We start from the raw sequence: 66204 nt of genomic DNA on the forward strand, positions 1-66204 counted from the left end.
ATTACGTAGAGTCTGTACTGTTTGTGTTCTCCAAACCCTTGTAGTTTAATTTATGTGACAAAAGTTGGTTAGAGTACAGATATTATATAACTATACAGTGGAGAGTTCAGCTACCCATTTATTCATGATTCCCTCGCTGGCGATCTTCACCTCCATGCGGTCACTGAAAATCTCTTTCTTCATCCTGGACACACAAGAAAAGGAAACACAGGAAAGGTTAAAGTTCAGTTCAGTTCAGTTCTAAATCAATATTTGTCAAAGTGACTAAAACATCAGTGAGGACAATGTGTTAATTTCCTACCTGTTGAGTTCCATGTTATGGATCAGTCGATCTCTGTGGATGTCAGCTATCTCCTGTTTCGTCTGCTGGCAGAACCTACAGGGATGGATAGGGAGTAGAGGAGAGCTGTCAGACATGTTATACTGTAATGGTCATGTAATATTATTGGGGAAGCTATCTATGTCTTGCTTATGTTGTATTTCTGCGCCCGTGTGTGTGCGTGTGCGTGTGTGTGTGTGCGTGTGTGTGTGTATTTTACGTGTTGTATTCCTGTTGCCTTCTGTGGCTCCTCTCCTCCACATCAGTCAGCACCTCTTGGTAGGTGGGTTTGGAAGGAGTTACACCACAGACAGTCAAGGAATACAACTACTGTCACCTTCTTATGACAAACTACACTACATGACCAAAAGTATGTGGACACCTGCTCGTCAAACATCTCATTCCAAAATCATGAGCATTAATATCGAGCTGGTCCCCTCTTTGCTGCTATAACAGCCGCCGCTCTTCTGGGGAGGCTTTCCACTAGATGTTGGAACATTGCTGCGGGGACTTGCTTCCATTCAGCCACAAGAGCATTAGTGAAGTCGGGCACTGTTGGGCGATTAGGCCTGGCTCGCAGTCGGCGTTCCAATTCATCCCAAAGGTGTTCAATGGGGTTGAGGTCAGGGCTCTGTGCAGGCCAGTCAAGTTCTTCCGGAACCAATCTCGACAAACCATTTCTGTATGTACCTTTCTGTACGGTGCCACGTTGAAGGCCACTGAGCTCTTCAGTAAGGCCTTTCTACTGCCAATGTTTGTCTATGGAGATTGCATGTCTGTGTGCTCAATTTTATATACCTGTCAGCAACGGGTGTGGCTGAAATAGCTAAATGAACTAATTTGAAGGGGTGTCCACATAATTTTGTATATATAGTGTATCTCTATCTAACTTCTGTTATGTTACATTTCATTAAAACCTATCAGGTCCTACACATTCCCAAACTATGATTATCTCAGAGTTTTACAGTTTTACAGTCAGAATATTAGATTAGTTAACTTTGAACTCTGTACCCCCTGTACTCAGCCCTCCCCTCTTCTCCTGTGCCAGGTTCATTAAGTGGTTCATTAACTCCAGTAAAGTACAGTCCCACATAATCCATGCATGTTTTATTAGCATGTTTAAGAGTATGTTTTACATGTTGTTCTCAGCATAAATACAGTGTGCCAGCTGTGTGCAAAACAACATGTGTGTGTGTCTGTGCATGTGTGTGTGCCTGTGTGTATGTGTGTGTGTGTTTGTGTCTGTGCTGTGTGTGTGTGTGTGTGTCTGTGCGTGCAGGGGCGCCGCCAGGGATTTTGGGCCCCATGAAAATATATCACATTGGGCCCCACCACCACAGGCCACACCAACCCTGCACATTTGCTGTAACCACACACCTCCAGAACCCAATCGACCCATTCAAAGCCTTAAATAACTCTACCTTTGCAACTCTCTTGTGGTCCAATATTTACTGTACGATATTTACTGACAATGAGCTGTGAAAATATAACACTGTGCAGACATGCAACATTCTGCATACAGTGGAATTCACTATTTGATGCAAGACTGATACCCTCTATAAGAAATGTGCTAAAGGTTGTCTTTAATGGTCAAATTCTTGAATGGAAAATGCTCTTAACATGAATGACTTAAAATAAACTTAAAATAAATATAACTTCAATATACATGAACCTCTTCAATTAAAATAAATTAACTTTATCATCTATAGAATGATATAACAAACAAAATAATCAAATCAGCAGCAGATTTGTGAACTAAGTATACATACCAACTAGAAAATAAGCTGCTGGAGAAGTGGAACTGGAAAATGGAAAACAAAATGAAAATGAAAAGGCCTGATGTTGGTGCTACAGGAAAGGTCAAGGGGTCACCAAATCAATAGGTTTCTTCCACTTGGGGTCTTGATTGTGCACAACAACGTTTATGGTAATCCAGCCATTACGTGTAGACACATCTGGTTCTCAGCCTGTGGGCATCATGTGTGTAGTGATCCAATAGCCATCGTCATGCCAATTAACAGTTATCACTGGCCCTTGCTCAGCCTTACTCACCAAGAGCCCAGCGCCGAGCCTTCTTGCGAGCAAAGTCACTGATCAAGTCTAGCTAACTGACTTTCAATGGACAGCATGGCAAGACTGCAAAGCCTGTCCTGGGACATAGTGGACCTCAAATAGTTTTATATCAGTTTTAGCTTACTGAAAGCTCTCTCGTCACCAGCAACAGTCACAGGCAGTGTGCAAAATATACGTAAAGCAATGCACACTTATCCAAAAATGCTTTTTCAGCTGCATTTTACAAATTGCATTCAGGAGACAAAGAGGGGACAAGTTAGGGGGGAAGGTGGCAGCATATACAGTGTTCAGGTGTCTTACTTCATTTTGAAACTCAGGTGTAAGATCTCTGGAATACTTCATGATCAGTGGTTGGAACACAGAAGGGACTTTATCCTCACTAATCTTCCCAACTTTCAGAACATTAGAAAATGATTCTACAATTTTTGCAGTGGTGTGGAACCTAGTGTCCAAGTCACTTATGATGTTGTCTATAGCAGTAAAAAACACTGTTCCGAAACACCTTTTCTGCACTGTCCTGAGCTGTCTCCTCTTGAGAGGTCTCATCATGGAATCTCTTCCATTTCCTCTGGCGGCTGTGTTCCTTGCTAAATTGAGGTGCAACATCCATTTGGGGAGAAATCAGTGTTGCCTCAGACAGGAGAGACTCCCATCCATCTCTAAGAGCCTCTTCCTTTAAGGCTCTGATATTGGCTGCCTCTGTGTCAAGGGAGATTTTTCCTGACTGGAGAATCACATTCCTGTCCTCAATGTATTGCAGTACCTGCAATTATGCCAACTGACATGTCATTCAACACAATGCCGCTCACCTCCTTCTTCAGTTGGGAGTAGGGCTGGTTCAGGGTTATGGGGATGGGGAGACAGGGCTGGTTCAGGGGTATGGGGATGGGGAGACAGGGCTGGTTCAGGGGTATGGGGATGGGGAGACAGGGCTGGTTCAGGGGTATGGGGATGGGGAGACAGGGCTGCTTCAGGGGTATGGGGATGGGGAGACAGGGCTGGTTCAGGGGTATGGGGATGGGGAGACAGGGCTGGTTCAGGGGTATGGGGATGTGGAGACAGGGCTGGTTCAGGGGTATGGGGATGGGGAGACAGGGCTGGTTCAGGGGTATGGGGATGGGGAGACAGGGCTGGTTCAGGGGTATGGGGATGGGGAGACAGGGCTGGTTCAGGGGGATGGGGATGTGGAGACAGGGCTGGTTCAGGGGTATGGGGATGGGGAGACAGGGCTGGTTCAGGGGTATGGGGATGGGGAGACAGGGCTGGTTCAGGGGTATGGGGATGGGGAGACAGGGCTGGTTCAGGGGTATGGGGATGTGGAGACAGGGCTGGTTCAGGGGTATGGGGATGGGGAGACAGGGCTGGTTCAGGGGGATGGGGAGACAGGGCTGGTTCAGGGGTATGGGGATGGGGAGACAGGGCTGGTTCAGGGGGATGGGGAGACAGGGCTGGTTCAGGGGTATGGGGATGGGGAGACAGGGCTGGTTCAGGGGTATGGGGATGTGGAGACAGGGCTGGTTCAGGGGTATGGGGATGGGGAGACAGGGCTGGTTCAGGGGGATGGGGAGACAGGGCTGGTTCAGGGGTATGGGGATGGGGAGACAGGGCTGGTTCAGGGGTATGGGGATGAGGAGACAGGGCTGGTTCAGGGGTATGGGGATGAGGAGACAGGGCTGGTTCAGGGGTATGGGGATGAGGAGACAGGGCTGGTTCAGGGGTATGGGGATGAGGAGACAGGGCTGGTTCAGGGGGATGGGGAGACAGGGCTGGTTCAGGGGTATGGGGATGGGGAGACAGGGCTGGTTCAGGGGGATGGGGAGACAGGGCTGGTTCAGGGGTATGGGGATGGGGAGACAGGGCTGGTTCAGGGGTATGGGGATGTGGAGACAGGGCTGGTTCAGGGGTATGGGGATGGGGAGACAGGGCTGGTTCAGGGGTATGGGGATGGGGAGACAGGGCTGGTTCAGGGGTATGGGGATGGGGAGACAGGGCTGGTTCAGGGGTATGGGGATGGGGAGACAGGGCTGGTTCAGGGGTATGGGGATGGGGAGACAGGGCTGGTTCAGGGGTATGGGGATGGGGAGACAGGGCTGGTTCAGGGGTATGGGGATGGGGAGACAGGGCTGGTTCAGGGGTATGGGGATGGGGAGACAGGGCTGGTTCAGGGGTATGGGGATGGGGAGACAGGGCTGGTTCAGGGGTATGGGGATGGGGAGACAGGGCTGAGCCTGAAGCGGCATCTGTTGGGCCTGGCACCAGGCAGTGGCAGGGACAACTGATTTAGTACGAATAGCTGGCTAAAGGTTTGCTGCATTGATTAAATGAAGGGCTAAAAGAGTGAAATGTAAACACTCAGAATTTTCTGTGAAGATATTAAGTAACTAATGTTAGGGGAGCAAAAGTAGCCGATTTCACTATGGACTAAGCTAACAGGTTAATTTCTAACACTCACGGACTACACCCACCTTCCTTTGTGAAAAATTGGGTGACATATCGTCGCCCTTTCTTTTCTCTCTTCTGTCTTTCTTTTAGTTTTTGTAAGCCAGATTTTTCTTTAGGAAGCTGAGACATGATGCTCCACCGGCACTCCTCACTCGCAATTCACTGCTAGCAAGTACCGTTTGCCCCTGGTTTGGGGGCAGGACCGAACCATTTCATGTAAATAGAGGGGGGTTAGGCAATACAGAGGCTCTGTAAATAAAATATTATATTAAGGATGATAGGTTAATAATTTTATATATATATTTTTTTACCTAATGTTCTAATAATTTTTTATATAATTTTTTTTTAACCTAATGTTCTAATAATTTTTTAGGGCCCCTGTCAGTCACAGGCCCTTAGAATCGTCCTAATTTTCCCGGCGCCCCTGTGTGTTTGTGTGTGTTTGTGTGTGTTTGTGCTGTTTGTGCTGTTTGTGTGTGTGTGTGTGTGTGTGTGTGTGTGTGTGTGTGTGTGTGTGTGTGTGTGTGTGTGTGTGTGTGTGTGTGTGTGTGTGTGTGTGCAAGGATATGTCAGGTTGGTGATCTCAGTGCGTCTGATCCTGCGTGTGTCAGATCCAGCGGGTGTAGGGATGTCATGGAGGTGCAGGTAACGAGACACCAGAGGACTCTGACCACAAGGCTTGAAACGGACATGCTGGAACTCTGGACCTGCTCCGATGTAGTGGGACTGGAACACACAACACATTACAACTAATACTAAACACACAACACATTACAACTAATACTAAACACACAACACATTACAACTAATACTAAACACACAACACATTACAACTAATACTAAACACACAACACATTACAACTAATACTAAACACACAACACATTACAACTAATACTAAACACACAACACATTACAAGTACACATGATAACTACACACACACTTTGACACCTTTACCATTTTTACACTATGGTGCCGACCCAAACAGTACTGTTCTGGCTCAGATATTTTCTTTCCAGCGTTCCAGCAGGGTTCTGTCAACTACAGTGGATGCATAACCAGGCCAGCCTGGTGCAGATTAGCTTGACTTGGCTCGACCCAGCTCAGTAGAAATGGGTAATTGTGTTACTTCTCTCTGAATCAACGTAGTGTACCATATTGCTGTTTTACCTCTCTCTTGCGGTCCATCCTAGAGTCAGCATTGGCAATGCTTCCTCTCTTCTGCTTTTCTGTGCTGCTGAGACTTAGTCTCCTGGCGCTGGACACCAGCTCTTCAAACTCCATCTGCAGGTCTGACTTACACACACACACACACACACACACACACACACACACACACACACACACACACACACACACACACACACACACACACACACACACACACACACACACACACACACACACACACACACACACACACACTGAGTGATTATTGCATAGTGTGGGTATGGTTAACACCAGAGTCATGATCAGGCTATAGGTGCAAAAGCACTGAGCACTGCAAAGTGGAAAACTTACCTCATTATCATGGGAATTGAATGAAACTTTTCTTCAACAATGTGCGTTTTGAAGAGGAAACTATTTATATATTGCTCCGTTTTTTCAATTAGACCATGGCATTGTTAAATATTTGTTTCTGATTAGATTGAAGGGCATTCTAGAGCGTGCATTATTTCCCTATAACGCACGGAATATCAGCACGGTAGAATTCAATGGCTATAGTTCATTCTTATGTTCCATGCTGCTTTTGGCAGCAAAAGTCGAATTGAAAACATTATCGGCATTGTTGAATTAGATTTTCATAATAGCAAGCTAGGACTGATGGTTTGGTTAGCTAAACTAGCAAGTCTGTTTGGTTACCAAGGCAACTACTGTAGCTATCTAGTAAACTTGCTTCCTACTTCAGTGGATATTGAAAACATTTCTACTGACAAATGAAAACATTTTGAGCGGCAAATGTGTTAAATTATAGCCATGGTACAGTATATAAGAGATAATCAACTCAGGGCTCTATGCGTTCGTGGAACACACCTTCCAAGTCATTTATTATTTTCCATAGAACACACAGCCTCTCATTGATTATCCCTTACATAATCCGCTCCTTATAACGGACATCGTTGAAGAACATTTTCAGATTAAATCACACTTCAAGATTATAATGAGGTTTATGGTATTTTCTGCACTTCGCACCAAAATGTTGCCCTAAATCTATGGATCAGGTTGGCACTGGACTAACCTCACCTGCAGGCTATTGTGCACAGCACATATAAACCTGGGATATCAACCACTCAAAATTGGCCTTAGTGGGAGTGACCTACTGAGTAAAGTATTTGTCATATTTTAATTTAAGCGAATCACACGACTGCGAAGAGTAGCTCTGTGCTTGTGGTGTACAGGATAGGGTTAGGGGGAAGGCATCGTAGAAGATGATTGGTTGGTAGATTATGCCGATTAAGCCAATGTCTATGCGGCGGGAGTTTCTCCCGGCTTTCTGTATTGGCTAACGAAGGCCGAGTTTGATGCGTTGGTCCACCAGACTTTGGGTGAAAGTGTCTGGGAACGAGATTAGTACTGGACACATGATGTATGGCTGCACAGTGTGACAGGCCCTGTTCAAATCCCCATGTCGCCACTTCTAACCCCAACACTCACTACACTAGGGTCAAACAAACAAACACGGTGTCCTGTATAGAGGAAACTTTATACCATACACACACACATGGACGCAAGCACATACCCCCCCACAGACACTCACACACACACACACACATACCCACACACACACCCACCCACACACACCTACTCTAACAGGTGGGCAGGCAGGAACTCAGATGTTAGCGTTTCCAGAGCTTGTTCAGTTCAATTGTGATCAGAGCCACAGATGAAGGAGAGATTTGTACCCCTAAACCCTTAAAAACACTGCCTGCCTGCCAGCTCTCTCTCTCCCTCTCATCCTCTGTCTCTCTTTCTGCCCGTCTCTCTCTTTCTGTTTGATCCCTCGATGTCTCTCTCCCTCTATAGTGTGTTTGTCAAAGCAAGGCAAGGCAGTGCTCTTCCATAGAGCAGACCTGATCCCCAGCAGCTGTTGCTGTATTAAGGTGGATCAGAGTTTTCCCCAGACACAGGCTGTGTCCTAAATACTATTCCACATGTGGTGCAATCCTTTTGACCAGAGCCTTATGGGCCCTGATCAAAAGTAGTGCACTATATAGGGAGTAGTGTTTAATTTGAGACATAACACCTGTTCACATTCTGCACCAGCCACTAACGAGACCCATTACAACACTACACAACTCCCTAACCATGACTTCACTCTAGGTTAGACCAGGCTATGTTACAACATGACTTCACTCCAGGTGAAGTAGCCTGGTAACATAGCCTGGTCTAACCTGGAGTGAAGTCATGGTGTAACATAGCCTGGTCTAACCTGGAGTGAAGTCATGGTGTAACATAGCCTGGTCTAACCTGGAGTGAAGTCATGGTGTAACATAGCCTGATCTAACCTGGGGTGAAGTCATGTTGTAACATAGCCTGGTCTAACCTGGGGTGAAGTCATGGTGTAACATAGCCTGGTCTAACCTGGAGTGAAGTCATGGTGTAACATAGCCTGGTCTAACCTGGAGTGAAGTCATGGTGTAACATAGCCTGGTCTAACCTGGGGTGAAGTAATGTTCTAACATAGCCTGGTCTAACCTGGGGTGAAGTCATATTCTAACATAGCCTGGTCTAACCTGGGGTGAAGTCATGGTGTAACAAAGCCTGGTCTAACCTGGGGTGAAGTCATGTTCTAACATAGCCTGGTCTAACCTGGAGTGAAGTCATGGTGTAACATAGCCTGGTCTAACATGGAGTGAAGTCATGGTGTAACATAGCCTGGTCTAACCTGGGGTGAAGTCATGGTGTAACATAGCCTGGTCTAACCTGGAGTGAAGTCATGGTGTAACATAGCCTGGTCTAACCTGGGGTGAAGTCATGGTGTAACATAGCCTGGTCTAACCTGGAGTGAAGTCATGGTGTAACATAGCCTGGTCTAACCTGGAGTGAAGTCATGGTGTAACATAGCCTGGTCTAACCTGGAGTGAAGTCATGGTGTAACATAGCCTGGTCTAACCTGGAGTGAAGTCATGGTGTAACATAGCCTGGTCTAACCTGGGGTGAAGTCATGGTGTAACATAGCCTGGTCTAACCTGGAGTGAAGTCATGGTGTAACATAGCCTGGTCTAACCTGTGGTGAAGTCATGGTGTAACATAGCCTGGTCTAACCTGTGGTGAAGTCATGGTGTAACATAGCCTGGTCTAACCTGTGGTGAAGTCATGGTGTAACATAGCCTGGTCTAACCTGGGGTGAAGTCATGGTGTAACATAGCCTGGTCTAACCTGTGGTGAAGTCATGGTGTAACATAGCCTGGTCTAACCTGTGGTGAAGTCATGGTGTAACATAGCCTGGTCTAACCTGTGGTGAAGTCATGGTGTAACATAGCCTGGTCTAACCTGGAGTGAAGTCATGGTGTAACATAGCCTGGTCTAACCTGGGGTGAAGTCATGGTGTAACATAGCCTGGTCTAACCTGGAGTGAAGTCATGGTGTAACATAGCCTGGTCTAACCTGTGGTGAAGTCATGGTGTAACATAGCCTGGTCTAACCTGGAGTGAAGTCATGGTGTAACATAGCCTGGTCTAACCTGGGGTGAAGTCATGGTGTAACATAGCCTGGTCTAACCTGGAGTGAAGTCATGGTGTAACATAGCCTGGTCTAACCTGTGGTGAAGTCATGGTGTAACATAGCCTGGTCTAACCTGGAGTGAAGTCATGGTGTAACATAGCCTGGTCTAACCTGTGGTGAAGTCATGGTGTAACATAGCCTGGTCTAACCTGGAGGGAAGTCATGGTGTAACATAGCCTGGTCTAACCTGTGGTGAAGTCATGGTGTAACATAGCCTGGTCTAACCTGTGGTGAAGTCATGGTGTAACATAGCCTGGTCTAACCTGGAGTGAAGTCATGGTGTAACATAGCCTGGTCTAACCTGTGGTGAAGTCATGGTGTAACATAGCCTGGTCTAACCTGGAGTGAAGTCATGGTGTAACATAGCCTGGTCTAACCTGTGGTGAAGTCATGGTGTAACATAGCTTGGTCTAACCTGGAGGGAAGTCATGGTGTAACATAGCCTGGTCTAACCTGGAGGGAAGTCATGGTGTAACATAGCCTGGTCTAACCTGGAGGGAAGTCATGGTGTAACATAGCCTGGTCTAACCTGTGGTGAAGTCATGGTGTAACATAGCCTGGTCTAACCTGTGGTGAAGTCATGGTGTAACATAGCCTGGTCTAACCTGGAGTGAAGTCATGGTGTAACATAGCCTGGTCTAACCTGTGGTGATATCCAGAGTGACTGTAAAGAGGGGGAGTGGACAGGTCTGAGAAGTGACCAATAGGAACTCCAGGCAGCGCTCTCTCTCTCTCTCTCTCTCTCTCTCTCTCTCTCTCTCTCTCTCTCTCTCTCTCTCTCTCTCTCTCTCTCTCTCTCTCTCTCTCTCTCTCCCCTTCTCACATACCCTTTTCTCATCTATCTGTATGATCTCTTTCACACCTCACTAAGCCTTACCCTGAGACTGTCTGAGCTGGAGCTATCTGAGACTATCTGTAGGGTTCCTCTGACCCCTCCACCCTGACCTGAGCTGACACCTCCACCCTGACCTGAGCTGACACCTCCACCCTGACCTGAGCTGACACCTCCACCCTGAACTGAGCTGACACCTCCACCCTGACCCCTCCACCCTGACCTGAGCTGACCCCTCCACCCTGAACTGAGCTGACACCTCCACCCTGACCTGAGCTGACACCTCCACCCTGACCTGAGCTGACACCTCCACCCTGACCTGAGCTGACACCTCCACCCTGACCTGAGCTGACCCCTCCACCCTGACCTGAGCTGACCCCTCCACCCTGACCTGAGCTGACCCCTCCACCCTGACCTGAGCTGACCCCTCCACCCTGACCTGAGCTGACCCCTCCACCCTGACCTGAGCTGTAAGTGACAACCTAGGCTGTGACTCTCTGTCACCTTTTACTGCTGCTGTGACAGTATGTGTTAGGACCCAGGAAGAGACGCTTTAAAGAGCTGGTTTACAGCGGGACAGTCTGAGTGTGTTTTCTGTGTCCTCTCCTTGACTGCTGTTCCAGATCAGACTGTTCTATTCCTCTTCACAGGATACTGTTGTTTCATGGTGAGTCATGTTACATCTTCAATCATCATCATCTTCCTTCAGTAACAGGATATGAGTAAAAGACATTTTGATTCTGCAACAACACATCTTCTTTGTATTCTTCACTGTAAGATGGTGTTTGATCTCTGATAGCTGATCCAGTGTTGTTGGAGACAGGTCTGCTTGTCTGGTAGTTACACATGCTGCGTGTGTGTGTGTTATTTATAGTGCAGGGCTAATGTTGTCGGCTCCATCCCTAGAGCTCCCCAATTACGGTGGAATTTAGAAAGCAAGAGCTAAACCCAAACAGTCTAAACCTGGGCTAAGAATAACTGACCTTAAATATCATCCATCCACACACAGAGTAAACCTGCTCATTTCACTACAAGACAGGACGAAGCAGGAACACACACACATACACACACACAGATACGCCTCCACCCAGGAATGCTTTTAAAGAGTGGTGCACTGGCAGTGTGTGTGTGTATGTGTGTGTGTGTGTGTGTGTGTGGAGGAAGATGTCAGCGTAGCCTAATAGTGGGAACTACTCTAACTAGTGGATGTAGCACTGTGTCAGCAGGAGAAGTGGTTCGCTGGAAACACCAATGGACAGAACCAACAGGAAAATCCTATTCTGATCCTGCCAATGAGGCATTCTGCACCCAGAACCCAATCTCACACAAGAGACTATAGAGGCATTACAACTAACCACTGGTGGCTGGCGGCACTTTAAATCGGAGGACGGGTTCATAGTGGTGGCTGGACCGGAACGAATGGAACGGTACCAAGCACATCAATATGTGGTTCCATATGTTTGCTGCCGCTCCATTCGTTCTATTACAGTGAATAGTAGGAGCCGCCCTCACCTGCCTCCACTGTAACTAACCTGCTGTTTAACCAACCTGTTGGTTGGACTGAGGTCCAGTCTGTGTTTGATGTGTATGGCTACGTCCCAAATAGCACCCTATTCTCTATAGTGCACTACTCTTCACCAGGGCCAATATAGGGCTCTGGTCAAAAGCAGTGCACTATATAGGGAATAGGGTGCCATTTGGAGCACAAGCTGCTGGACCTTGGGGTCTATGATTAGACAGTAACCAGTAAAAGTCAAGTGTTACCTGGAAGCTGTCACCAGTGATTTGTCCCCAAACCATAACTCTCCCCTGCAGACACCCCATCAGCCACAGTCCATAAACCCTGCTCCTACATTATAAGGAAAGATACAGCTAGAGAGACTGGACGCTCGTAACAACACTCACACTGATACTGCAGGTCTAGATAGTTTCACAAAGTACACAAAGTGTTCTATGCTTAGGAATCTGAGAATAAAATACATAACCTGTCCTGTAAATGTACCTTCATGTCTTCAGGAAATTGTGCTAAGGAAATACTTCTGGTCTAACTCACTATGGCTGTTTCTCCCAAATTGTACCCAATTCTCTATAAAGTGCACTACTTTTGACCAGAGCCCTATGGGGCCTATGAGCCCTGGTCAAAAGTAGTGAAATACATACAGAATAGGGTGCCATTTGGAACGTAAGTGCTCTTCTGAACCACGTACAGTAGTCTTCAGCTCTGAGTAAGAAGGCTATCCCTAACAACAGGCTGTATCTGGAGTTGACTTTAAGAGTGGAGGTTTGGCCCTCCAGAGCTCTGTTAGCGTGTTAGCTTGTTTCTGCAAACATGTCCCATCCCAAGCACCTCAGCCCTCTCAGGCTCTATTGGCCGTTGCAGATTTAACAATGAGCTGAATCAATTAGCAGGAAAAGTGAGGTTTTAAAGACTGACCTCTGGGTTGGACGCAGCACATACCTCTGGTAGTTACTATACTCTACTCAATAACCTATCTACTATAAAACTGAAAGAGAGAGAGAGAGAGACGGAGAGAGCGAGAGAGCGAGAGAGAGAGGAGGATAAGGAGGGTGGGAGAGAAAATAAGTAAGATAAAGAAAGAGAGAGAGGTAGAGAAGTTAAAGAGGTGTACTCACGCAGGTCTGTCGTGCCTGCGGCCAGTCTACTTCCTGTGCTGTTCTGCTGTAAAGGCCAGCTGAGCTGAACAGAGCAGAGGCTGAGCAGAGACTGAACAGAGACGAGCACAGCTGAACAGAGACGGAAAAGAGCTGAGCAAAGCAGAGACCAAACAGAGCTGAGCAAAGCAGAGACCAAACAGAGCTGAGCAAAGCAGAGACCGGACAGAGCTGAGCAGAGCAGAGACCAAACAGAGCAGAGACCAAACAGAGCTGAGCAAAGCAGAGACCAAACAGAGCTGAGCAAAGCAGAGACCAAACAGAGCTGAGAAAAGCAGAGACCAAACAGAGCTGAGCAAAGCAGAGACCAAACAGAGCTGAGCAAAGCAGAGACCAAACAGAGCTGAGAAAAGCAGAGACCAAACAGAGCTGAGAAAAGCAGAGACCAAACAGAGCTGAGCAAAGCAGAGACCAGAGCTGAGCAGAGCAGAGACCAAACAGAGCAGAGACCAAACAGAGCTGAGCAAAGCAGAGACCAAACAGAGCTGAGCAAAGCAGAGACCAAACAGAGCTGAGCAAAGCAGAGACCAAACAGAGCTGAGAAAAGCAGAGACCAAACAGAGCTGAGCAAAGCAGAGACCAAACAGAGCTGAGCAAAGCAGAGACCAAACAGAGCAGAGACCAAACAGAGCTGAGCAAAGCAGAGACCAAACAGAGCTGAGCAAAGCAGAGACCAAACAGAGCTGAGCAAAACAGAGACCAAACAGAGCAGAGACCAAACAGAGCTGAGCAAAGCAGACCAAACAGAGCTGAGCAAAGCAGAGACCAAACAGAGCTGAGCAAAGCAGAGACCAAACAGAGCTGAGCAGAGCAGAGACCAAACAGAGCTGAGCAGAGACGGAGCTGAGCAGAGCAGAGACCAAACAGAGCTGAGCAGAGCAGAGACCAAACAGAGCTGAGCAAAGCGGAGACCAAACAGAGCTGAGCAAAGACGGAGCTGAGCAGAGCAGAGACCAAACAGAACTGAGCTACCTGTACCCACACTACCTGTACCCACACTCACTGTACCCACACTACCTGTACCCACACTACCTGTACCCACACTACCTGTACCCACACTACCTGTACCCACACTACCTGTACCCACACTACCTGTACACACACTACCTGTACACACACTACCTGTACCCACACTCCCTGTACCCACACTACCTGTACCCACACTACCTGTACACACACTACCTGTACCCACACTACCTGTACCCACACTACCTGTACCCACACGTCCTTGTACCCACACGTCCTTGTACCCACACTACCTGTACCCACACTTCCTTGTACTCACACTACCTGTACCCACACTCCCTGTACCCACACTTCATTGTACCCACACTACCTGTACCCACACTACTGTACTCACACTACCTGTACCCACACTTCATTGTACCCACACTACCTGTACCCACACTTCCTTGTACTCACACTACCTGTACACACACTACCTGTACCCACACTACATTGTACACACACTACCTGTACACACACTACATGTACACACACTACATGTACACACTTAGACCACCTGCGGAGAAAATGGGCTATGTCATGACTGTGAGGGTAAAGACCCTGTCCTTAACCTCCAGAATGGTCTCTGGTTTAACCTCTAGGTAAAGACCCTGTCCTTAACCTCCAGTATGGTCTCTGGTATAACCTCTAGGTAAAGACCCTGTCCTTAACCTCCAGTATGGTCTCTGGTATAACCTCTGGGTAAAGACCCTGTCCTTAACCTCCAGTGTGGTCTCTGGTCTGGGTAAAAACATGACCTTAACCTGCGAACTGGGTCTCTAGTAAAACCACTGAAATAGTCTAATAGATGTACAGTGTGTTTTTCATCTATACACTGATTGACAATACATTTCACATGCTGTTGTGCAAATGGAATAGACAAAAGGTGGAAATTATAGGCAATTAGCAAGACACCCCCAATAAAGGAGTGGTTCTGCAGGTGGTGACCACAGACCACTTCTCAGTTCCTATGCTTCCTGGCTGATGTTTTGGTCACTTTTGAATGCTGGCGGTGCTTTCACTCTAGTGGTAGCATGAGACGGAGTCTACAACCCACACAAGTGACTCAGGTAGTGCAGCTCATCCAGGATGGCACATCAATGCGAGCTGTGGCAAGAAGGTTTGCTGTGTCTGTCAGCGTAGTGTCCAGAGCATGGAGGCGCTACCAGGAGACAGGCCAGTACATCAGGAGACGTGGAGGAGGCCGTAGGAGGGCAACAACCCAGCAGCAGGACCGCTACCTCCGCCTTTGTGCAAGGAGGAGCACTGCCAGAGCCCTGCAAAATGACCTCCAGCAGGCCACAAATGTGCATGTGTCAGCATATGGTCTCACAAGGGGTCTGAGGATCTCATCTCGGTACCTAATGGCAGTCAGGCTACCTCTGGCGAGCACATGGAGGGCTGTGCGGCCCCCCAAAGAAATGCCACCCCACACCATGACTGACCCACCGCCAAACCGGTCATGCTGGAGGATGTTGCAGGCAGCAGAACGTTCTCCACGGCGTCTCCAGACTCTGTCACGTCTGTCTCATGTGCTCAGTGTGAACCTGCTTTCATCTGTGAAGAGCACAGGGCGCCAGTGGCGTATTTGCCAATCTTGGTGTTATCTGGCAAATGCCAAACGTCCTGCACGGTGTTGGGCTGTAAGCACAACCCCCACCTGTGGACGTCGGGCCCTCATACCACCCTCATGGAGTCTGTTTCTGACCGTTTGAGCAGACACGTGCACATTTGTGGCCTGCTGGAGGTCATTTTGCAGGGCTCTGGCAGTGCTCCTCCTTGCACAAAGGCGGAGGTAGCGGTCCTGCTGCTGGGTTGTTGCCCTCCTACGGCCTCCTCCACGTCTCCTGATGTACTGGCCTGTCTCCTGGTAGCGCCTCCATGCTCTGGACACTACGCTGACAGACACAGCAAACCTTCTTGCCACAGCTCGCATTGATGTGCCATCCTGGATGAGCTGCACTACCTGAGCCACTTGTGTGGGTTGTAGACTCCGTCTCATGCTACCACTAGAGTGAAAGCACCGCCAGCATTCAAAAGTGACCAAAACATCAGCCAGAAGGCATAGGAACTGAGAAGTGGTCTGTGGTCACCACCTGCAGAACCACTCCTTTATTGGGGGTGTCTTGCTAATTGCCTATAATTTCCACCTTTTGTCTATTCCATTTGCACAACAGCATGTGAAATGTATTGTCAATCAGTGTTGCTTCCTAAGTGGACAGTTTGATTTCACAGAAGTGTGATTGACTTGGAGTTACATTGTGTTGTTTAAGTGTTCCCTTTATTTTTTTGAGCAGTGTATATATATATATATATACAGTGTGTTTTTCATCTATATATATATACAGTGTGCTTTTCATCTATATATACATACAGTGTGTTTTTCATCTATATATATATACAGTGTGTTTTTCATCTATATATATATACAGTGTGTTTTTCATCTATATATATATATACAGTGTGTTTTTCATCTATATATATATACAGTGTGTTTTTCATCTATATATACATACAGTGTGTTTTTCATCTATATACATATACAGTGTGTTTTTCATTTATATATATACAGTGTGTTTTTCATCTATATATATATATACAGTGCATTCAGAAAGTATTCAGATCTCTTCCCTTTTTCCACATTTAGTTACGTTACAGCCTTATTCTAAAGTGGATTAAATCATTGTTTTCCCTCATCAACCTACAAACAATATCCAATAATGACAAAGCGAAAAACAGGTTTTATAAATGTTTGCATATTTATAATAAAAAAAACTTGGAGTCCACCTGTGGTAAATTCAATTGATTGATTGGACATGATTTGGAAAGGGACACACCTGTCTGTCTATATAAGGTCCCACAGTTGACAATGCATGTCAGAGCAAAAACCAAGCCATGAGGTCGAAGGAATTTTCCGTAGAGCTCCGAGACAGAAATGTGTCGAGGTACAGATCCCAGAAGTTCCCCCCCAACAACACAGTGGCCTCCATCATTCTAAAATGGAAGAAGTTTGGAAACACCAAGACTCTTCCTACAGCTGGCCGCCTGGCCAAACTGATCAATCGGGGGAGAAGGGCCTCTGTCAGGGAGATAGTCACTCTGACAGAGCTCCAGACTTCCTCTGTGGAGATGGGAGAACCTTCCAGAATGACAACCATCTCTGCAGCACTCCACCAATCAGGCCTGTATGGTAGAGTGACCAGACAGAAGCCACTCCTCAGGCACATGACAGTCTGCTTGGAGTTTGCCAAAAGGCACCTAAAGGACTCAGACCATGAAAAACAAGATTCTCTGGTCTGATGAAACCAAGATTGAACTCTTTGGCCTGAATGCCAAGCGTCACGTCTGGCGGAATCCTGGCACCATCCCTACGGCGAAGCATGGTGGTGGCAGCATCATGCTGTGGGGATGTTTTTCAGCGGCAGGGACTGAGAGACTAGTCAGGATCGAGGGAAAGATGAACAGTGAAAAGTACAAAGAGATCCTTGATGAAAACCTGCTCTAGAGCGCTCAGGACCTCAGACTGGGGCAAAGGTTCACATACAACCCTAAGCACACAGCCAAGACAACGCAGGAGTAGCTTCGGGACAAGTCTCTGAATGTCCTTGAGTGGCCCAGCCAGAGCCCGGACTTGAACCCAATCAAACATCTCTGGAGAGACCTGAAAATAGCTGTGCAGCAACACTCCCCATCCAACCTGACAGAGCTTGAGAGTATCTGCAGAGAAGAATGGGAGAAACTCCCCAAATACAGGTGTGCCAAGCTTGTAGCGTCATACCCAAGAAGACTCGAAGCTGTAATCGCTGCCAAAGATGCTTCAACAAAGTATTGAGTAAAGGGTCTGAATACTTATGTAAATGTGATATATACATTTTCATTATGGGGTATTGTGTGTAGATTGATGAGGGATTTTATTTAGTCCATTTTATAATAAGGCTGTAACATAACAACATGTGGAAAAGTCAAGGGGTCAAAATAGTTTCTGAATGCACTGTAAGCCTAGTGGATTAACTCCACTGTACTGCTTAGACACCTGCTCCTTCCTCGGTGCTCGGAGCGTGCTGCTTAGACACCTGCTCCTTCCTTGGAGCTCGGAGCGTGCTGCTTAGACACCTGCTCCTTCCTTGGAGCTCGGAGCGTGCTGCTTAGACACCTGCTCCTTCCTTGGAGCTCGGAGCGTGCTGCTTAGACATCTGCTCCTTCCTTGGAGCTCGGAGCGTGCTGCTTAGACACCTGCTCCTTCCTTGGAGCTCGGAGCGTGCTGCTTAGACATCTGCTCCTTCCTTGGAGCTCGGAGCGTGCTGCTTAGACATCTGCTCCTTCCTTGGTGCTCGGAGCGTGCTGCTTAGACATCTGCTCCTTCCTTGGTGCTCGGAGCGTGCTGCTTAGACATCTGCTCCTTCCTTGGTGCTCGGAGCGTGCTGCTTAGACATCTGCTCCTTCCTTGGTGCTCGGAGCGTGCTGCTTAGACATCTGCTCCTTCCTTGGAGCTCGGAGCGTGCTGCTTAGACATCTACTCCTTCCTCTGCACTCACACTTTTTTTTTTTACTATTGCCAAGCACTGGGCTCAAACTCGTGATGCTCGGAGCTGGAGTGCGTTACTTAGACCACAACGCCACCACAGTTCACAATGCCCTAGCAAGCAGCGCGCACTGAGGAAGGAGCAGGTGTCTAAGCAGCGGGCTCTGAGCACCGAGGAAGGAGCAGGTGTCTAAGCAGCGCGCTCCGAGGAAGGAGCAGGTGTCTAAGCAGCGGGCACTGAGGAAGGAGCAGGTGTCTAAGCAGCGGGCTCTGAGCACTGAGGAAGGAGCAGGTGTCTAAGCAGCGGGCTCTGAGCACCGAGGAAGGAGCAGGTGTCTAAGCAGCGCGCACTGAGGAAGGAGCAGGTGTCTAAGCAGCGGGCTCTGAGCACCGAGGAAGGAGCAGGTGTCTAAGCAGTGGGCTCTAAGCACCGAGGAAGGAGCAGGTGTCTAAGCAGCGCGCACTGAGGAAGGAGCAGGTGTCTAAGCAGCGGGCACCGAGGAAGGAGCAGGTGTCTAAGCAGCGCGCACCGAGGAAGGAGCAGGTGTCTAAGCAGCGCGCACCGAGGAAGGAGCAGGTGTCTAAGCAGCGCGCACCGAGGAAGGAGCAGGTGTCTAAGCAGCACGCACTGAGGAAGGAGCAGGTGTCTAAGCAGCGCACTCCGAGGAAGGAGCAGGTGTCTAAGCAGCGAGCACCGAGGAAGGAGCAGGTGTCTAAGCAGCGCGCACCGAGGAAGGAGCAGGTGTCTAAGCAGCGCGCACCGAGGAAGGAGCAGGTGTCTAAGCAGCGCGCACCGAGGAAGGAGCAGGTGTCTAAGCAGCGCGCACCGAGGAAGGAGCAGGTGTCTAAGCAGCGCGCACCGAGGAAGGAGCAGGTGTCTAAGCAGCGCGCACCGAGGAAGGAGCAGGTGTCTAAGCAGCGCGCACCGAGGAAGGAGCAGGTGTCTAAGCAGCGCGCACCGAGGAAGGAGCAGGTGTCTAAGCAGCGAGCACCGAGGAAGGAGCAGGTGTCTAAGCAGCGAGCACCGAGGAAGGAGCAGGTGTCTAAGCAGCGCGCACCGAGGAAGGAGCAGGTGTCTAAGCAGCGCGCACCGAGGAAGGAGCAGGTGTCTAAGCAGCGCGCACCGAGGAAGGAGCAGGTGTCTAAGCAGCGCGCACCGAGGAAGGAGTAGATGTCCAAGCAGCGCGCTCCGAGGAAGGAGCAGGTGTCTGGTTGTATACACAATGGTGATATATGGTGCTGTGTGTTTACAGTAGCCTACATCATTATTGGCTTTAAAGCTGTCAAGGCATCTTGTGATGCGCTTTGTGAACATGTGGATCACTTTTTATTGCAAACAATAACAACATGGTTTCAATGCCACATAAATATTAAAAACCTTGGCCATAAAAGATTACTAGAGCAGAAAACATTGAAATATCACAACCACGCACGCACGCACGCACGCACGCACGCACGCACGCACGCACGCACGCACGCACGCACACACACACACCACAACCACTCGCTGGGTCCTGACTGACACCTAATCAATGAGATGTTTATGACCACCAGTTGAGTTCAGCAGATGAGAGGGAGGCATAAACTCCTCAGCATTCTCCCTCTCGCCACGAGAGCCCTCGTTATGAGGGACCATATAAATTCTCTGAAGTGTCCAGTCCTAGGAGAGGCCAGGTTTGTGAGGCGATAAATTCTGGGCTTTAATAACAAACATGGAAAGTGAAAGAGTGCTTTACCCCGGAGGGAGATGAGTACCTGAGAGAGGTAATGCCTTCTGGTTCTGTCTGCCCCAATAGAAGGCTGCCAGCGTGTGAATTTATCAAGGGCTTTGATCTTTAGGTCTGGCGGTGGATGAATCCCTTATTCTCTAACGATGGCTCAAAGCTACTAAAGACACCCAGTGAATGATTGCGACGTGTACAATAACAGGGGAAAGGTTGGTCTTTGGATGTTTATCATTTTGTGTAATAATCTCATCCCGCTCTTTAATTCAAGGTACGGTTTTCTAACTAACTTTAAAGTGACACAGGAGTTGATATTTGAAACCATGCTAAAGCGTTTAAGTGAGGGGGCATTTGGTGGGAAAGGAGGAGAGAGATGCTGCGCTGGTCGTTGAAAGAGCATGCTAATGTAAGAATGACTTTCCAGGAGCAGACCAGGAGAAAATCAGCTATTTCTTCATGTTTATAGCTCCCTCTCAGGATGACTGGCCGACTGACAGACAAAAACAGAGAGATACAGAGAGAGAGAGATACACACAGAGAGAGAGAGAGAGAGAGATACACACAGAGAGAGAGAGAGAGAGAGATACACACAGAGAGAGAGAGAGAGAGAGATACACACACAGAGAGAGAGAGATACACACACAGAGAGAGAGAGATACACACACACAGAGAGATACACACACACAGAGAGAGAGAGATACACACACACAGAGAGAGAGAGATACACACACAGAGAGAGAGAGATACACACACAGAGAGAGAGAGATACACACACACAGAGAGATACACACACACAGAGAGAGAGAGATACACACACACAGAGAGAGAGAGATACACACACACAGAGAGAGATACAGAGAGAGAGAGAGAGAGAGAGAGAGAGAGAGAGATACAGAGAGAGAGAGAGAGAGAGAGAGAGAGAGAGAGAGAGAGAGAGAGAGAGAGAGAGAGATACAGAGAGAGAGATACAGAGAGAGAGAGAGAGAGAGAGAGAGAGAGAGAGAGAGAGAGAGAGAGAGAGAGAGAGAGAGAGAGAGAGAGAGAGAGAGAGAGAGAGAGAGAGAGAGAGAGAGAGAGAGAGAGAGAGAGAAACAGAGAGAGAAACAGAGAGAGAAACAGAGAGAGAAACAGAGAGAGAAACAGAGAGAGAAACAGAAAGGGGGAGTTTTGGGGCGAGGGTTGGTGATGAACGGGGGTACTCTCGCTCTCTCCCTCTCTGTCTCCCTCTCTCTCCACCAGTGACAGCTGAGTGGCTGGGAGCTAATTGCTGTTGCGTGAGGTCAGAGAGACATTTATCTGACTGAGCTAGCCTTCCCTGCTAGCCCACAACAGACAGACAGACGGACAGGGAGGATGTTGCACAGCTCACACTACAGAGAGGAGAGCCTGGCTGCTAAAGCACTGACTAACTGAGAAGTCCCAGGGACATGCACACACATACATACACTCTTTCTCTCTCTCTCACACACACACACACCTACACACACACAGGTTATAAGTGATCAGGAGCAGTGGGATCACAGGAACTCTAAAGCTTCTAAGGAAGAGGAATACCACTAACTGTTTCATCTCTGAACGCTCCATACTAATGTAAGTTTTTATTCCAACTTTATTCAACTCTTCTCTATTCGTTCTCTTTATATTTATTTACATTTTATTGAACCAGTCAATTCAGTTAAGAACTGCTCTGCAGTAAGAAAACTTTTAGGAAATGTATTAGGAAATGAATTAAGAGTTGTTGGATTATTTGTGATTTAGTGAATTGATGAGTGAATGTGTGTATAGGAGCTCAGGGTTTGGTGAGGCTTCTGTTTATCTGTTGAGACTGACTGAAAGTCTATAGACGTGTTGCAGACAGATACAGATATTACAGATAGAGGTTTAGAGATATATATAGAAATATAGAGATAGCAGCTCTAGGATATTTCCATCTATCCACACACAGCTAAAGGAGACTTCATTTCACTTCCCTTTTTTGACTTTATTCAGGAACTTGAACTCACATCTTGAGCTGGCATCTTTTGAGAATCACATCTTGAGCATGCACAGCTTCCATTTCCATTTCCAGACAACTCTGTCTGAGACAAATGACAACAACAAGATCGCAGAGACCGATAGAGCCATTGACAACACAATCTATGAAATCGGACATATCACAATCAGTGTTGTTGCTAATTGAATAGGTTTTGAAAGCACAGATCAGTAAGGTACAGTACAGTAGGCAGAAGACTGGTCTGGGGACAGTTTGGTAAACCACTACACACTGGGATTAAGAGGGACCGGCTACTAGAGCAAGGTTACAAACCTAAAGCAGATGTCCAGTGTTACATTCAGCACTGCAGCTCAACTCCTCACTTTAACACTCAACACTGTCTGGGAATCAGACTATCCAAGTGGGAGTGAGTAGTAGTATACTGTAGATCCACATCCACTGGACTGCTGTCTAAATTACAGGCTGTAGAAATTGCAGACATCTAACACACACACAAACATCCTTCTCTTCCACAGCTCTGGCCTCCACAGAACCCCTGAAACATCCGGAAACATCCGGAAACAGACAAGACAATGTCTGCTGTTGGACGACGGTCTCCTCTGCCGGGATCACACAGCCGACACACACAGTGAGGATTACACTGAGACAGACTGACGGACATCAACATAAAGACTGGCCTCATTCATACAGAGAGACAGTGAGACTGACGGACATCAACCTACAGCCTTGTGTCCTTACAACAGAGAGACAGTGAGATAGACGGACATCAACATAAAGACTGGCCTCATTCATACAGAGAGACAGTGAGACAGACGGACATCAACATAAAGACTGGCCTCATTCATACAGAGAGACAGTGAGACTGACGGACATCAACATAAAGACTGGCCTCATTCATACAGAGAGACAGTGAGACAGACGGACATCAACATAAAGACTGGCCTCATTCATACAGAGAGACAGTGAGACAGACAGACGGACATCAACCTACAGCCTTGTGTCCTTACAACAGAGAGACAGACAACAACTCCAAACAGAGAGAGAGACATCACACTAGTGCCTGGTCACTCTGCAACCCTCCTACCCTCCACCCACTCCACCTCCCACCAGCTGGCCTCAGCGCCCCAGCCAGGGGTTACAGGTCACAGGTTAGGGGGACCAGCCCGTCCAGGCTCCTAGTGAACAGCGCTAGGAGGGCTCTGTCTGGCACTCTGTTCTGTTCCGTCTGCCGGAGCAGACAGCAGTATTTCAGCATGTTGTCCGTGGCTCCCCACAGCAGTGCATTATAATGCCCAGATGGATGCCACTGCCATGCAACCTGCCTAACTTGCTGTCGGGACTGTACCTTCACCTCATCTTCCTGCTGGGCAGCGTGTGTGTGGCCTGCAGCAACTGCACACCCGAGCAGCTGGCCGCCATCATGAACTGCTCCAAGCACGAGCACCACGCACGGAACTACGACTACATGGAAGGGGGAGATGTACGCATACGACAGCTGTTCAGCCGGACGCAGTGGTTCCTTACCGTCGACGACTACGGCAACATCAACGGGACACAAGACCCCACCAACTGTTACAGTAAGACCCGCTGCTGTTAAATCGTGGCCTTCGCTGTTAAATCGTGCCTGCCACTGCTAAATCGGGGCCACCACTGCTAAATCGGGGCCGGCATTGGTAAATCGTGGCCTCCGCTGCTAAATCGTGGCCTCCGCTGCTAAATCGTGCTGCTAAATCGTGGCCTCCGCTGCTAAATCGTGGCCTCCGCTGCTAAATCGTGCCCGCCGCTGCTAAATCGTGGCCTCCGCCACTAAATCGTGGCCTCCGCCACTAAATCGTGGCCTCCGCCACTGCTAAATCGGGGCCACCGCTGCTAAATCGGGGCCGGCATTGGTAAATCGTGGCCTCCGCTGCTAAATCGTGGCCTCCGCTGCTAAATCGCGCTGCTAAATCGTGGCCTCCGCTGCTAAATCGTGGCCTCCGCTGCTAAATCGTGGCCTCCGCTGCTAAATCGTGCCCGCCGCTGCTAAATCGTGGCCTCCGCTGCTAAATCGTGCCCGCCGCTGCTAAATCGGTGCCGGCGTTGGTAAATCGTTGCCGCCGCTGCTAAATCGTTGCCGCCGCTGCTAAATCGTTGCCGCCGCTGCTAAATAGTGGCAGCCGCTGCTAAATAGTGGCTGCCGCTGCTAAATCATTGCCGCCTCTGCTAAATCGTTGCCGCCGCTGCTAAATAGTGGCTGCCGCTGTTAAATCGTAGCCGCCGCTGCTAAATCGTTGCCGCCGCTGCTAAATAGTGGCTGCCGCTGTTAAATCGTTGCCGCCGCTGCTAAATAGTGGCTGCCGCTGTTAAATCGTAGCCGCCGCTGTTAAATCGTAGCCGCCGCTGCTAAATCGAGGCCACGCTGCTAAATCGTGGCCTCCGCTGCTAAATTGTGGCCTCCGCTGCTAAATCGTGGCCTCCGCTGCTAAATCGAGGCCCCGCTGCTAAATAGTGGCCCCCGCTGCTAAATAGTGGCCTCCGCTGCTAAATAGTGGCCTCCGCTGCTAAATAGTGGCCTCCGCTGCTAAATAGTGGCCTCCGCTGCTAAATAGTGGCCGCCGCTGCTAAATTGTGGCCACCGCTGCTAAATCGTGGCAGCTGCTGTAAAAAAAAAGAACGTTGATGTATAGATATATTCCCCAGGAAGACGCAATCTGCCCCCCCATGCCAACTGTTACAGTAAGACTCATCTATATACTGTATATCTATCTATAAAACCCCACCAACTGTTACAGTGAGACTGATCTATATACTGTATATATATCTATAAGACCCCACCAACTGTGACAGTAAGACTGATCTATATACTGTGTATATATATGTATATATCTATAAGACCCCACCAACTGTTACAGTAAGACTGATCTATATACTGTATATCTATCTATAAGACCCCACCAACTGTTACAGTGAGACTGATCTATACACTGTATATATATCTATAAGACCCCACCAACTGTGACAGTAAGACTGATCTATATACTGTGTATATATATAAGACCCCAACAACTGTTACAGTGAGACTGATCTATACACTGTATAGGGCGGCAGGTAGCCTAGCAGGTTAGAGCAGGTGTGTCCGGGCACTCGAGGGGGAACAAACTCAATATACTTTAAAATGACTAAAACCAAATCAAAACTGAGTATAAATGATAATGGACCTACAATCATACAGTTTCTTGACTCTGTCCAGCTCGCTAATAATCCCAGAAATGAAAGCTAGACAGTCCGGGAGCATTGAAAATTCCCAAAACGATGGATAGAAAACTATTTTTAACGGAGCGAAAATATAGCCAATTTTTGGTGTGGCCCCTGGGCCCCTGGACCTCGACCAAATAGGGGCTCCTGGAACAAAATTTGTTTGACACCGCTGGGTTAGAGCATTGAGCCAGTAACCGACAGGTCCCTAGTTCGAATCCCCGAACCGACAAGGTGAAAATCTGTTGATGTACCCTTGAGCAACGCACTTAGCCCTAATTAACCCTTAACTCGCCAACTGTTACAGTAAGAATTATCTATCTAGTGTATATCTATATCTATAAGACCCGCCAAATGTTACAGTAATGTTACAGATCCAAATGTTATATTATATGTTTTATACCCCATTAATTGCTACAGTAAGGCTGGTTTTATTATCCACATCTTAACATCTACAGTATGTGTTGTCTTAGGACTCATCACTTCAATGGAATTCAATCAAACAAACTCATATTGCGCAGGTCGTAGTTTGTAAACAAAGATAGATACCGCGTAAACTGGTGGGGCAAGTTTGATTGAATTCCAGTCTGTGTTGTAGGATTCATCTCTTACTAACAGGTGGCTCTGAGTAGACTCTCAGCAACAGTAGATGTAGAGAGGGTGACTTAAACATTCTACTCACTGTATATTTATGGGCTGCTTTAGACTCTCAGAGATGTCTAAACATTTTTACGGCTGATGTGTTACTGCTAATAACAATATGGTTGAGCAATGTCCACGTTGCTGAGATCTTAGTCACTCATGTCTAGTCAGAGATGGAGAGAGAGAGAGAGACAGAGAGAGAGAGAGAGAGCAATAGAGAGTGGGAAAGAAAGTGAAGAAAGAAACAGAGAGCAGAAAAACAGAGAGAGCAGAAAAACAGAGAGAGAGAAACCAAAAAACAAACAGGGAGAAAAACCAAGAAGCGGAGAGACAGAGAGCTCAGCTGGCAGATTCCTCTGTGTCTATGTGAGTTATCTCCCAGTCTGTTGAGTGAGTAATAAGGATGTTGGAACACGGTCATATAGCAGCTAGCTCTCTCCCCTCTGGGACTCCCTGGAGCAGCCTGATGTTATTGTCCAATGTTCCCTCTGCAGTGTAATCACACTGGTAATGGGTCATGTGTCTCTGTTAGGGCAGCCAAAGTGACAGAGGTAAAGTGAAGCAGGTGTGGGCTCTGGCCAAGCAAACCATAACACCATGTAAACACAGCCACTAATGAAGTAAACCAAGGGGCTGGGAGTTGGGGCTGGGGATGCAGACGCTCAGGACAAATGAACTGGCATGAAGCACGCACGCACCCACGCACATATTAAACACCTCAGTGAAGTGGCCCAAGCTGACCTAGTCTATCCACTCACACACAGAGTTAGTGTGTGTGAGTGTGACATCAAAACAATCACTCTATAGGTTTCAATAATGTCTGTCTGTCTGTCTCTTCACTCTCCGCCCGCCCGCCTGTCTGTTTGCCTGTCTGCTCACCTGCCCGTCTGCCTGCCTCCCTCCCTGCCTGTCTGTCTATCTGTCTGTGTGTCAGTGGAATGCTGGCGTGACCAGGGTAGCCTGTCTTCCTGTCTGTCTGCTCACACGCCCACCTGTCTATCTATCTATCTATCTGTCTGCCTGCTCACCTGTCCATATGCCTGTCTATCTGGCTGTGGAATGTTGGCGTGACCAGGGTAGCCTGTATACCTGGCTGTGGAATGTTGGCGTGACCAGGATAGCCTGTCTATCTGGCTGTGGAATGTTGGTGTGACCAGGGTATCCTGTCTACCTGGCTGTGGAATGTTGGTGTGACCAGGGTAGCTTGTCTACCTGGCTGTGGAATGTTGGTGTTACCAGGGTAGCCTGTCTATCTGGCTGTGGAATGTTGGCGTGACCAGGGTAGCCTGTCTATCTGGCTGTGGAATGTTGGCGTGACCAGGTTAGCCTGTCTACCTGTCTGTGGAATGTTGGTGTGACCAGGCTAGCCTGTCTATCTGGCTGTGGAATGTTGGTGACCAGGGTAGCATGTCTATCTGGCTGTGGAATGTTGACGTTACCAGGGTAGCCTGTCTACCTGGCTGTGGAATGTTGGTGACCAGGGTAGCCTGTCTACCTGTCTATCTGGCTGTGGAATGTTGGTGTGACCAGGGTAGCCTGTCTACCTGTCTATCTGGCTGTGGAATGTTGGTGTGACCAGGGTAGCCTGTCTATCTGGCTGTGAAATGTTGGCGTGACCAGGGTAGCCTGTCTATCTGGCTGTGGAATGTTGGCGTGACCAGGGTAGCCTCTGTCTCTGGTGAGGAGGGGGAAGATGGGTCTTGCGAAACAAAAACTGGCCTTGAAAAGCAGAGAAATGGATCCACCCAGATGTGTCTGACAATAGCAAGCAGGGAGACATGCAGGCACGCACACACGCACGTACACACACACACACGCACACACACACAGGCAGACAGGCCTTTGAAGAGCCCAGCATGGGCATGAATACAGCTAATAAATCTTTGATTCATATTGCTCTGTTCCTCTCTGGCCTGGGCTAGGCTGGGCTGGGGTGAGGTGGGGAGGGCTGGGCTGGGCCGAGGTGAAGTGAGGTGGGCAGGGCAGGGCCGAGGTGAAGTGAGTAGGGCTTGGGGGACTAACCAGCCTTGAACACAACCGCTGCACGCACGCACGCACAGACAGACAGACAGACAGACAGACAGACAGACAGACAGACAGACAGACAGACAGACAGACAGACAGGCAGGCAGGCAGGCAGGCAGGCAGGCAGGCAGGCAGACAGGCAGACAGGCAGACAGGCACAGGTGGACACAAACATGACAAAGTGGGGAAAGAGTAACTGTTGGTCACAACAGTTTGTTCTCACCGACCTGAACTATATTTTTCGTTAAGAGCATCTCTGAGCACAGACGACAATCTAAGACTTTACTCATACAGTGAACAAGTTCAGCGATGGATTATGAAGTGAACTCTGACAGTCTGTCAAACTAGTGTCTGAGACTTGTGATGGAACTTGATGTACTCCAATGGCTGACAGGAAGTAATTTAGATACATACATTTATGTGCTATTTGTGCTGACTAGAGCAGACTAAATCATCCAGTTTCTCTTGTTTTCTAGTCAGTCTTTCTAACCCTTTATGCTAAAACAAGAGAGTACCCCAACAATGAGATACTGTTACAGGAACAGGCATAGGATCTGTTTCTCAGGGTGGACAGTGTTAAGAGGCTGTTACAGGAACAGGCATAGGATCTGTTTCTCAGGGTGGACAGTGTTAAGAGGCTGTTACAGGAACAGGCATAGGATCTGTTTCTCAGGGTGGACAGTGTTAAGAGGCTGTTACAGGAACAGGCATAGGATCTGTTTCTCAGGGTATTCTGCTCAATGTCCTGTCCACTGTGTTAGTCCAACCTGACAACCAAAACAAACACAGGTAACATACTGTACTGTATGAGCTAACAGGCCTATAGTATAGTATATTACACCGGACGAGATAAAAGTCGGTGCCTGAATACCCATATTTGCGTTCTAAATAGTAGGCATTTTGGGTATGTTTTATAATACGTGACATTTCGTAAAATAATAAGAATATGCTTTAAATGCCAGAATGTCTTACTCATTTCCGCTTTTCATCTAGTAGAATACTCTGCACGCTATTGAAGAAGAGAATGGTCTTTCCAGACTCATGGCTTTCACAACAGCTGATAATCAGCTGAGGGGACGTGCTGTACCAAAATCAAAATTTCCTTTCGTAGGATAGCTGGAGGCAAAGTCATTAATATTCATGAGTTACGTCGGGCGCTTGGTTGAGCCTTTTTGGGTGTGTGACATCACACAGATGCACTGAAAAGGCGTGCTCGCTGGGATGATCAGTGAGCACCGACTTCCAGCTACATACCAATTATTCATAAAGCAAGTCCACAAATTATTATTTAAAAAATGTATACAAACTGTCTGTTGCTTGATATGAGCAAGTCAACCCAAATGTTCCAAAGAATAGGAAATCGACAATTAGCTGGCGAGTAGTGGCTACTGCCTGGCCAGTGAGCTAGCTACATTTCAGTCAGTAGCTATCCTTCTAAATGCGATGGTCACTGGATAAACTATACAGCTATGAGTTTGACATATTTTGTTGAAAACAAACTAGCATCCAGTTGTTGTTGCCCATAGTAGAATCATATCTCACCAGCTGGCCCCTGAATCCCGTGTCTATGTGGCCATGCATAAACTTCCGAGTCTAGATGTAGTTCAGCTAACGTTAGCTAGCTACCTAGCATTGCTAGCTGAACTGTTTCATAAAAAAACAGCTGAGGTGACTCAAACCCTGTAGCTAGCGAACAAGCATTCCTCGGCGACAATGTTACTGCGGTGCAGGAATATTAGATATGTATTTGAATTGTAAGATAACTGTCATTAAAGTTGGTGGTTACTACTGGTTTTAGATCCGAGGTGAGAGAAATTGCCCGCCAGTGTTTTGCGTTTTGGTTAGGACTAGGAGTGATGTCACGCAACCAAGAAGGCTCAACCACTCACCAGACGGATAATAATGAAATGTTTGCCTTTTGCTATCCTACATTTTAAGTACCAAAATGAAACAATGGCAGGAATCAACACAATTGTGCATGAGATGACGCATTCTCAGTAGGATGAGCCTAGTATGCTGATATTTGTTGCTTACTGCATTAGGTTTTTATTAAACAGTATGTTCTAAATAGTAAACTCAGCAAAAAAAGAAACGTCCCCTTTTCAGGACCCTGTCTTTCAAAGATAATTCGTAAAAATCCAAATAACTTCACAGATCTTCATTGTAAAGGGTTTAAACACTTTTTCCCATGCTTGGGAAATGTTCAATGAACCATAAATAATTAATGAACATGCACCTGTGGAACGGTCGTTAAGACACTAACAGCTTACAGACGGTAGGCAATTAAGGTCACAGCAATACATACTTAGGACACTAAAGAGGCCTTTCTACTGACTCTGAAAAACAACAAAAGAAAGATGCCCAGGGTCCCTGCTCATCTGCGTGAACGTGCCTTAGGCATGCTGCAAGGAGGCATGAGGACTGCAGATGTGGCCGTACTGTGAGACGCCTAAGACAGCGCTACAGGGAGACAGGACGGAGAGCTGATCGTCCTCGCAGTGGCAGACCACGTGTAACAACACCTGCACAGGATCGTACAGCCGAACATCACACCTACGGGACAGGTACAGGATGGAAACAACAACTGCCCTAGTTACACCAGGAACACACAATCCCTCCATCAGTGCTCAGACTGTCCGCAATAAGCTGAGAGAGGCTGGACTGAGAGCTTGTAGGCCTGTTGTAAGGCAGGTCCTCACCAGACATCACCTGCAACAACGTCGACTATGGGCACAAACCCACCGTCGCTGGACCAGACAGGACTGGCAAAAAGTGCTCATTACTGACGAGTCGCAGTTTTGTCTCACCAGGGGTGATGGTCAGATTCACGTTTATCGTCGAAGGACTGAGCGTTACACCGAGGCCTGTACTCTGGAGCGGGAGCGATTTGGAGGTGGAGGGTCCGTCATGGTCTGGGGCGGTGTGTCACAGCATCATCGGACTGAGCTTGTTGTCATTGCAGGCAATCTCAATGCTGTGCGTTACAGGGAAGACATCCTCCTCCCTCATGTGGTACCCTTCCTGCAGGCTCATCCTGACATGACCCTCCAGCATGACAATGCCACCAGCAATACTGCTCGTTCTGTGCGTGATTTCCTGCAAGACAGGAATGTCAGTGTTCTGCCATGGCCAGCGAAGAGCCCAGATCTCAATCCCATTGAGCAAGTCTGGGACCTGTTAGATCAGAGGGTGAGGGCTAGGGCCATTCCCCCCAGAAATGTCCGGGAACTTGCAGGTGCCTTGGTGGAAGAGTGGGGTAACATCTCACAGAAAGAACTGGCAAATCTGGTGCAGTCCATGAGGAGGAGATGCACTGCAGTACTTAATGCTGGTGGCCACACCAGATACTGACTGTTACTTTTGATTTTGACCCCCCCTTTGTTCAGGGACACATTATTCCATTTCTGTTAGTCACATGTCTATGGAACTTGTTCAGTTTATGTCTCAGTTGTTGAATCTTGCTATGTTCATACAAATATTTACACATGTTAAGTTTGCTGAAAATAAACGCAGTTGACAGTGAGAGGACGTTTCTTTTTTTGCTGAGTTTATATGATTAGTACACAGTATGCAGTTTAAGTAAGTAGTAGGCAAACCAGATTTCAGACACAGCCATTGGCAGAGCATATTAATCTGAATCACTAACATATGACGCTAGTAGAGGACTGTTGGCTTGTAGTGAAAACACTGAATAAGGGTCTTCATATACAGCAGAGCAGGTTTTACTGTATCTGGTTTTAAGGAAATCATTTGTAACTGTATGCCAGGAGTCTGCAAGAGCCAGTTTAAACCAGTGATTGATTTCTTTTGGCCCCCCAAAAGTTTAGTACATTTTAAGATTTTTGTTTTTGGTCAAAAGAAAATACTGTAAAATCACCTGGAATTCAGCTAGAAATTTGTTTAATTTAGGAAATCTGTTCCCAAGTATTCCCACAAATTTAAAAAAGAGACGTATGTGATCTTGTCTCAATGTATTCAAGGTATGAAAGTATTGTTATTTTCAAATACAATCTCTTTTTCGACTTAGTTGTGGTCAATTTGTAGTGTACAAATGATTAAAGTTATGTTCTGACCATCCGCTCCGACAGAAATCGTCCTGCGGCTGAATGTAGTTGCCTAACCCTGCTGTAGGCTATTCAAAAACACATGGGAACACTCTTAAACCCTCCAGACAGTTTGCTGGTGAGTGTGTTGTGTCTGTTGCCCCAGTACAACATATATACTACATAACAGTATTGTTTCCCTGTTATAATCCAGTACAACTGTCACGGTCGTCGTAAAGATGAGACCAAGGCGCAGCGTGAGTAGAGTTCCACATAATTTTAATAAACTGAAACTCACCTAACAAAACAAAATAAAGAACAAACGAAACGTGAAGCTACTGATGTGCACAAAGACAACTATACGTAGACAAGATCCCACAACACAAACGAGGAAATGGCTACCTAAATATGAACCCCAATCAGAGACAACGATAAACAGCTGTCTCTGATTGGGAACCATATCAGGCCAACATAGACATACAAAACCCCTAGACATACAACACCCTTAGACATACAAAACTAGCGTATCCACCCTAGTCACACCCTGACCTAACCAAAATATATAGAAAAACAGATATCTAAGGTCAGGGCGTGACAACAACAGATATACTATATAATAGTATTGTTATCCTGTTATAATCCAGTACAACAGACTATATAATAGTATTGTTACCCTGTTATAATCCAGTACAACAGATAGACTATATAATAGTATTGCTATTCTGTTATAATCCAGTACAACAGACTATATAATAGTATTGTTATCCTGTTATAATCCAGTACAAAAGATAGACTATATAATAGTATTGTTACCCTGTTATAAACCAGTACAACAGACTATATAATAGTATTGTTACCCTGTTATAATCCAGTACAACAGACTATATAATAGTATTGTTATCCTGTTATAATCCAGTACAACAAATAGACTATATAATAGTATTGTTATCCTGTTATAAACCAGTACAACAGACTATATAATAGCATTGTTACCCTGTTATAATCCAGTACAACAGACTATATAATAGTATTGTTATCCTGTTATAAACCAGTACAACATACTATATAATAGTATTGTTACCCTGTTATAATCCAGTACAACAGATAGACTATATAATAGTATTGTTATCCTGTTATAATCCAGTACAACAGATAGACTATATAATAGTATTGTTACCCTGTTATAAACCAGTACAACAGACTATATAATAGTATTGTTATCCTGTTATAATCCAGTACAACATACTATATAATAGTATTGTTACCCTGTTATAATCCAGTACAACAGACTATATAATAGTATTGTTATCCTGTTATAATCCAGTACAACAGATAGACTATATAATAGTATTGTTACCCTGTTATAAACCAGTACAACAGACTATATAATAGTATTGTTACCCTGTTATAAACCAGTACAACAGACTATATAATAGTATTGTTATCCTGTTATAATCCAGTACAACAGACTATATAATAGTATTGTTATCCTGTTATAATCCAGTACAACAGATAGACTATATAATAGTATTGTTACCCTGTTATAATCCAGTACAACAGATAGACTATATAATAGTATTGTTACCCTGTTATAATCCAGTACAACAGATAGACTATATAATAGTAGTGTTACCATGTTATAATCCAGTACAACAGACTATATAATAGTATTGTTATCCTGTTATAATCCAGTACAACAGATAGACTATATAATAGTATTGTTACCCTGTTATAAACCAGTACAACAGACTATATAATAGTATTGTTACCCTGTTATAAACCAGTACAACAGACTATATAATAGTATTGTTACCCTGTTATAATCCAGTACAACAGACTATATAATAGTATTGTTACCCTGTTATAAACCAGTACAACAGACTATATAATAGTATTGTTACCCTGTTATAATCCAGTACAACAGATAGACTATATAATAGTATTGTTACCCTGTTATAAACCAGTACAACAGACTATATAATAGTATTGTTACCCTGTTATAAACCAGTACAACAGACTATATAATAGTATTGTTACCCTGTTATAAACCAGTACAACAGACTATATAATAGTATTGTTACCCTGTTATAAACCAGTACAACAGACTATATAATAGTATTGTTACCCTGTTATAACACAATATAACAGATATACAACAGCATCATTGATTTGTTACCATGTTATAACACAGTATAACCAATATACAACAGTATCATTGATTTGTTACCCTGTTATATCAATATACCAGATAATACTATTGTTACTCTGTTATTACAATAGAATACACTGTACGGTATATAGTATTGCGACGCTGTTAGTATTACAAATATATTGTGACCCTATTATAACAGTATAACAGTATAATAGATATGGCCCTGTTCTATCAGTCAGTGTCAGCCTCCATGTGTCTCCCTGAATAACCTCAGCAGCCAGATCTGACCTGAGACGCATCCTCAGTGTTACGCCCCATAAAACATCAGACGCCTGTGACTCAGCGGTACCGAGACACACATGGGCTTAGAACCCCTTAGAAAAGATTAGAAACACCAGAGTAGAGAAGAGATATCGAAGAGATCAAGGTTCCTAATAAACATCCACACACTCAGCTGTCATGCAGGTTCCTAATAAACATCCATACACTCAGCTGTGATGCAGGTTCCTAATAAACATCCATACACTCAGCTGTGATGCAGGTTCCTAATAAACATCCATACACTCAGCTGTGATGCAGGTTCCTAATAAACATCCATACACTCAGCTGTGATGCAGGTTGCTAATAAACATTCATACACTCAGCTGTGATGCAGGTTCCTAATAAACATCCATACACTCAGCTGTGATGCAGGTTGCTAATAAACATTCATACACTCAGCTGTGATGCAGGTTCCTAATAAACATCCATACACTCAGCTGTGATGCAGGTTCCTAATTAACATCCACACACTCAGCTGTGATGCAGGTTCCTAATTAACATCCACACACTCAGCTGTGATGCAGGTTCCTAATTAACATCCATACACTCAGCTGTGATGCAGGTTCCTAATTAACATCCACACACTCAGCTGTGATGCAGGTTGCTAATAAACATCCATACACTCAGCTGTGATGCAGGTTCCTAATAAACATCCATACACTCAGCTGTGATGCAGGTTCCTAATTAACATCCATACACTCAGCTGTGATGCAGGTTCCTAATTAACATCCACACACTCAGCTGTGATGCAGGTTACTAATTAACATCCATACACTCAGCTGTGATGCAGGTTCCTAATTAACATCCACACACTCAGCTGTGATGCAGGTTCCTAATTAACATCCACACACTCAGCTGTGATGCAGGTTCCTAATAAACATCCATACACTCAGCTGTGATGCAGGTTCCTAATAAACATCCACACACTCAGCTGTGATGCAGGTTCCTAATAAACATCCACACACTCAGCTGTGATGCAGGTTCCTAATAGACATCCATACACTCAGCTGTGATGCAGGTTCCTAAAAAACATCCATACACTCAGCTGTGATGCAGGTTCCTAATAGACATCCATACACTCAGCTGTGATGCAGGTTCCTAATAAACATTCATACACTCAGCTGTGATGCAGGTTCCTAATAGACATCCATACACTCAGCTGTGATGCAGGTTCCTAATAAACATCCACACACTCAGCTGTGATGCAGGTTCCTAATAAACATTCATACACTCAGCTGTGATGCAGGTTCCTAATAAACATTCATACACTCAGCTGTGATGCAGGTTCCTAATAAACATCCACACACTCAGCTGTGATGCAGGTTCCTAATAAACATCCACACACTCAGCTGTGATGCAGGTTCCTAATAAACATTCATACACTCAGCTGTGATGCAGGTTCCTAAAAAACATCCATACACTCAGCTGTGATGCAGGTTCCTAATAGACATCCATACACTCAGCTGTGATGCAGGTTCCTAATAAACATTCATACACTCAGCTGTGATGCAGGTTCCTAATAGACATCCATACACTCAGCTGTGATGCAGGTTCCTAATAAACATTCATACACTCAGCTGTGATGCAGGTTCCTAAAAAACATCCATACACTCAGCTGTGATGCAGGTTCCTAATAGACATCCATACACTCAGCTGTGATGCAGGTTCCTAATAAACATCCACACACTCAGCTGTGATGCAGGTTCCTAATAAACATCCACACACTCAGCTGTGATGCAGGTTGCTAATAAACATCCATACACTCAGCTGTGATGCAGGTTCCTAATAAACATCCATACACTCAGCTGTGATGCAGGTTCCTAATAAACATCCATACACTCAGCTGTGATGCAGGTTCCTAATTAACATCCACACACTCAGCTGTGATGCAGGTTCCTAATTAACATCCACACACTCAGCTGTGATGCTGGTTCCTAATTAACATCCACACACTCAGCTGTGATGCAGGTTCCTAATAAACATCCATACACTCAGCTGTGATGCAGGTTCCTAATAAACATTCATACACTCAGCTGTGATGCAGGTTCCTAATAAACATCCACACACTCAGCTGTGATGCAGGTTCCTAATAAACATCCACACACTCAGCTGTGATGCAGGTTCCTAATTAACATCCACACACTCAGCTGTGATGCAGGTTCCTAATTAACATCCATACCCTCAGCTGTGATGCAGGTTGCTAATAAACATTCATACACTCAGCTGTGATGCAGGTTCCTAATAAACATCCACACACTCAGCTGTGATGCAGGTTCCTAATTGACATCCACACACTCAGCTGTGATGCAGGTTCCTAATAAACATCCATACACTCAGCTGTGATGCAAGTTCCTAATTAACATCCAGACACTCAGGAGTGGTACAGCCTTTATCCTACAGGCTTCTTATTCAGTGAGATAACCTTTCAGATTTACAACCCTTAAACAGCTATAAAGCTGCTTTATAGCTCTCAGCTGAATTACAGCTCTCAGCTGCTTTACAGCTCTCAGCTGCTTTACAGCTCTCAGCTGCTTTATAGCTCTCAGCTGCTTTATAGCTCTCAGCTGCTTTATAGCTCTCAGCTCTGTGTTTCTGTGACAAAGTACTCTGTCTGCTAGCCGAAAGTCAGCCTCAGCACAATACCTTTCATCATATAACTACAGGCTAGCCCCAGCACAATACCTTTCATCATATAACTACAACCTAGCCCCAGCACAATACCTTTCATCATATAACTACAGCCTAGCCCCAGCCTAGCCCCAGTCTTCCCATGGGAGATATTAACCAGTGAGGACTGGATCATCTCCTGCTTCCCATGGGAGATATTATCCAGTGGGGACTGGATCATCTCCTGCTTCCCATGGGAGATATTAACCAGTGAGGGTTGGATCATCTCCTGCTTCCCATGGGAGATATTAACCAGTGAGGGTTGGATCATCTCCTGCTTCCCATGGGAGATATTAACCAGTGAGGGCTGAATCATCTCCTGCTTCCCATGGGAGATATTAACCAGTGAGGGCTGGATCGTCTCCTGTTTCCCATGGGAGATATTAACCAGTGAGGGTTGGATCATCTCCTGCTTCACATGGGAGATATTAACCAGTGAGGACTGGATCATCTCCTGCTTCCCATGGGAGATATTAACCAGTGAGGGTTGGATCATCTCCTGCTTCCCATGGGAGATATTAACCAGTGAGGGCTGAATCATCTCCTGCTTCCCATGGGAGATATTAACCAGTGAGGGCTGGATCATCTCCTGCTTCCCATGGGAGATATTAACCAGTGAGGGCTGGATCATCTCCTGCTTCCCATGGGAGATATTAACCAGTGAGGGTTGGATCATCTCCTGCTTCCCATGGGAGATATTAACCAGTGAGGGTTGGATCATCTCCTGCTTCACATGGGAGATATTAACCAGTGAGGACTGGATCATCTCCTGCTTCCCATGGGAGATATTAACCAGTGAGGGTTGGATCATCTCCTGCTTCCCATGGGAGATATTAACCAGTGAGGGTTGGATCATCTCCTGCTTCCCATGGGAGATATTAACCAGTGAGGGCTGGATCATCTCCTGCTTCCCATGGGAGATATTAACCAGTGAGGGCTGGATCATCTCCTGCTTCCCATGGGAGATATTAACCAGTGAGGGTTGGATCATCTCCTGCTTCCCATGGGAGATATTAACCAGTGAGGGCTGAATCATCTCCTGCTTCCCATGGGAGATATTAACCAGTGAGGGCTGGATCATCTCCTGCTTCCCATGGGAGATATTAACCAGTGAGGGCTGGATCATCTCCTGCTTCCCATGGGAGATATTAACCAGTGAGGGTTGGATTGAGAAGAAGGGATTGAGAAACATTCGTGCAACTACAACCTTCCCACAACTGTACCATTGGCTTCAATACATGATTAAAGATTTACTCAAAATGTTTAGTAAAGTTTCTCACGTTAGGGTTTGGCAGTGGTCTAGCTCTCTGAGTCTGACTGTTACAGCGGTTCTCTCTCTCCCACTCCCTCCCCCTCTCCCTCTCCGCTCCACTGCAGTTCTATCTCCCTGACATTGAGACATTGGCATCAATTTTGATCTGACAAATAGCTGTGGCTCAAAGAGCTCAGCACTTAATCTGAGTGTCTATGTCCATGAAGCTGCTACACACACATCAAAGCATGACAACTGCCTGTCTGTTACTCTGTGTCTGTCTGTCTGTTGCTCTGTGCCTGTCTGTTGCGCTGTGTCTGCCTGTATGGCTGCTGCTCTGTGTCTGTATGTCTGTCTGTTGCTCTGTGTCTGTCTGCCTGTATGTCTGTCTGTTGCTCGGTGTCTGCCTGTCTGTTGCTCTATGTCTGTCTGCCTGTCTGTTGCTCTGCGTCTGTATGGCTGTCACTCTGCGTCTGTCTGCCTGTCTGTTGCTCTGTGTCTGTCTGCCTGTCTGTTGCTCTGTGTCTGTATGAATGCATGTTGCTCTGTGTCTGTTGCTCTGTGTCTGTCTGTCTGCTGCTCTGTGTCTGTCTGTCTGTCTGTCTGTCTGTCTGTCTGTCTGTCTGTCTGTCTGTCTGTCTGTCTGTCGGTTGCTCTGTGTCTGTCTGCATGTCTATCTGTTGCTATGTGTCTGTCTGCATGTCTGTCTGTTGCTCTGTGTCTGTCTGTCTGTATGTCTGTCTGTTGCTCTGTGTCTGTCTGTCTGTTGCTATGTGTCTGTCTGCATGTCTGTCTGTTGCGCTGTGTCTGTCTGCCTGCCTGTCTGTTGCTCTGTGTCTGTCTGTTGCTCTGAGTCTGTCTGTCACAACTTCCGCCGAAGTCGGTCCCTCTCCTTGTTCGGGCGGTGTTCGGCGGTCGACGTCACCACCTTCTAGCCATCACTGATCCATTTTTCATTTTCCATCGGTTTTGTCTTGTCTTCCTTCACACCTGGTTCCAATCCCATCAATTACATGTTGTGTATTTAACCCTCTGTTTCCCCTCATGTCCTTGTCGGAGATTGTTTTGTTTGTATGTGATGTGCTATTTAGTGTTGGTGTGCGACGGGTTTTGTACCCACTTTGTTATTTTGTACATTTTGGTTGTTTTGGAGTTTTGTCAGCATTTATTAAACAACTCCGTTTATACCAAGTTCGTTCTCCTGCGCCTGACTTCCCTGCCACCTACACGCACCCCTTACAGAATCTCCGACCACCTATGGAGTCAGCAGGAGAAGGTACCCCGGCCATGGAGGTGGAGGAGCGCGTCCAGGAGCATGCGGTAATGCTTTACCATCTGGGCGCCTCCATGGATCTCGTTGTCCAGACAATGGACCGCTGGGAGAGACAGGGAGTTCTTCCAGCGCCTCCTGAGCGCCCCTTTCCCGCCTGAACCCAGTGGGATCCGTCTCTCCTTGCCACAGGAGTACGACGGGAGTGCTGCCAACTGCCAGGGTTTCCTCCTCCAACTTAACCTCTATCTGGCCACGGTCCACCCAGCTCCATCGGACCGTGAGAGGGTGTCCGCCCTCGTCTCGTGCCTCACCGGGAAAGCCCTGGAGTGGGCCAACGCCGTGTGGAGAGGGGTAGATGCGGCGTTGGACCATTTTGAGGAGTTCACCCGCCGTTTCCGGGCAGTCTTCGACCACCCGCCCGAGGGCAGAGCGGCGGGTGAGCGCCTCTACCATCTGAGGCAGGAGACGAGGATCGCCCAGGAGTTTGCCCTGGAGTTTAGGGCCCTGATCAACCACTACCGCTGCAGTCTGCGCGAGGACGTCTGTCAGGAGCTGGCCTGCAGAGACACCACCCTCAATTTCGACCAGCTGGTGGACCTGTCCATCCGGTTGGACAACCTGCTGGCTACTCGAGGACGTCCAGATCGGGTCTGGTGGTTCCATCCTCCCGCACCCCCTCTCCGATACCCATGGAGCTGGGAGGGGCGGTGCGCAGGGAGACCGGAGGGGGTTTCTGCTCGTGCACCATCTGTGGCCGCAGAGGTCACACTGCTGGTCGGTGCCGGGTTGGTTCCTCTGGGAATCCAGGCAGCAGGCAGGGCACTCTGGCTTCACCCCAGGTGAGCTGGCACCATTCTCACCCAGAGTCCTCTGTGTTGCACATATGTTTGTGTCTGTCACTTTTCCTGAGTTTTCCCCGCATTCCCAGCATAAGGAGCTCGTAGATTCAGGCGCGGCTGGGAATTTTATTGATAGAGCGTTAGCTCATAGTTTAGGGACCCCCATTGCTCCCGTGGATGTGCCCTTCCCCGTTCACGCCTTAGATAGTCGACCATTAGGGTCAGGGTTAATTAGGGAGGTCACCGCTCCTTTGGGCATGGTGACGCAGGGGGGTCACATGGAGAAAATGTGTCTTTTCCTTACTGATTCTCCTGCGTTTCCCGTGGTGCTGGGCCTACCCTGGTTAGCTTGGCATAACCCCACTGTTTCTTGGCAACAGAGGACTCTCACGGGGTGGTGGCGAGAGTGCTCAGGTAGGTGTTTAGGGGTTTCCGTTGGTGCTACTACGGTGGAGAGTCCAGACCAGGTCTCCACCGTGCGCATCCCCCCTGAATATGCCGATTTGGCTCTCGCCTTCTCCAAAAAGAAGGCGACTCAATTACCACCTCATCGACGGGGCGATTGTGCGATAGATCTCCTGGTAGACACTGCACTTCCCAGTAGTCACGTGTATCCCCTCTCACAGGTGGAGACGGAGGCTATGGAAACATATGTCTCCGAATCCCTGCGTCAGGGGTACATTCGGTCCTCCACTTCACCCATCTCCTCGAGTTTCTTTTTTGTGAAGAAGAAGGAGGGAGGTCTGCATCCGTGTATTGGCTACCGGGGTCTAAATCAGATCACGGTGAAGTATAGTTACCCGCTACCGCTCATAGCCACAGCAATAGAGTCAATGCACAGGGCGCGCTTCTTCACCAAACTAGATCTCAGGAGCGCTTACAATCTGGTGCATATCCGAGAGGGAGACGAGTGGAAGACGGCTTTCAGTACCACCTCAGGGCACTATGAGTACCTCATCATGCTGTACGGGTTGATGAATGCGCCATCAGTCTTCCAAGCTTTTGTAGATGAGATTTTCAGGGACCTGCACGGGCAGGGTGTAGGGTGTATATTGATGACATTCTGATATACTCCGCTACACGCGCCGAGCATGTGTCCCTGGTGCGCAAAGTGCTTGGTCGCCTGTTGGAGCATGACCTGTACGTCAAGGCTGAGAATGCCTGTTCTTCCAACATTCCGTCTCCTTCCTAGGGTATCGCATTTCCACGTCAGGGGTGGAGATGGAGAGTGACCGCATTGCAGCCGTGTGTAATTGGCCGACTCCCACCACGGTTAAGGAGGTGCAGCAATTCTTAGGGTTTGCCAACTACTACCGGAGGTTTATCCGGGGTTTTGGTCAGGTAGCGGCTCCCATTACTTCACTGCTGAAGGAGGGCCCGGGGGTCATCACTTTTGTCAGCATTTATTAAACAACTCCGTTTATACCAAGTTCGTTCTCCTGCGCCTGACTTCCCTGCCACCAACACGCACCCCTTACACTGTCTGTCTGCCTGTTGCTCTGTGTCTGTCTGTTTGTCTGCCTGTCGCTCTGTGTCTTTCTATCTGTCTGTGCACGATCTGTTTATTTTTTAATATAACCTTTATTTAACTAGGCAAGTCAGTTAAGAACAAATTCTTATTTACAATGACGGTCTACCAAAAGGCAAAAGGCCTACTGCGGGGACGGGGGCTGGGATTAAAAATAAAATATAGGACAACACAAACATCATGACAAGAGAGACAACACTACATAAAGAGAGACCTAAGGCAACACATAACACAGCATGGTAGCAACACAACATGGTAGCAGCACAAAACATGGTACAAACATTATTGGGAACAGACAACAGCACAAAGGGCAAGAAGGTAGAGACAACAATACACCACGTAAAGCAGCCACAACTGTCAGTAAGAGTGTCCATGATTGAGTCTGTGAATGAATAGATTGAGATAAAACTGTCCAGTTTGAGTGTTTGTTGCAGCTCGTTCCAGTCGCTAGCAGCAGTGAACTGAAAAGACGAGCGACCCAGGGATGTGTGTGCTTTCGGGACCTTTAACAGAATGTGACTGGCAGAACGGGTGTTGTATGTGGAGGATGAGGGCTTCAGTAGATATCTCAGATAGGGGGGAGTGAACCCTTAGAGGGTTTTATAAATAAGCATCAACCAGTGGGTCTTGCGATGGGTTTACAGAGATGACCAGTTTACATAGGAGTATAGAGTGCAGTGATGTGTCCTATAACGAGCATTGGTGGCAAATCTGATGGCCGAATGGTAAAGATATTCTAGCCACTCGAGAGCACCCATAACTGCCGATCTATAAATTATGTCTCCGTAATCTAGCATGGGTAGGATGGTCATCTGAATCAGGGTTAGTTTGGCAGCTGGGGTGAAAGAGGAGCGATTACGATAGAGGAAACCAAGTCTAGATTTAACTTTAGCCTGCAGCTTTGAAATGTGCTCAGAGAAGGACAGTGTACTGTCTAGCCATACTCCCAAGTACTTATATGAGGTGACTATCTAAAGCTCTAAACCCTCAGAGGTAGTAATCACACCGGTGGGGAGAGGGGCATTCTTCTTACCAAACCACATTACCTTTGTTTGAGGTGTTCAGAACAAGGTTAAGGGTAGAGAAAACTTGGACACTAAGAAAGCTTTGTTGTAGAGCATTTAACACAAAATCCAGGGTGGGGCCAGCTGCCTGAGCTATGCCTGAGCTATGTTGTTGATGTAAATTGAGAAGAGAATGGGGCCTAGGATTGAACCTTGAGGTAATTCCCTTGGTGACAGGCAGTGGCTGAAACAGCAGATTTTCTGACTTTATAAACTGCACTCTTTGAGAGAGGTAGTTCGCAAACCAGGCCAAAGACCCCTCAGAGACACCAATACTCCTTAGCCGGCCCACAAGAATGGAATGGTCTACCGTATCAAAAGCTTTGGCCAAGTCAATAAAAATAGCAGCACAACATTGCTTAGAATAAAAGGCAATGGTGACATCATTGAGGACCTTTAAGGTTGCAGTGACACATCCATAACCTGAGCGGAAACCAGATTGCATACCAGAGAGAATACTATAGACATCAAGAAAGCCAGTCAGTTGATTATTGACAAGTTTTTCCAACACTTTTGATAAACAGGGCAAAATAGAAATAGGCCTATAACAGTTAGGATCAGCTTGATCTCCCCCTTTAAATAAAGGGCGAACCGTGGCTGCCTTCCAAGCAATGAGAACCTCCCCAGAAAGGAGAGACAGGTTAAAAAGGTCGGAGATAGGCTTGGCGATAATATGGGCAGCAACCTTAAAGAAGAAAGAGTCTAAACCATCTCACCCAAATGGTTATTTGGGGTCAAGTTTCAGGAGCTCCTTTAGCACCTTGGACCCAGTGACTGCCTGCAGGGAGAAACTTTGTTGCGGGGCAGGGAAAAAAGAGGGAGAAGCATCTGGGATACTCACATTAGAAGGGGTGGGAGACTAGGAAATGTTGGACGGGCAAGGAGGCATGGCTGAGTCAAATAGGAATCCTGACTTAATGAAGTGGTAATTAAAGAGCTCAGCCATGTGCTTCTTGTCAGTAACAACCACATCATTAACTTTAAGGGACATGGGCAGCTGTGAGGAGGAGGGTTTATTCTCCAGGTCTTTAACCGTTTTCCAGAACTTCTTGGGGTTAGACCCACAGAGAGAGAACTGCTCCTTAAAGTAACTAACTTTGGCCTTCCGGATAGCCTGAGTGCACTTATTTCTCATTTGCCTGAACGAGAGCCAGTCAGTATAAGGGCACAAGGCGAGACCCAGATGCAGACACGGGAGGCAGATGGTTTGAGTCTTTGATATTTATTAGTAATCCAAAAGGGGTAGGCAAGAGAATGGTCGTGGACAGGCAAAAGGTCCAAACCAGTTCAGGAGTCCAGGAGGTACAGTGTGGCAGGCAGGCTCGAGGTCAGGGCAGGCAGAATGATCAGGCAGGCGGGTACAGAGTCCAGAAAACAGGCAAGGGTCAAAACCAGGAGGACTAGCAAAAGAGAATAGAAAAGGCAGGCGCACGGGGAAAACGCGCTGGTTGACATGGAACATAAGACGAACTGGCACAGACAGACAGAAAACACAGGTTTAAATACCCAGGGGATAATGGGGAAGATGGGTGACACCTGGAGGGGGTGGAGACAAGCACAAGGACAGGTGAAACAGATCAGAGTGTGACAGCCAGCCTGAGTATGCGTGTGCCGAGCCTTTCGCCAAATGCAATTCTTAAGGTGGAGTAACTCTGCAAGATCACGGTCGAACCAGGGCCTGAACCTGTTTTTAATTCTGAATTTCTTTATGGAGGTGTGTTTGTTGACAATACCACTGAAAATATCAAAAAAGAAGGTCCAAGCGTCTTCGACAGAGGGGATCAAGCTGATTCTACACCATTTTACAGAGGCCAGTTCATGAAGGAAGATTTGCTCATTAAAGTTTTTTAGCAAGTGTCTTTGACAAATCAGGACTTGTCGTTTCACTGAGCAGCCATTACGAACACAGGCTGTAAAACAGTGATCACTAAGGTCATTACAGAAAACACCAGACTGATATTTATCAGGATTATTTGTGAGGATAACATCAAGAAGAGTAGCCTTTTCTGGGTGTTTGGAGTCATACCTTGTGGGATTGGTAATAATCTGAGAAAGATTTAGGGAGTCCCATTGCTTTAGGACTTGGTCAGGTGGTTTAAGCATGTCCCAGTTTAGGTCACCTAGCAGGACAAATTCAGACTTAGTGTAAGGGGCCAGGAGAGAGATTAGGGCAGGTAGAGTACAGGCCGGTGTTGATGGAGGACGATAGCACCCAGCAACAGTCAACAAAGTGCTATTTGAAAGTTTAATACTTAAAACCAGCAAATCAAATAGTTTGGGGACAGACTTGGTGGAGACAACCGAGCACTAAAGGTGATCCTTGGTAAAGATTGCCACACCCCAACTTTGGAAGATCTGTCTTGCCCAAATAGGTTATAACCAGAAAAGTTGACATCAGTATTCAAAACACTCTTCCTTAACCACATCTCAGTAATGACCAACACATCTGGATTGGAGCTGTGAACCCACACTTTCAATTGATGCATTTTAGGTAATAAGCTTCTAGTGTTAACGTGCAGAAAACCCAGGCTTTTATGAGAGCAGAAATCAGTGAAGCAGGTATCAGAGCACAAGTCAGAATTGGGGCTAGCAACAGTAGGTGGGCCAGGGTGTACATGCACATTTCCAGATATCATCAACATTAATACAATCAAGGCACGGCATAAGACAGGGACAGCTCTGCAGTGCTGATTTATGACATCTGAATGTGCATCAGATGGCAACAAGATCATATTGTACAGCAATTTCATCAGGTAACATGAATACAAAGCCAGCGAGAGGTGGTTATAATGGGATGGGAGGCCAACAGTCCGTGTAACCAATAGAGAGTCAGAGTCCCGAGTGTGGCAACAAACATAGTCTGTCCCACGGTTGGGTAAAGAAAGTTCATAGTCAACAAAGCATGCAGGTGTCATGAGGCAAATAGCGAAATAGCAAAATGCACAAGAATTTTTTAAAATATATAACGACTTGTAAGTTCAGAGTCACTCGCCCCAACAGTGCCTGTGTGCTGGAGTCGAGAGAACGCTCGGGAGAGAGGGTACCTGTACCAGACAGGGGGAGACAACATGGCAGACGGTGAACAAATCGCCAGGTGGAATCTAAGCAGCAGTGCAGCAGGCAACGGGAGTAGGTGTCACCCCCACTTGGGAGAAGCTTTTATTTCTGGAGGAAGATTTATTTTCAAGGCCTCTGGGTTTGGATGGGGTAGCCTTTCGAAGCCTTTGAGACATTTGTTTGGCTCAAAGGCTTCGACACCTCTCGCTTCACACGTCACGGATAATTGAAGTTGTATCTCTTTGTCCTAGCAAGCTTGGTAGCTTTCAGTCCTTATAAAGTAAAATATATCATTGTAATGTATTTGTCTTCTTGGCTTTTGAAAATAAAAAATAGCTTCAGACTAAGAATTACTCGTTCCAGGTTGGATAGTGTATTCAGGTTTCTGTTTGTTTCCCAGAGCATTTGCTGTATAGTTTGGGAATAATAATCCTTGGGTGTAGGAAGCATTCCAGGTAATTCCGTCCAAAATCAGGATGTAGGGTTGGAGTTTTGATTTGGAGTGAAGGTTATGTTGTTTAGGGTAGCATCCTTTATATGTCCCTGCCAAAAAATCTAAGTTTGTCTAACCCTAAATCTATCAATATTTTAAAAACATGCTGAAAAACGTGGGAGCTCATCTGCTAATGACCTCTCTCTCTCTGTGTGCTACATACAATAATCTAAAATGCCTTTAGCATTGAGGATTTACTTAGTAACAGACTTTACTGCAGTTGTTTTCATAAAATGTTTCTGCCTAACATGATTGACCTGAGCTGCTCACTGAACTGGTGTTAAAGAGTCTAGTTGTCTGGTTTCTCTCACACAGTGTGCAGCGCTGTTACAAACACTGCCAGTTACAGACACACGGGCTAAAACCACAGCACTGGTGTTTCTCAACCACACACACAGTCAAATATATTGATAAAAGTCACCTTGTCCGAGAGAGATTTACATGGTTATCAAAACGTCATGCCTGGGTAAGCCTCCACGAAACACATCCCTTACATTAAGTGTTTCTAAAATTCCCTATGTGTAAGAGGTGCGTAACTGGCTGCAGGGAAGTCAGGCGCAGGAGGTCAGAAATGGGTAACAACCGGAGCAGTTTAATGAGGCAAAACAAACTGCACCCAGAACAACAAAATACAGGTTGAAATAACCCGTCGCAAACCAGTCTGAAGTGCACAAACACTTTACAACAAACAATTCCACACACAGACATGGGGGGAACAGAGGGTTATATGCACGTCAAGTAATGAGGGAATGTAAACCAGGTGTACGGGAAAACAAGACAAAACAAATGGAAAATGAAAGGTGGATCGGCGATGGCTAGAAGACCGGTGACGTCGACCGCCGAACGCCGCCCAAACAAGGAGAGGAACCGACTTTGGCAGAAGTCGTGACACTATGAGAAAAATGAATGGAGGAAAAATGATTGGAACCATTTCCCTGTTTGCTAGGTTTTATGGGTATTATGACACCTCCACTGTGGGGCTCTATTGGTTCCTTAAAACTTCTTTGGGATAGGGGGCAGTATTTTCACGTCCGGATGAAAAGTGTGCCCAAAGTAAACTGCCTGTTTCTCAGGCCCAGAAGCTATGATATGCATATAATTGGTAGATTTAGATAGAAAACACTCTTAAGTTTCTAAAACTGTTCAAATTATGTCTGTGAGTATGACAGAACTAATATGGCAGGCGAAACTCTGAGGACAAACCATCCCCCCCCAAAATGGCTAGTATTTTCAATGGCTAGTACTATAATTATAAGCCCAAGTCCTCCCAAATTGCAGTTCCTATGGCTTCCACTAGATGTCAACAGTCTTTAGAAAGAGTTTCAGGCTGGTTTTTGGAAAAATGACCCAGAAATTGTAGTTTTTCTAGATGGCTCCCATTTTGGCTGTAGTGTTTCCAAGCGCGTGGAAGAAAGCGCGTTCTTTCCTATTTATCTCTGGTAATGAACATACTATTCTCCGTCTTCAATTTTAGCATTTATTTGCGTATTAGGATACCTAAGGTTTGATTATAAACGTTGTTTGACTTGTTTGGAAAAATGTATTAGTAACGTTTGGGATTCATTTTGTATGCATTTTGATGGAGGGAAACTGGATGGATTATTGACTGAAGCGCGCCAGCTAAACTGAGTTTTTATGGATATAAAGAAGGACATTATCGAACAAAAGGATAATTTGTGATGTAACTTGGAACTTTTGGAGTGCCAACAGAAGATCATCAAAGGTAAGGCATTTTTTATATTGCTATTTCTGACTTTCGTGTCGCACCTGCCTGGTTGAAATATGTTTTTCATGTATGCGGGGTGCTGTCCTCTGTTAATCACTTGGTTTGCTTTCGCCGTAAAGCCTTTTTGAAATCTGACATGGTGGCTGGATTAACAACAAGTTAAGCTTTATTTTGATGTATTACACTTGTGATTTTATGAAAGTTAAATATTTATAGTAATTTAATTTGAATTTGGTGCTCTGCAATTTTACTGGATGTTGTCGAGGTGTCCCGCTAGCGGCACGCCTTTCCCAAACTTAATGATGCTTGGTCATCTATGATCATTAACTCTGAGGGAGGTGAACCAGAAGAGAGAGAGTTTTTGATAAACACAATGTCACTTTGATAGTTATATTATTGTTGTATGGACCTGGCTGGCTGGCTGGCTGGCTGACTGACTGACTGACTGACTGACTCTCTCTCTCTCACACACTCACACACACACACACACACACACACACACACACACACACACACACACACACACACACACACACACACACACACACACACACACACACACACACACACACACACACACACACACACACACACACACACACACACACACACACACAGATGTTGCTCTGGAACCACTCACTCGCTATCACAACTGTGTTTTATTAACATATTAGTCCTGGGTTGGACCTGACAGCATTTGCTTTGCTACGATATATACTAGACACCATCTGATGTTCTTCATGTTAAATGAACCAGTAAATTGGAAAATGAATTGTTATGCCCCCTTTTCAAAAGAAAAACACTAGATTATTGTAGCTTTTTACTCCTGTAAAAAAATATCAAATGTATGCATGTGTAAAAAAAATGAAGTATTGTTATAGCTAGGCATCAATCTAGTACCTCAGGGAAATGAGCTGATTGCTGTAGCATCCAGACGAGTTCTTTGTGTAAATCCAGACAGAAAAAAATTATGAAGGTTTAGAAATGCGTGATTTTATGAGATTTGACAGATTGATAAATCTAGTCTACGATCCTAGACTGGGGTAGGGGCTGAGGATGGGGCTGAGGCTGGGGTTGAGGCTGAGGATGGGGCTGAGCCTGGGGCTGAGGCTGGGGTTGGGGCTGAGGTTGGGGCTGAGGATGGGGCTGAGGATGGGGCTGAGGATGGGGCTGGGGCTGGGGCAGAGGTTGGGGCTGAGGCTGGGGCTGGGGTTGGGGCTGGGGCAGGGGTTGGGGCTGAGGATGGGGCTGGGGCAGAGGTTGGGGCTGAGGCTGGGGCTGGGGCAGCGGTTGGGGCTGAGGCTGGGGTTGGGGCTGGGGCAGAGGTTGGGGCTGAGGCTGGGGTTGGGGCAGAGGATGGGGCTGAGGATGGGGCTGAGGATGGGGCTGAGGATGGGGCTGAGGATGGGGCTCGGGTTGGGGCTGGGGCAGAGGTTGGGGCTGAGGATGGGGCTGGGGCAGAGGTTGGGGCTGGGGCAGCGGTTGGGGCTGAGGCTGGGGTTGGGGCTGGGGCAGAGGTTGGGGCTGAGGCTGAGGCTGGGGTTGGGGCTGGGGCAGAGTTTGGGGCTGAGGCTGAGGTTGGGGCTGGGGCAGAGGTTAGGGCTGAGGCTGGGGCTGGGGCAGAGGTTGGGGCTGAGGCTGGGGCTGGGGCAGAGGTTGGGGCTGAGGCTGAGGCTGGGGTTGGGGCTGAGGCTGGGGCAGAGGTTGGGGCTGAGGCTGGGGCAGCGGTTGAGGCTGAGGCTGGGGTTGGGGCTGGGGCAGAGGTTGGGGCTGAGGCTGGGGTAGCGGTTGGGGCTGAGGCTGGGGCAGAGGTTGGGGCTGAGGCTGGGGCTGGGGCAGAGGTTGGGGCTGAGGCTGGGGTTGGGGCAGCGGTTGGGGCTGAGGCTGGGGTTGGGGCAGAGGTTGGGGCTGAGGCTGGGGCAGAGGTTGGGGCTGGGGTTGGGGCTGAGGCTGGGGCAGAGGTTGGGGCTGAGGCTGGGGCTGAGGCAGAGGTTGGGGCTGAGGCTGGGGCTGAGGCAGAGGTTGGGGCTGAGGCTGAGGATGGGGCTGGGGTGTAGCGTGCAAAGCGCAGGAGAGTAGGTTGTTTTCTCAGTCCCGGGGGAGCATGCCTAATCTGCCTCCCATATGTGGCGTGGCATGAGGCTGTGGTTTAGTAATGGCCACCCAGAGAAGAGACAGGAGGGCCTGCCTGGATACATTCAGTACATCCAGAGACCAACCTAACCACAGACTGATTAACCACTAAGACCTCCTTCCTGTTAGATTAATGAAAATGAATACTAAGAAGAGGAGAGGAACGCTTGACTGGGATTGGCTATTAGGTCTCTATGGTCTCATACCTACTATCTGTCCAGACTGGGACTCTCTGATAGGTCCACTGTGATGGTCCTCGTCATGTGATTATTACATCATTATATATATTTAGATACTGTGGTAGTCTCTTATATCAGTACTGTGATTGATAGGTATATATTGTGGGTATTGATATATTTGACAGTCTTCTGTAGTATTTAGATATTTGTCCTGTGATTGTTAGGTTTATAGGTACCGTATGTCCTCTGTGATTGTTAGGTTTATAGGTACCGTATGTCCTCTGTGATTGTTAGGTTTATAGGTACCGTATGTCCTCTGTGATTGTTAGGTTTATAGGTACCGTATGTCCTCTGTGATTGTTGCTCAAAGGGTATATACAGTCCCTAGGGAAAGTCTACACACCAAAAATCCCTTTTTAGATTTAATTTTAAGGCAGCAAAATCTGAAAACTGTGCAAGGAGTGTGTCGACTTTCACTCAGCACTGTATACTACACTGCTCAAAAAAATAAAGGGAACACTTAAACAACACAATGTAACTCCAAGTCAATCACACTTCTGTGAAATCAAACTGTCCACTTAGGAAGCAACACTGATTGACAATAAATTTCACATGCTGTTGTGCAAATGGAATAGACAAAAGGTGGAAATTATAGGCAATTAGTAAGACACCCCCAAAAAAGGAATGGTTCTGCAGGTGGTGACCACAGACCACTTCTCAGTTCCTATGCTTCCTGGCTGATGTTTTGGTCACTTTTGAATGCTGGCGGTGCTTTCACTCTAGTGGTAGCATGAGACGGAGTCTACAACCCACACAAGTGGCTCAGGTAGTGCAGTTCATCCAGGATGGCACATCAATGCGAGCTGTGGCAAAAAGGTTTGCTGTGTCTGTCATCGTAGTGTCCAGAGCATGGAGGCGCTACCAGGAGACAGGCCAGTACATCAGGAGACATGGAGGAGGCCGTAGGAGGGCAACAACCCAGCAGCAGGACCGCTACCGCCGCCTTTGTGCAAGGAGGTGCACTGCCAGAGCCCTGCAAAATGACCTCCAGCAGGCCACAAATGTGCATGTGTCAGCATATGGTCTCACAAGGGGTCTGAGGATCTCATCTCGGTACCTAATGGCAGTCAGGCTACCTCTGGCGAGCACATGGAGGGCTGTGCGGCCCCCCAAAGAAATGCCACCCCACACCATGACTGACCCACCGCCAAACCGGTCATGCTGGAGGATGTTGCAGGCAGCAGAACGTTCTCCACGGCGTCTCCAGACTCTGTCACGTCTGTCTCATGTGCTCATGTGCTCAGTGTGAACCTGCTTTCATCTGTGAAGAGCACAGGGCGCCAGTGGCGAATTTGCCAATCTTGGTGTTCTCTGGCAAATGCCAAACGTCCTGCACGGTGTTGGGCTGTAAGCACAACCCCCACCTGTGGACGTTGGGCCCTCATACCACCCTCATGGAGTCTGTTTCTGACCGTTTGAGCAGACACATGCACATTTGTGGCCTGCTGGAGGTCATTTTGCAGGGCTCTGGCAGTGCACCTCCTTGCACAAAGGCGGAGGTAGCGGTCCTGCTGCTGGGTTGTTGCCCTCCTACGGCCTCCTCCACGTCTCCTGATGTACTGGCCTGTCTCCTGGTAGCGCCTCCATGCTCTGGACACTACGATGACAGACACAGCAAACCTTTTTGCCACAGCTCGCATTGATGTGCCATCCTGGATGAACTGCACTACCTGAGCCACTTGTGTGGGTTGTAGACTCCGTCTCATGCTACCACTAGAGTGAAAGCACCGCCAGCATTCAAAAGTGACCAAAACATCAGCCAGGAAGCATAGGAACTGAGAAGTGGTCTGTGGTCACCACCTGCAGAACCATTCCTTTTTTAGGGGTGTCTTACTAATTGCCTATAATTTCCACCTTTTGTCTATTCCATTTGCACAACAGCATGTGAAATTTATTGTCAATCAGTGTTGCTTCCTAAGTGGACAGTTTGATTTCACAGAAGTGTGATTGACTTGGAGTTACATTGTGTTGTTTAAGTGTTCCCTTTATTTTTTTGAGCAGTGTATATATATATCTGCCCTCTGTCTCCTGTAGGTATCCTGGAGGTCCGTACGGTGTCCGAGGGAGGAGTGTTAGCTATCAAAGGAGTGAAGAGTCAGTACTATATCTCCATGAACAGGACTGGCCTGCTGCAAGGCAAGGTAATTAACTAAACTACCTTCTCTCTGCTGGACAGGGTTGGAATGCACTGTACAGTGCCTTGTGTTTTAGGTTATTGTCCTGCTGAAAGATTCATTCATCTGGTGGAAATCAGACTGAATCAGGTTTTTTTTTAGGATTTTGCCCGTTCTTTGCTCCATTCCATTTATTTTTTATCTTGAAAAACTCCCCAGCCCTTAACAATTACAAGCATACCCATAACATGATGCATATATAAATAGGAGAAACATAAGCAAGTAAAAAAAGCATAAAATGTTTATAACCCTCCTCACGCCTAATATCGTCCCATTTTGTGTCCTTATTTATTTACAGAAAATCTACAATGAGAACTGCAACTTCAAGGAGATTTTCCTAGAAAACTACTTCAACGCTTACTCGTCTGTTAAGTCGAGTAGAGACGGCAAGGAGATGTTCATTGCTCTGTCTCAAAAGGGCAGACCGCTGAGAGGGAAGAAGACCAGGAGGGAACACATCACCTCCCACTTCATTCCCATGAAATGCAGAGAGGAGGAGAGGACTGGCGTCTGAGAGAAGGAGACTGAAAAAGGAAGAGGTGACGAGCCTGAGAGGAAGAGAGGACTGAAAGAGGAGAGGAGGAGAGGACTGAAGGAGGAAAGGACTGAAAGAGGAGAGGACTGAAAAAGGAGAGGACTGAAAGAGGAGAGGAGGAGAAGACTGAAAGAGGAGAGGACTGGAAGAGGAGGAGAGGAGAATATGACTGAAAGAGGAGAGGACTGAAAGAGGAGGAGAGGAGAATAGAACTGAAAGAGGAGGAGAGCAGGAGAGGACTGAAAGAGGAGAGGAGAGAAATGGGGCTTTAAAGGAGGAGAGGAGAGGATGGGCCTAAGAGTTGAGAGGACTGAGAGAGCAGAGAGGACAGAAAGAGGAGGAAAGAAGGATGGGAGAGAGGACAGAGAGCAGAGAGGACAGAAAGAGGAGGAAAGAAGGATGGGAGAGAGGACTGAGAGCAGAGAGGACAGAAAGAGGAGGAAAGAAGGATGGGAGAGAGGACAGAGAGCAGAGAGGACAGAAAGAGGAGGAAAGAAGGATAGGAGAGAGGACAGAGAGCAGAGAGGACAGAAAGAGGAGGAAAGAAGGATAGGAGAGAGGACTGAGAGAGCAGAAAAGACAGAACAGAAAGGACTGAGGGTGTGACGTCTGGATGAAGAGACCCATGTTGGGATTCTTGGACGTTGTGACGGTTGTGACAGATCTTTGTTGTATAATTGAATATAATCTAACTCCAGTCGGTACAGTATACCACTTCAGTCACGTCATATTAGCTGTGAAACACTGAGAAAATACAACTACTCATCATTATCAACAACACCACTCTCCTGGCTGGTACAATGTAAATAAGTTCTGTAGTTACTTATCCTTTCATGTGCCAAGGTTTTTAGTGTAAAACTGATGCACGGTCCTCCTCAGGAGTGCGAATGTTAAAGGTCCAATGCAGCTGTTCTGAGTAACAATTAAGTACCTTACTGATTGATTTCAATAAAAATCGTGAAAAAGAAACAAGATTTGCTTCTTAGCAAAGAGCAAGTTTCTCAAGCAAGAATTTAGCTGGAACAGTATGTGATTGGTCTGAGTGGGGAGGGGAAAACTGAAAAATAGCTGTTATTGGCAGAGAGATGTGAAACTCTCTTTCTTATTGGTGATGTCAACAGGCAGGCTAAAACTCCACCCCACCAAAACAGGCTGAAATGTCATGCAGTTATCTCAAACAGCTCCTACACTAAAAGGGAATTATCATGATTTTCAACATTTCACAGTATTATTCCAACCTCACTGTGTGGAAATATATCTAAAACAACAGGTAGTGGTCAATAATACTAACAATATCCTTGATATGGATGAAGTCAAGCACTCTGTTTCAGCATAACGGTTGTTTTGGGATAAACGCAATACAGGGAAAGTAATTAGAAAAGGGATGTTTAGGGCCTCCCGGGTGGCGCAGTGGTCTAGGGCACTGCATCGCAGTGCTAACTGCGCCACCAGAGTCTCTGGGTTCGCGCCCAGGCTCTGTCGCAGCCGGCCGCGACCGGGAGGTCCGTGGGGCGACGCACAATTGGCATAGCGTCGTCCGGGTTAGGGAGGGTTTGGCCGGTAGGGATATCCTTGTCTCATCGCGCTCCAGCGACTCCTGTGGCGGGCCGGGAGCAGTGCGCGCCAACCAAGGGGGCCAGGTACACGGTGTTTCCTCCGACACATTGGCTTCCGGGTTGGAGGCGCGCTGTGTTAAGAAGCAGTACGGCTGGTTGGGTTGTGCTTCGGAGGACGCATGGCTTTCGACCTTCGTCTCTCCCGAGCCCGTACGGGAGTTGTAGCGATGAGACAAGGTAGTAATTACTAGCGATTGGATACCACGAAAATTGGGGAGAAAATGGGAGAAAATTTATTTTAAAAAAAAAGAAAAAAAAAAAGGGATGTTTGAGAACATTTATAATAAAACTGTTCCTACTGACTGAATTCTCCAGGTAATGTCAAAATGTAATGTCAAAATGTAATGTCAAAGTAAGCTGATCAGTCACTTACTTTACTCAAGAAAAGTATTATTATTGGTAATAGTTGTACTATTATACTAGTTTTACTTCCCTTATTATAATGGGTAATAGTGTAATGAATATAGGAGAACTAATAAAATACAGTTGGTATTTACCTGGAATTTGCAAAAACCAACAGCTGGTTATAATTTGTATTATTATGGGTGGTTCGAGCCTGAATGCTGATTGTCTGAGAAACGTGGTATATCACCGGTATGACAAAACATGTACTTTTACTGCTCTAATTCCATTGGTAACCAGTTTATAATAGCAATAAGGCACCTCAGGGGTTTGTGGTATATGGCCAATATACCACGGCTGAGGGCTGAATCCAGACAGTCTGTGTTGCTTCATGCATAACAGCCCTTAGCCGTGGTCATATAGCACACCCCCTTGGGCCTCATTGCTTCATTATAGACTACTTAATCAATCAAGAAAATTGGAAACGATGTGATATCAAATGGCACCTATTGCAGTGCTCCATGTTTCATTTCATTCCAAACATTCTAAGAGCTCGTTACTGAGTAATAATTATTTGTTTCAATGTTATGTCTAAGAGCTAGTAACTGAGTAATAATTATTTGTTTCCATGTAAGTAAATTGCAGGTAGAAAGCAGACTGTAAAATAAAGTGTAACTAAACGTAGTATAATAAGCAAACAGTACCATATACATATTAACAGGTATGAACTGTCAGCAGAGAACTACCAAAGCAAAAACTCAGTTGGCTTGACGTTGGATCAATGTAAAGACAGACAGCAAGCTGGACTTGTCTTTTCACTGTACAAGTGTTCAAAGCATACCATATACATACATACATACACACACAATATATACAGTATATTGATAAATATATATGTACGAACTAAAATACATATGTAATTACATGTGACAGCTGCTCATTGACTCCCAATGAATTTACTAAGGTTTGAAAATGACTGTGTACCAAATGGCACTGTATTTCCTACATATATAAAATAATGTACTTTGTGGGATAAATAAAGTATTTTTAATGTAATAAAAAGTAGTGCACTATGTAGGGAATAGGGTGCAGGGAATGTGGGGAATGTGGGACGCAGGTTTAACAATGCAAGAGTGTAACGCTGATGATGCTGATGAAGTTAGGAATGATATCTGGATTAAAGTACAGAGAGACCAGAACACACAGCATGTTAAATGTGTATGTTATACTGTATGCCTTGATCTTCCTCCACTATAATTAATGATTATATCAATTGTTAGCGTTGATCTCTGTTATGCACCTGACGTGTTAAATGGTATTTCTTTAAACTAGCACCCTATTCTATATATAGTGCACTACGTTTGACTGGAGCCCTATGGGCCCTAGTTAAAAGTAGTGCACTACTCAGACAATAGGGTGTCATTTGGGATGTATACGGGCTTTTTTTCTGTTGAGACATTCCATGTTCTGCCAGATACCATAATGCTTTACTAAGGTATTGTTGGTCTCACTAAGGAATTGAAGTTAACTGCAGCAACATACCAGAGGCTTCATTTAACCACTTCATTCCTTTAAATCTCTTCTGTTTTGGGATGTTCCTGAAGCACATCACATATACCGTACTCGTCATCTCACTACCTACAGGAAGACCTTTTAAATAACGTTTTAACAACCTTTTAAAGACATTCACTCTGTCTGCACAGTTACAACTAAACTGCAAAATGTCCATACTGGCCTATAACGTTTGTGTTATTATCCATTGTTGTAAGTTATTATTTGTGTTATTTATATAAAAACCAAAGAGGAGTTATTATGGGGTGTTTGGAGTATAAATTATTTATTTTTTAAGATGTGTTTTGCTGCGGCATCTTTGGGGACATAAACCATGCCCTCATTCTGCCACTACCCATAATCCTCGCTGGCCAGGAGTGTGAGCAGAGGGTTCGGTTTGAACCAGAGAAACAACAACATATCACCTGCCAACAACACATTCGAGGAACAGCAAAATACAAGACATTCAGAGAATAACTGATCGGCAAAATACAAGACATTCAGAGAATAACTGAACAGCAAAATACAAGACATTCAGAGAATAACTGAACAGCAAAATACAAGACATTCAGAGAATAACTGAACGGCAAAATACAAGACATTCAGAGAATAACTGAACGGCAAAATACAAGACATTCAGAGAATAACTGAACGGCAAAATACAAGACATTCAGAGAATAACTGAACGGCAAAATACAAGACATTCAGAGAATAACTGAACGGCAAAATACAAGACATTCAGAGAATAACTGAACGGCAAAATACAAGACATTCAGAGAATAACTGAACGGCAAAATACAAGACATTCAGAGAATAACTGAACGGCAAAATACAAGACATTCAGAGAATAACTGAACGGCAAAATACAAGACATTCAGAGAATAACTGAACGGCAAAATACAAGACATTCAGAGAATAACTGAACGGCAAAATACAAGACATTCAGAGAATAACTGAACGGCAAAATACAAGACATTCAGAGAATAACTGAACAGCAAAATACAAGACATTCAGAGAATAACTGAACAGCAAAATACAAGACATTCAGAGAATAACTGAACAGCAAAATACAAGACATTCAGAGAATAACTGAACAGCAAAATACAAGACATTCAGAGAATAACTGAACAGCAAAATACAAGACATTCAGAGAATAACTGAACAGCAAAATACAAGACATTCAGAGAATAACTGAACAGCAAAATACAAGACATTCAGAGAATAACTGAACAGCAAAATACAAGACATTCAGAGAATAACTGAACAGCAAAATACAAGACATTCAGAGAATAACTGAACAGCAAAATACAAGACATTCAGAGAATAACTGAACAGCAAAATACAAGACATTCAGAGAATAACTGAACAGCAAAATACAAGACATTCAGAGAATAACTGATCGGCAAAATACAAGACATTCAGAGAATAACTGAACAGCAAAATACAAGACATTCAGAGAATAACTGAACGGCAAAATACAAGACATTCAGAGAATAACTGAACGGCAAAATACAAGACATTCAGAGAATAACTCGTCAGGAATATAAAAAGGATCCGCTGTGCTGATGTCATATGGATAATAAACCAGCATATATCTGACAACTTAAGTGTTTTTTATTTTAAACACAGACACTGATATACAGAATGGCATAGGGTTCCACCATCATACTATGTTCTATAACCGCGATGCTAATGACCCTGTTAAAATCCGTAATATGGTTCTCGGTAAAGATGGAACAGATCATGACGAGAGTTGGGGAGTGTGTTATGTACCTCCATTGAAATTGATTTGTAAAGTTGGATCAAAATTGGTGTCATACTGCCTTAGATGTGATGGTAGGAAGATTTGATTTAAAAATTGAGCATTAATCAATGCCTCATGTACCATAACAATGTTTTATACCTTATATCATATAACAACAGCATACAGTATTATTGGATTGTGGGTTTACCTGTTAAACCCTGACAAGAGACAAGTATCCCTGCCTGGTGATCCTCTAAGATATTGTAGGATCTTACAGCATCTTCTAGGATCTCGAAAGATATTTTCAGGATGTGAGCTTGGCTGGGATCTCAAAAACATATTCAGAGATGGTGAGTCAAGCCCCCTACAGATCCATATATCATTCTAACAACACCTTCCATTAGTCTCTTCATACTGATGGCCTAAAAATAACATCCTGCAGTTTATCACAGTTTAAAGGTCTGCTGCAGGTCTGGGTCCTTCAGACTGCCGACGTTAATAAAACGCTCAGTCTCACTGCGGTGGAGTTCTCTCATTTTTTCATTTCATTTCTCCAGAGATGTTAACCAGACTAGTTCCCATCTTATACAACTAAAGGACTAGATAATCAAATCTGCTGTCCTTTGTCCCAACAATATTAAATACACATTGGGAAGATACATATGGGAAAAGTTTAATTTAGTTTAATTTAGATAAGGGTTCAGCAGGGAGATGCATGAGACACATGAATGACATTATTCCTTGTCTGATAAGGTACATCAGAAAAACAGTCCTGGATACATCTCTTAATTTGATGCAGCAGCGGATAAAAATATGTCAACACACGAACTACATGTTGTAGTAACTCCCTCATAAATGTATATTGTATTGAGTGAAATCTGAGAGCTGTCAGATTGAGGGGAGAGTGTATTGGCAGGCGGCCACACACACACACACACACACACACACACATACACACACACACCCTACACACGCATACATATAGGCAGATAGATGAGAGCTTTACCTTCTGTTGGGGTTCACATCTGGCTCTGAGCAGCTCTGACAGATAAAGAGTCAAGTTGAGAGAGCAAACCCCAGAATAAGGTTGACCCAAACAAAGTCTGAGCAAGGTGAAGGCTTCTGCCAAGTCACGCAAAGTTAGTCTTAGCAGATAATTTGTAACATGTTCAAAATGTAAACACATTTCTAACTCAAGGCTGTGGATTCCCAACAGGCTGTGGAGGAGACTGCAGCCAACAGGAGCTAATGGGGTTGTAGAGAAGAGAGCTGGGTCTGCTAAGAACATAGAGGAAAGAGGAGAGAGCTGGCTAGGCATGCTAGGAACATAGAGGAGAGAGGAGAGAGCTGGTTAGGCATGCTAGGGACATAGAGGAGAGAGGAGAGAGCTGGCTAGGCCTGCTAAGAACATAGAGGAGAGAGGAGAGAGCTGGCTAGGCCTGCTAGGAACATAGAGGAGAGAGGAGAGAGCTGGCTAGGCCTGCTAGGAACATAGAGGAGAGAGGAGAGAGCTGGCTAGGCCTGCTAGGAGCATAGAGGAGAGAGGAGAGAGCTGGCTAGGCCTGCTAGGAACATAGAGGAGAGAGGAGAGAGCTGGCTAGGCCTGCTAGGAGCATAGAGTAGAGAGGAGAGAGCTGGCTAGGCCTGCTAGGAACATAGAGGAGAGAGGAGAGAGCTGGCTAGGCCTGCTAGGAACATAGAGGAGAGAGGAGAGAGCTGGCTAGGCCTGCTAGGAACATAGAGGAGAGAGGAGAGAGCTGGCTAGGCCTGCTAGGAGCATAGAGGAGAGAGGAGAGAGCTGGCTAGGCCTGCTAGGAGCATAGAGGAGAGAGGAGAGCTGGCTAGGCCTGCTAGGAACATAGAGGAGAGAGGAGAGAGCTGGCTAGGCCTGCTAGGAACATAGAGGAGAGAGGAGAGAGCTGGCTAGGCCTGCTAGGAACATAGAGGAGAGAGGAGAGAGCTGGCTAGGCCTGCTAGGAGCATAGAGGAGAGAGGAGAGAGCTGGCTAGGCCTGCTAGGAACATAGAGGAGAGAGGAGAGAGCTGGCTAGGCCTGCTAGGAGCATAGAGGAGAGAGGAGAGAGCTGGCTAGGCCTGCTAGGAGCATAGAGGAGAGAGAAATAGCAAGGCCTGCTATAAACATAGAGGACAGAGAGCTAGCAGGGCTTGCTACAAACATAGAGGAGAGAGATAACTGGAGGTTAGGCTTGCTGGTTAGGAAAATAAAGGAGAGAGGAGACTATATCATCCCTCTAATCACTCTGACATCAATGCAAATGTATTCAAAAATCTAATCAAACATTTAATGAGAGCCCATGTGCTCATGGCTATGCAATTGCATGAGAAAACAGAGTTTTGATGGCCTCTATTAGAAATCTGATCCCATCAGCTTTGTAAAGGCCTACTATATATATTTCTCAACTTTCCTAATATTAAGCACATTGCTTCTCTTTACAACAGGAGTATAGCCTACCTGACTGGCATGAAAATGAACCACGGGAAAAGAGTCCTCCATTCACTATTTAAGTGCATTGAGACAGGTGCATGATAATGGTCCATTCTAAATTGAAACAAATATCACAAATATATTATTTAGTAAATGTAAAAACAATATTGAATTAAGAATAGTGTAATGGGTGACAAAATCACTTGTAAATGATATATTATCAATAGTAAATGATGCCCAGCTTGTGAGCAGTAAGGCAAGAAACACGTCATGCCTTTTTTTGTGACTTTTTTAAATCATAGTCGCACACCTAGCCCATAGGCCTATATGTTTTGATAAGGTTTGTATCACAATTAAAGTGGCCAAATAACTTCTTACAACTAAGCACATTAATCCGCTTTACAACCGGTGTAGAGCCTAACTGGCATACATAGGCGGCACGTGAGTTTCAAGTTTGGGGAAGATACATTTTACCATAGAAATGCACCTTTATAATGAAGAATTACACGCATAATCGCATTTGCAGTCACTTTTGAGAATGATAATTGATTGCATTTTGGAACATTCGTGCTTATATCCTAGTGCCGTGTGCGCATTGCTGCACTTTTAATGTGAAGAAATAGCCTAATAGTTTATCAACATTTTAAGCTAAACGTTACGATCTGTTGCATCATTGCTTTTAAAAGTTTTTTTGATGCTAGTGATTGTATTAATTTGGGATCTATCGCATCTCACACTGAAGGACAAGTTGAAAAATTGAATAGGTCAACTTTTGTACTATGGGGGATAGTACAGTCGTGGCCAAAAGTTTTGAGAATGACACAAATATTAATTTTCACAAAGTCTGCTGCCTCAGTTTGTATGATGGCAATTTGTATATACAGTGATCCCTCGCCACTTCGCGGTTCACTTATCGCGGATTCGCTATTTCGCGGATTTTCATAATGCATTTTTTTTTTTTTTTTTGGTGCATTGTGCTCTGCATTCTGATTCGCTAAAAACTCACTCCCGCTTCTTGTATCAAAACATGCTACGAATTGTGCTATCATTTTGTCGTCTCGTGCAGTTATGTGTACGTACATAAAACAGCTTGGCAAATTTACATTAAGTTGGCCAAATTATCTTGTAATTTCGAACATCTCCTAAACCCACCTAAACCCATAATGTCGACGAAACGGCCTGGACCGACAAAAGCACCTGCGGATGGGCCCAAACGGCGGAAGATGCTACCTATCTGCTGGAAAAAACTGCTGGAAAAAACTATGGCCAGAGGCAGTGCAAAACGCAACCGGAGGCTCGCTTGACGAGGTCCACCACTCTGCCGTAGAAACAGCTGTGAATCTGGCTAAACAGATTGGAGGAGACGGCTTTAATGACATGAGTCCGGATGACATAAACGCCCTGATTGATGGAGACGCACAGCCGCTGACCGATGCAGAGCTGGCAGAAATGACAAAGCCACAAAGCGACGATGAAAGAGAAGAGGGAGAAGAGGACACGAGAGATGAGGAGGAAGGACTAACGCTTGGTCGCTTAGCAACCATGGTGCGAATGGCCACTGAACTTAAGCGAGTAGCTGAGGAATGGGACCCTTTGATGAGCCGTTCATTACAGTTCTCCAACGTAATCGATGGTGGCATGTCGGTGTACAAGGATCTTTTTGCAAAGAAGAAAAAAGAGCGACAACAGCTGCCTATCACTATGTTCTTCTCCCGAACAAACACACCTGCACCGCGGGCTTCAGAAGAAGAGAACACTGCAGAGCGCAGTCAGGATGCAGCGGCCCAGTCTGAAGAGCAGTGAAACGGCCTACACGTGAGTCACTGTATTTGTATACATGTAATAGTTGCTAATTGTAAAAAAAAAAAAAAAAATCTATTTCGCGGATTTCACTTATCGCGGGTCATTTTCGGAACGTAACCCCCGCGATAAACGAGGGATTACTGTACTCCAGAATGTTATGAAGAGTGATCAGATGAATTTCAATTAATTGCAAAGTCCCTCTTTGCCATGTAAATGAACTGAATCCCAAAAAATAATTTCCACTACATTTCAGCCCTGCCACAAAAGGACCAGCTGACATCATGTCAGTGATTCTCTCATTAACACAGGTGTGAGTGTTGACAAGGACAGGGCTGGAGATCACTCTGTCATGCTGATTGAGTTCGAATAACAGACTGGAAGCTTCAAAAGGAGGGTGGTGCTTGGAATCATTGTTCTTCCTCTGTCAGTCATGGTTACCTGCAAGGAAACACGTGCCGTCATCATTGCTTTGCACAAAAAGGGCTTCACAGGGAAGGATATTGCTGCCAGTAAGATTGCACCTAAATCAACCATTTATCGGATCATCAAGAACTTCAAGGAGAGCGGTTCAATTGTTGTGAAGAAGGCTTCTGGGCGCCCAAGAAAGTCCAGCAAGTGCCAGGACCATCTCCTAAAGTTGATTCAGCTGCGGGATCGGGGCACCACCAGTACAGAGCTTGCTAAGGAATGGCAGCAGGCAGGTGTGAGTGCATCTGCACGCACAGTGAGGCGAAGACTTTTGGAGGATGGCCTGGTGTCAAGAAGGGCAGCAAAGAAGCCACTTCTCTCCAGGAAAAACATCAGGGACAGACTGATATTCTGCAAAAGGTACAGGGATTGGACTGCTGAGGACTGGGGTAAAGTCATTTTCTCTGATGAATCCCCTTTCCGATTGTTTGGGGCATCCGGAAAAAAGGTGAGCGCTACCATCAGTCCTGTGTCATGCCAACAGTAAAGCATCCTGAGACCATTCATGTGTGGGGTTGCTTCTCAGCCAAGGGAGTGGACTCACTCACAATTTTGCCTAAGAACACAGCCATGAATAAAGAATGGCACCAACACATCCTCTGAGAGCAACTTCTCCCAACCATCCAGGAACAGTTTGGTGACGAACAATGCCTTTTCCAGCATGATGTAGCACCTTGCCATAAGGCAAAAGTGATAACTAAGTGGCTCGGGGAACAAAACATCGATATTTTTGGTCCATGGCCAGGAAACTCCCCAGACCTTAATCCCATTGAGAACTTGTGGTCAATCCTCAAGAGGCGGGTGGACAAACAAAAACCCACAAATTCTGACAAACTTCAAGCATTGATTATGCAAGAATGGGCTGCCATCAGTCAGGATGTGGCCCAGAAGTTAATTGACAACATGCCAGGGCAGATTGCAGAGGTCTTGAAAAAGAAGGGTCAACACTGCAAATATTGACTCTTTGCATCAACTTCATGTAATTGTCAATAAGCCTTTGACACTTATGAAATGCTTGTAATTATACTTCAGTATTCCATAGTAACATCTGACAAAAAATATCTAAAGACACTGAAGCAGCAAACTTTGTGAAAATTAATATTTGTGTCAATCTCAAAACTTTTGGCCACGACTGTAGATTGACATAGGCTAGTGCTTTTGCTGTTCGTTAGGCCTATTCATCTTGTTGGCAGACGAAAAGTAAATGTGGACAGTTCCAATATCTTCCAACATCTTCAATATGCACTTAGGAATTTGATTAGGACGTGCAGTTATGCCCCAGATGGGTCTGTCTTCACTTTTAGCCTGTGAAAAGGATCTGATCACATGATGTGCATTGGCTAATAAGAAATTAGTTATCTGAGAGAGCCATGTGAGTGAGAGATGCTTCGGCGCACGCAGTCGGGAGAAGGGACTTATAATTATTATATTCAATCCAAGGACACAACATCCACTGGCCGCAAAAGGAATGATTTTTTCAGTGGGATGCCACTGGGAAATTCGAGGCATGATCAAGTGCTTGTCAAATTGTGAATGAGAGTGATGAAGTGTGTTCAGCCTGTGTAAAGAAACAAAGCAGAGCTCAAGCCTTTCATTCAACTTTTTTCATATCATCATTAGAGTCACATACAGCCTTAGAATGTATTAAAAATCTAAACATACAGCCCAATGTTTGTATCACAACTAAAGTTGCATAAATAACTCTAAATGAAGCATATAGGAGGACCTGTTTCTTTGTTAACTGGTCAACACAGAATAGCCGGATGTGCGCACTCCCTCCAATCGTTAGGAGAAAATATCATTTATATTTTATTCAGTTATGTTCAATTGCATTCTTCATACTATAAAATAATTCCACGGAATTCTAAGCAAACATGTCTGCTTAATATTTTTTTATTATAAATATATTTTTACCTATATTTAACTAGGCAAGTCAGTTAAGAACAAATTATTATTTACAATGACGGCCTACACCGGCCAAACCCGGACGACGCTGGGCCAATTGTGCGCCGCCCTATGGGACTCCCAATCACGGCCGGTTGTGATACAGCCTGGATTCGAACCAGGATGTCTGTAGCACTGAGATGCAGTGCCTTAGACCGCTGCGCAACTCAGGAGCCCAATGAAGTAGTGTAGCCCACAACCATATGACATAGCCAGATCAGGGCCTAACATAAGGTCTCAGAGTATGCTTTTCTGTTCTTCTGAAATAGACTACATTTCTTTAGACCTGTCTAAATTAAATAATGGAAGACAGACACATAGTGGAAATTACAAACTTCAGAAGCCTTTTCTAACCAAAAATACACTACAAGTTTTAAATGTCCTGCATTGCAGGAAAGCTATCCTTCAACAGGGTGATCAAATTAAGATCCTACATCTGTAGGGAGTCAAACATGTATCCCAAACATTCCAAGACGATCACCTCTCCTTCCCTTTTGCTTGGCTGTAGAAATAGAAACCATACAAATATTAGGGGTCGTCCAGTCTCTTTTATTCCAGTTTGTTGTATATTATGTTTGTCCTGTGGT

The 66204-nt window shown here is 45.9% G+C and overlaps 1 protein-coding gene across 1 annotated transcript; it reads left to right on the top strand.

Moving 5' to 3' along the window:
* The first annotated feature begins 23607 nt into the window (after nucleotides 1–23607).
* Nucleotides 23608–53683, top strand: fgf7 (fibroblast growth factor 7). The gene is made up of 3 exons (XM_038969068.1): nucleotides 23608–23884; nucleotides 53030–53136; nucleotides 53468–53683. Exons 1-3 carry the CDS (start codon nucleotides 23608–23610, stop codon nucleotides 53681–53683), a joined length of 600 nt encoding a protein of 199 aa, XP_038824996.1.
* Nucleotides 53684–66204: the final 12521 nt, after the last annotated feature.

Source organism: Salvelinus namaycush, chromosome 30, assembly GCF_016432855.1.
Source record: "Salvelinus namaycush isolate Seneca chromosome 30, SaNama_1.0, whole genome shotgun sequence".
Taxonomy (NCBI): domain Eukaryota; kingdom Metazoa; phylum Chordata; class Actinopteri; order Salmoniformes; family Salmonidae; genus Salvelinus; species Salvelinus namaycush.

Coding starts and splice junctions, on each gene's coding strand:
- fgf7 (XM_038969068.1), top strand. CDS start 23,608: ATGCCACTGCCATGCAACCTGCCTAACTTGCTGTCGGGACTGTACCTT. Junction 23,885..53,029: donor AGACCCCACCAACTGTTACA/GTAAGACCCGCT, acceptor TGTCTCCTGTAG/GTATCCTGGAGGTCCGTACG. Junction 53,137..53,467: donor CTGGCCTGCTGCAAGGCAAG/GTAATTAACTAA, acceptor ATTTATTTACAG/AAAATCTACAATGAGAACTG.